This window comes from Rana temporaria, chromosome 1 (assembly GCF_905171775.1).
Source record: "Rana temporaria chromosome 1, aRanTem1.1, whole genome shotgun sequence".
Lineage (NCBI taxonomy): Eukaryota > Metazoa > Chordata > Amphibia > Anura > Ranidae > Rana > Rana temporaria.
In genome coordinates, this window is record NC_053489.1 from 642,294,015 (window position 1) to 642,366,103 (window position 72,089).

Here is a 72,089-nt window from a genome sequence, read left to right on the forward strand (position 1 = left end):
AGCTATTTAGAGAAAAAATGTTTTACCTTTACAACCCCTTTAACATTAACCCTCCTGCTATATGTATAGCACAGTATTGGGGGGTGTGATGTATAGCACAGTATTAGGGGGTGTGATGTATAGAACAGTATGGGGGGGGGGGTGTGATGTATAGAACAGTATTACGGGTGTGTTGTATAGCACAGTATGGGGGGGGGTGTGATGTATTGCACAGTATTAGGGGCGTGTTGTATTGCACAGTATTAGGGGCGTGTTGTATTGCACAGTATTAGGGGCGTGTTGTATAGCACAGTATTAGGGGCGTGTTGTATAGCACAGTATTAGGGGTGTGTTGTATTGCACAGTATTAGGGGTGTGTTGTATAGCACAGTATTAGGGGGGTGTTGTATTGCACAGTATTAGGGGGGTGTTGTCATTGCACAGTATTAGGGGTGTGTTGTATAGCACAGTATTAGGGGGGTGTTGTATTGCACAGTATTAGGGGGGTGTTGTATTGCACAGTATTAGGGGGGTGTTGTATTGCACAGTATTAGGGGTGTGTTGTATAGCACAGTATGGGGGGGTGTGATGTATTGCACAGTATTAGGGGTGTGTTGTATAGCACAGCATTAGGGGTGTGTTGTATTGCACAGTATTAGGGGGGTGTTGTATTGCACAGTATTAGGGGTGTGTTGTATAGCACAGTATGGGGGGGTGTGATGTATTGCACAGTATTAGGAGGGTGTTGTATAGCACAGTATTAGGGGTGTGTTGTATAGCACAGTATTAGGGGGGTGTTGTCATTGCACAGTATTAGGGGTGTGATGTATTGCACAGTACGGGGGGTGCTGTATTGCACAGTATTAGGGGCGTGTTGTATTGCACAGTATTAGGGGTGTGATGTATTGCACAGTATTAGGGGTGTGTTGTATAGCACAGTATTAGGAGGGTGTTGTATTGCACAGTATTAGGAGGGTGTTGTATTGCACAGTATTAGGGGTGTGTTGTATAGCACAGTATGGGGGGGTGTGATGTATTGCACAGTATTAGGGGTGTGTTGTATAGCACAGTATTAGGGGGGTGTTGTCATTGCACAGTATTAGGGGTGTGTTGTATAGCACAGTATTAGGGGGGTGTTGTATTGCACAGTATTAGGGGTGTGTTGTATAGCACAGTATGGGGGGGGGTGTGATGTATTGCACAGTATTAGGAGGGTGTTGTATAGCACAGTATTAGGGGTGTGTTGTATAGCACAGTATTAGGAGGGTGTTGTATTGCACAGTATTAGGGGTGTGTTGTATAGCACAGTATTAGGAGGGTGTTGTATAGCACAGTATGGGGGGTGTGATGTATTGCACAGTATTAGGGGTGTGTTGTATAGCACAGTATTAGGAGGGTGTTGTATTGCACAGTATTAGGGGGGTGTTGTATAGCACAGTATTAGGGGGGTGTTGTCATTGCACAGTATTAGGGGTGTGTTGTATTGCACAGTATTAGGGGTGTGTTGTATTGCACAGTATTAGGGGTGTGTTGTATTGCACAGTATTAGGGGTGTGTTGTATAGCACAGTATTAGGGGTGTGTTGTATAGCACAGTATTAGGGGTGTGTTGTATAGCACAGTATTAGGGGTGTGTTGTATAGCACAGTATTAGGGGGGTGTTGTATTGCACAGTATTAGGGGGGTGTTGTATGGGGGGGGTGTGATGTATTGCACAGTATTAGGGGTGTGTTGTATTGCACAGTATGGGGGGGGGTGTGTTGTATTGCATAGTATGGGGGGGGTGTTGTATTGCACAGTCTGGGGGGGTGTTGTATGGCACAGTACGGGGGGGGCGTGTTGTATTTCACAGTATGGGGGGGTGTGTTGTATTGCACAGTATTAGGGGGGTGTTGTATTGCACAGTATGGGGGGGGGTGTGATGTATAGCACAGTATTAGGGGTGTGATGTATTGCACAGTATGGGGGGGGTGTGTGTTGTATTGCACAGTATTAGGGGTGTGTTGTATTGCATAGTATGGGGGGGGGGGGGGTGTTGTATTGCACAGTATGGGGGGGGGGGTGTTGTATTGCACAGTCTGGGGGGGTGTTGTATGGCACAGTCTGGAGGGGTGTTCAGCAGGGGCGTAACTAGAAATCACAGGGCCCCATAGCAAAATGTTGTATGGGCCCCCCCCCCCCCCAGAAAAAAATCACGCCCACCAAAATGCCCCACATCCTTTATTTGATATCATTATAACTAAAGAGGACCTGTCATGGCATTATACGTGTATATAGAAGTATAAAGAGGACATGTCATGGCTCTATCCTAGTGATTAGGAACAGAGATCTCTCTCCTCCTCCAGTCAGTCCCACCCCCCCAGTTAGAAACACCTCCCAGGGAACGCATTTAATACCTTCCCTGACAATGACATTTACACATTAATCAATGCATTTTAATAGCACAGATCGCTGTATAAATGTGAATGGTCCCAAAAATGTGTCAAAAGTTTCTGACCTGTCCACCGCAATGTCGCAGTCTCACAAAAAAAAAACAGATCACTGCCATTACTAGTAAAAAAAAATAATAATAATAAAAATGCTTGAAGTGCATAATTTCTATTATTACATTGTTATATAAAATAGTTCAACTCACCATATTGCAGAATCAGTAGGAGCCCTGAGCGTGTCACTTGCCAACGTCACCTGCCTTCAGATGCGGATTGTCACTTGCCGCGTCACCAGATGCGGGGTGTCACCTGCCACACATTGCAGATTGTTACTTGCCACCTGCCACACAATGCAGATTGTCACTTGCCACGACGCCACCTGTCACACATTGTCACTTGCCACAACGTCACCTGCCACACGTAGCAGATTGTCACTTGCCACATCACCTGCCACACATTGCGGATTGCCACTTGCTGTGTCCCAGAGTAAAGGCAGGCAGCAGAGAGATAATGTAATCTCTCTGCTGCCCGCACAGTGGGGACAGAACTGCAATGATGCAGATGATGTCATCTCTCTGCTCCCCCGCCCGCTGATTGGCAAGCAAGCCCACTCACCCGCTGACTGTTCTCCTGTTCTGCCCGCAACGCCCAGGTGAATGGAGCGTGCTGGCAGAACAGGTGGAGCGGGCTGGCTGGCGGGTGGGCGTCAATTTGCCTCACAGTGGAGCTGGCAGAACGGGCTGGCAACAATTTGTCTCACAGTGCAGCGGGGAGTGGAGCGGGCTGGCGGAAATTTGCCCCTCAGTGCAGGCAGGGCCGGTGCTAGGCAATTTGGCGCCCTAGGCAAGACCAGCTACGTGCGTCCCCCCCCCCCAAAGAAAATGTCCCTGCATCCATCATATGTAATGTGCACCAGTAAATTTAAGGGGGTGGGGTGGTATGAAGATTACAGGGGGTGGTAGGAAGATGACAGGGGTGGGTGGTAGGGAGCTGACAAGTGTGGGTGGTAGGAAGCTGACAAGGGTGGGTGGCAGGAAGAAGACAGGGAGGATGGAGATGACAGGGGTGGGTGGTAGGAAGCCGACAGGGAGGATGGAGATGACAGGGGTGGGTGGTAGGAAGCTGACAGGGGTGGGTGGTAGAGAGGTGACAGGGAGGATGGAGATGACAGGGGTGGGTGGTAGGGAGGTGACGGAGAGGATGGAGATGACAGGGGTGGGTGGTAGGGAGGTGATGGGGAGGATGGAGATGACAGGGGTGGGTGGTAGGGAGGTGACAGGGAGGATGGAGATGACAGGGGTGGGTGGTAGGGAGGTGACGGGGAGGATGGAGATGACAGGGGTGGGTGGTAGGGAGGTGACGGGGAGGATAGAGATGACAGGGGTGGGTGGTAGGGAGGTGACGGGGAGGATGGAGATGACAGGGGTGGGTGGTAGGGAGGATGGAGAGGACAGGGGTGGGTGGTAGGGAGGTGACGGGGAGGATGGAGATGACAGGGGTGGGTGGTAGGGAGGTGACGGGGAGGATGGAGATGACAGGGGTGGGTGGTAGGAAGCTGACAGGGGTGGGTGGTAGAGAGGTGACGGGGAGGATGGAGATGACAGGGGTGGGTGGTAGGGAGGTGACGGGGAGGATAGAGATGACAGGGGTGGGTGTTAGGGAGGTGATGGGGAGGATAAAGATGACAGGGGTGGGTGGTAGGGAGGTGACGGGGAGGATGGAGATGACAGTGGTGGGTGGTAGGGAGGATGGAGAGGACAGGGGTGGGTGGTAGGAAGGTGACGGGGAGGATGGAGATGACAGGGGTGGGTGGTAGGGAGGTGACGGGGAGGATGGAGATGACAGGGGTGGGTGGTAGGGAGGATGGAGATGACAGGGGTGGGTGGTAGGGAGGTGACGGGGAGGATGGAGATGACAGGGGTGGGTGGTAGGGAGGATGGAGATGACAGGGGTGGGTGGTAGGGAGGATGGAGATGACAGGGGTGGGTGGTAGGGAGGATGGAGATGACAGGGGTGGGTGGTAGGGAGGTGACGGGGAGGATAGAGATGACAGGGGTGGGTGGTAGGGAGGTGACGGGGAGGATGGAGATGACAGTGGTGGGTGGTAGGGAGGATGGAGAGGACAGGGGTGGGTGGTAGGAAGGTGACGGGGAGGATGGAGATGACAGGGGTGGGTGGTAGGGAGGTGACGGGGAGGATGGAGATGACAGGGGTGGGTGGTAGGGAGGATGGAGATGACAGGGGTGGGTGGTAGGGAGGTGACGGGGAGGATGGAGATGACAGGGGTGGGTGGTAGGGAGGATGGAGATGACAGGGGTGGGTGGTAGGGAGGATGGAGATGACAGGGGTGGGTGGTAGGGAGGATGGAGATGACAGGGGTGGGTGGTAGGGAGGTGACGGGGAGGATAGAGATGACATGGGTGGGTGGTAGGGAGGTGACGGGGAGGATGGAGATGACAGGGGTGGGTGGTAGGGAGGTGACAGGGAGGATGGAGATGACAGGGGTGGGTGGTAGGGAGGATGGAGATGACAGGGGTGGGTGGTAGGGAGGATGGAGATGACAGGGGTGGGTGGTAGGGAGGTGACGGGGAGGATAGAGATGACATGGGTGGGTGGTAGGGAGGTGACGGGGAGGATGGAGATGACAGGGGTGGGTGGTAGGGAGGTGACGGGGAGGATAGAGATGACAGGGGTGGGTGGTAGGGAGGTGACGGGGAGGATGGAGATGAAAGGGGTGGGTGGTAGGGAGGTGACGGGGAGGATGGAGATGACAGGGGTGGGTGGTAGGGAGGTGACGGGGAGGATGGAGATGACAGGGGTGGGTGGTAGGGAGGTGACGGGGAGGATAGAGATGACATGGGTGGGTGGTAGGGAGGTGACGGGGAGGATGGAGATGACAGGGGTGGGTGGTAGGGAGGTGACGGGGAGGATGGAGATGACAGGGGTGGGTGGTAGGGAGGTGACGGGGAGGATGGAGATGACAGGGGTGGGTGGTAGGGAGGTGACGGGGAGGATGGAGATGACAGGGGTGGGTGGTAGGGAGGTGACGGGGAGGATAGAGATGACAGGGGTGATAAAATGTATGACAGGCCTCAGAGGTAGGATGGTGGGATCATCGTGCTCCTCGTCATCCCCCTGTTCCTGGCATGCCAGGAACAGGGGGATGACGAGAAGCATGATGATGACAGGAGACAGTAGGTGGCATCACCATTGCAAGCCAGCCCCCCATTATCATCAAAAAAACATCAGGTCCCCCTTACTTAGCCTGTGCTGTGACTCACGTCTCACGGCGGTCATCTGTCGTCTCACGATGCTCCCCCACTGGGTTCTGGCGCGCTGATACATGTCCCGCCCTCCTCCTCCTCTAGACCAGCTTGTGTGACAGACAGCACACTGGCTCTATCACACGAGCTAGTCTTCTAGGAGGAGGAGGGCGGGACATGTATCACAGCGCGGCACGCTCTTTTTTAAATCCTCCGCAGTCTGCACTCAGCAAAGCCGTACAAAAGAGCCGCATGCGGCTCCGGAGCCGCACTAGACACTCGGCGGCGGCGCGGCGGTGAGAAAAAAAAAAAACTCGGTCATTTCCTTGCCCTGCTCACCGGGCCCCACTCGGCTGCGGGCCCCATAGCGCCCGCGTGGGTTGCTATGGAGGTAGTTCCGCCACTGGGGTGTTGTATGGCACAGTACGGGGGGTGTGCTGTATTGCACAGTATGGGGGGGGGTTGTATTGCACAGTATTAGGGGTGTGATGTATTGCACAGTACGGGGGGTGCTGTATTGCACAGTATTAGGGGTGTGCTGTATTGCACAGTACGGGGGGTGCTGTATTGCACAGTATTAGGGGTGTGCTGTATTGCACAGTATTAGGGGCGTGTTGTATTGCACAGTATTAGGGGCGTGTTGTATTGCACAGTATTAGGGGTGTGCTGTATTGCACAGTATTAGGGGCGTGTTGTATTGCACAGTATTAGGGGCGTGTTGTATTGCACAGTATTAGGGGTGTGATGTATTGCACAGTATTAGGGGTGTGTTGTATAGCACAGTATTAGGGGTGTGATGTATTGCACAGTACGGGGGGTGCTGTATTGCACAGTATTAGGGGTGTGCTGTATTGCACAGTACGGGGGGTGCTGTATTGCACAGTATTAGGGGTGTGCTGTATTGCACAGTATTAGGGGCGTGTTGTATTGCACAGTATTAGGGGCGTGTTGTATTGCACAGTTTTAGGGGTGTGCTGTATTGCACAGTATTAGGGGCGTGTTGTATTGCACAGTATTAGGGGCGTGTTGTATTGCACAGTATTAGGGGTGTGATGTATTGCACAGTATTAGGGGTGTGTTGTATAGCACAGTATTAGGGGCGTGTTGTATTGCACAGTATTAGGGGCGTGTTGTATAGCACAGTATTAGGGGCGTGTTGTATTGCACAGTATGGGGGGGGGTGCTGTATTGCACAGTATTAGGGGTGTGTTGTATAGCACAGTATTAGGGGTGTGATGTATTGCACAGTATTAAGGGCGTGTTGTATTGCACAGTATTAGGGGCGTGTTGTATTGCACAGTATTAGGGGCGTGTTGTATAGCACAGTATTAGAGGCGTGTTGTATTGCACAGTATGGGGGGGGGGTGTGTTGTATTGCACAGTATTAAGGGCGTGTTGTATTGCACAGTATTAGGGGGGTGTTGTATTGCACAGTATTAGGGGCGTGTTGTATAGCACAGTATTGGGGGCGTGTTGTATTGCACAGTATTGGGGGCGTGTTGTATTGCACAGTATTAGGGGCGTGTTGTATTGCACAGTATTAGGGGCGTGTTGTATTGAACAGTATGGGGGGGTGCTGTATTGCACAGTATTAGGGGCGTGTTGTATTGCACAGTATTAGGGGCGTGTTGTATTGAACAGTATGGGGGGGTGTTGTATTGCACAGTATTAGGGGCGTGTTGTATAGCACAGTATTAGGGGCGTGTTGTATAGCACAGTATGGGGGGGGGGGTGTTGTATTGCACAGTATTAGGGGTGTGTAGTATAGCACAGTATTAGGGGCGTGTTGTATAGCACAGTATTAGGGGTGTGTTGTATAGCACAGTATTAGAGGCGTGTTGTATTGCACAGTATTAGGGGCGTGTTGTATTGAACAGTATGGGGGGGTGCTGTATTGCACAGTATTAGGGGCGTGTTGTATTGCACAGTATTAGGGGCGTGTTGTATTGAACAGTATGGGGGGGGTGCTGTATTGCACAGTATTAGGGGCGTGTTGTATTGCACAGTATTAGGGGCGTGTTGTATTGAACAGTATGGGGGGGTGCTGTATTGCACAGTATTAGGGGCGTGTTGTATAGCACAGTATTAGGGGCGTGTTGTATAGCACAGTATGGGGGGGGGGGTGTTGTATTGCACAGTATTAGGGGTGTGTTGTATAGCACAGTATTAGGGGCGTGTTGTATAGCACAGTATTAGGGGTGTGTTGTATAGCACAGTATTAGGGGTGTGTTGTATAGCACAGTATTAGAGGCGTGTTGTATTGCACAGTATTAGGGGTGTGTTGTATTGAACAGTATGGGGGGGTGTTGTATTGCACAGTATTAGGGGTGTGTTGTATTGCACAGTATTAGGGGGGGGGGTGTTGTATTGCACAGTATTAGGGGTGTGCTGTATTGCACAGTATTGGGGGCGTGTTGTATTGCACAGTATTAGGGGTGTGCTGTATTGCACAGTATTAGGGGGGGGTGTGTTGTATTGCACAGTATTAGGGGCGTGTTGTATTGCACAGTATTAGGGGCGTGTTGTATAGCACAGTATTAGGGGGGGGTGTGTTGTATTGCACAGTATTAGGGGGTGTTGTATAGCACAGTATTAGGGGCGTGTTGTATTGCACAGTATTAGGGGGTGTTGTATTGCACAGTATTAGGGGCGTGTTGTATTGCACAGTATTAGGGGGGTGTTGTATTGCACAGTATTAGGGGTGTGTTGTATAGCACAGTATTAGGGGGTGTTGTATTGCACAGTATTAGGGGCGTGTTGTATTGCACAGTATTAGGGGGGGGTGTTGTATTGCACAGTATTAGGGACGTGTTGTATTGCACAGTATTAGGGGGGGGTGTGTTGTATTGCACAGTATTAGGGGTGTTGTATTGCACAGTATTAGGGGTGTGTTGTATTGCACAGTATTAGGGGTGTGCTGTATTGCACAGTATTAGGGGTGTGCTGTATTGCACAGTATTAGGGGTGTGTTGTATTGCACAGTATTAGGGGCGTGTTGTATAGCACAGTATTAGAGGCGTGTTGTATTGCACAGTATTAGGGGCGTGTTGTATTGCACAGTATTAGGGGTGTGTTGTATAGCACAGTATTAGAGGCGTGTTGTATTGCACAGTATTAGGGGCGTGTTGTATTGCACAGTATTAGGGGCGTGTTGTATTGCACAGTATTAGGGGCGTGTTGTATTGCACAGTATTAGGGGTGTGCTGTATTGCACAGTATTAGGGGTGTGCTGTATTGCACAGTATTGGGGGCGTGTTGTATTGCACAGTATTAGGGGTGTGCTGTATTGCACAGTATTAGGGGGGGGTGTGTTGTATTGCACAGTATTAGGGGCGTGTTGTATAGCACAGTATTAGGGGCGTGTTGTATAGCACAGTATTAGGGGTGTGTTGTATTGCACAGTATTAGGGGGGGGTGTTGTATTGCACAGTATTAGGGGGTGTTGTATAGCACAGTATTAGGGGCGTGTTGTATTGCACAGTATTAGGGGGGGGTGTTGTATTGCACAGTATTAGGGGGTGTTGTATAGCACAGTATTAGGGGCGTGTTGTATTGCACAGTATTAGGGGCGTGTTGTATTGCACAGTATTAGGGGGTGTTGTATTGCACAGTATTAGGGGCGTGTTGTATTGCACAGTATTAGGGGGGGGTGTTGTATTGCACAGTATTGGGGGCGTGTTGTATTGCACAGTATTAGGGGCGTGTTGTATTGCACAGTATTGGGGGCGTGTTGTATAGCACAGTATTAGGGGCGTGTTGTATTGCACAGTATTAGGGGCGTGTTGTATAGCACAGTATTAGGGGCGTGTTGTATAGCACAGTATTAGGGGCGTGTTGTATAGCACAGTATTAGGGGCGTGTTGTATAGCACAGTATTAGGGGCGTGTTGTATAGCACAGTATTAGGGGCGTGTTGTATTGCATAGTATTAGGACGCCGGGGCTGGCTCTGTGTTCTCCCCGGTAACAATGAGGATCTCAGTGAATGATTCCAGAAATAGCCGCTCAGCTCCCAGCAGAGGATACACTGACATCCTCTCCCGTTTCCATGGAAACCGCGCGGCTGTCACTCATCGCGCTGCCGCCACCCACCCCCGGACCCGCGCGGATTGGGCGGAGCTCCCTTCACTCACTCGCAGCCCGAGACGTGATTGGTCAGGCTGTCCCTCCCCCCACCCCCTCCGCTCTTCCACCATAGCTGGCGCAGGCGCGGTAGAAGTGTGAGGGGGCTGCTGGTGGCGGTGTCATGGCGCAGAACGGCCCGCGGGCTCCCGGAGATGAGGAGGCGGAGGAGAGGACGGATGGCGGAGGACGGGAGCCCGCTACACGGCGGAGAATCAGCTCGTCGGAGGCGCTGTCGGGAGCGGCCCGGGGGAGAAGACAGCGGCACGACTCCCTGAGGAAAAACAGGCCGCGTGAGTGACAGCTGAGAAGGGGGAGGGGCTACAGGTGACAGGCTGTACCTGAGGGGAACTACAAGTCCCAGCATTGTCCTTAGGATACCTAGATGGTCCCAGCATGGCCTGTGCCCCATCTATATGTGATAACCCCAGTCTATACATACAGTCAGGCTTTGTAGAACCCAGTGGGGACCGCTAAGGAACCACAACTCCCAGCATGACCTGCAGCTGAAGAACCTCTGGAAGTCCTCGTGTGTGTTATTGGGGAGAGTTGTGTCTGATTTATTCCGGGTCCAGAGTGCCTTGTGTGGGGAACCCGATTGACAGGAGCCGGATGATGAGGATGTAGTCCTGTGATTGGCAGGATGATGAGGATGTAGTCCTGTGATTGGAAGGATGATGAGGATGTAGTCCTGTGATTGGAAGGATGATGAGGATGTAGTCCTGTGATTGGAAGGATGATGAGGATGTAGTCCTGTGATTGGAAGGATGATGAGGATGTAGTCCTGTGATTGGAAGGATGATGAGGATGTAGTCCTGTGATTGGAAGGATGATGAGGATGTAGTCCTGTGATTGGAAGGATGATGAGGATGTAGTCCTGTGATTGGAAGGATGATGAGGATGTAGTCCTGTGATTGGAAGGATGATGAGGATGTAGTCCTGTGATTGGAAGGATGATGAGGATGTAGTCCTGTGATTGGAAGGATGATGAGGATGTAGTCCTGTGATTGGAAGGATGATGAGGATGTAGTCCTGTGATTGGCAGGATGATGAGGATGTAGTCCTGTGATTGGAAGGATGATGAGGATGTAGTCCTGTGATTGGAAGGATGATGAGGATGTAGTCCTGTGATTGGAAGGATGATGAGGATGTAGTCCTGTGATTGGAAGGATGATGAGGATGTAGTCCTGTGATTGGAAGGATGATGAGGATGTAGTCCTGTGATTGGAAGGATGATGAGGATGTAGTCCTGTGATTGGAAGGATGATGAGGATGTAGTCCTGTGATTGGAAGGATGATGAGGATGTAGTCCTGTGATTGGAAGGATGATGAGGATGTAGTCCTGTGATTGGAAGGATGATGAGGATGTAGTCCTGTGATTGGCAGGATGATGAGGATGTAGTCCTGTGATTGGCAGGATGATGAGGATGTAGTCCTGTGATTGGAAGGATGATGAGGATGTAGTCCTGTGATTGGAAGGATGATGAGGATGTAGTCCTGTGATTGGAAGGATGATGAGGATGTAGTCCTGTGATTGGAAGGATGATGAGGATGTAGTCCTGTGATTGGAAGGATGATGAGGATGTAGTCCTGTGATTGGAAGGATGATGAGGATGTAGTCCTGTGATTGGAAGGATGATGAGGATGTAGTCCTGTGATTGGAAGGATGATGAGGATGTAGTCCTGTGATTGGAAGGATGATGAGGATGTAGTCCTGTGATTGGCAGGATGATGAGGATGTAGTCCTGTGATTGGCAGGATGATGAGGATGTAGTCCTGTGATTGGCAGGATGATGAGGATGTAGTCCTGTGATTGGCAGGATGATGAGGATGTAGTCCTGTGATTGGCAGGATGATGAGGATGTAGTCCTGTGATTGGAAGGATGATGAGGATGTAGTCCTGTGATTGGAAGGATGATGAGGATGTAGTCCTGTGATTGGAAGGATGATGAGGATGTAGTCCTGTGATTGGCAGGATGATGAGGATGTAGTCGTGTGATTGGCAGGATGATGAGGATGTAGTCGTGTGATTGGGCGGGATGATGAGGATGTAGTCCTGTGATTGGGCCGGATGATGCAGTCCTTTGAGTAGCCAGTTGCTAAGATGGTGTTCTGCAATCAGCCAAATGCTGAGCATGTTGTCCCATGATTGGCCAGATGCTGAGGATTCAGCCCTGTGAGTGAAAGCGCACTGAGGATGCGGTCCCGTGATTGGCCAGATGCTGAGGATGCAGTCCTGTGATTGGCCAGATGCGGAGGATGCGGTCCTGTGATTGGCCGGATGCGGTCCTGTGATTGGCCAGATGCTGAGGATGCAGTCCTGTGATTGGAAGGGCACTGAGGATGCGATCCTGTGATTGGCCAGTCGATGAGGATGCGGTCTTGTGGGCAGTATGAATGTCAACACTAGTCAAGTGTTTCAGATGACATTGGGGTGAGAGCGGGTAGAAGCTGGAAGTCATGGAAGATGTCACCACCCTGTGCCCAGTCTGGGAGACCCGAGGATGAGGAATTGCACATCTCAAATGCCCCTCAATTAAATAACATACATCTGAGGAACTATAAGTCCCAGCATTCTATGGGGACACGGCTCTCGGACAACTGAGTGATTGTAAACCCAAGAAGTTCCAACTAGAGAAGCCATCCCTGAAAGGTCTGCCACCAGAAATCTGCAAGGCATGCTGGGTCCCCCCCGAGCCGTACATGTTATTACATGGAGGAGGGGTGTGATGGGATCGCTTTGTAGTTTCCTCTGCTATGAAGGAGGGTTGGTGGGGTCTGTCCTGTAGTAGTAATGACAGGTTGTGACTCTAGGTCAGTGATGGCGAACCTTGGCACCCCAGATGTTTTGGAACTACATTTCCCATGATGCTCCTGCACTCTGCAGTGTAGTTGAGCATCATGGGAAATGTAGTTCCAAAACATCTGGGGTGCCAAGATTCTCCATCACTGCTCTAGGGGAACATTACAAGGAGTCAGGAGGAGGAGATGTCTTTGTATATGGACTCCTATGTGATGTATAGGAGGAGAGGCCAGGAGGAGAATGCTCAGATTATGTGGCTGATTTACTACAAGCTGTAATTTGGAAAGAGATTTATGATGGAGCTTAGTGATGTGGTAAAAAAAAAAAAATCGCATTAAGAATACTCAAACCATGTGCAAGGAAAACCAACAAATATATACGTGTGCGTGCGTGTGCGCGTGTGCGTGTGTGCGTGTGCGTGTGTGCGTGTGCGTGTGTGCGTGTGCGTGTGTGCGTGTGCGTGTGCGCGTGTGCGTGTGCGCGTGTGCGTGTGTGCGTGTGCGTGTGTGCGTGTGTGTGTGTGTGTATATAAAAATATATATTAGGTGTGTGTAAACATATATTTTTTTTGCTCATGATTGGACCTCATTCATTAAGCTGAGGGGCAATTCTCTTGGAAAATGAACAGCTTATTTAGTCCCCCCCCCCCCCCCCTCTAGATCCTAATAGATGGATAACTATGGAGGCCGCAGTGATGTATAGGAAGAAAGGAAGAGGAGGGGTGTGATTTATTTTCTATACAGACTGATAGGGATGGTGGTTATAGGGGTGGGGGAAGGGCATAATAGTCCTGTATACAGACTATGGAGATAGTATAGGGAAGGGGCAGGAAGGATATGAGGATTGTATATACAGAAGGTTATTCTAATCAACAGTGAAAGAGTATAATATGATTGTATATACAGACTTGCTATGGGTGGGGGGTGTATATAGAGACTGCCATGGTCATCTATGGAGGGGGAGGTTATAATACTATTGAATATACAGATTGCTGAGGGGGTAATAGTATTGTATATACAGAATGCTATGGGGGGGGGGGTGTATGATATTACTGTATATACAGACTGCTATGGTCATCTATGGAGAGGAGGGTATTAAAGTATTGTACATACAGATTTCTAAGGTCATGTATAGAGAGGGAGTAATAGTATTGTATATACAGAATGCTATGGGGGGGGGGGGGGTGTATGATATTACTGTAAATACAGACTGCTATGGTCATCTATGGAGGGGAGGGTATTAAAGTATTGTACATACAGATTTCTAAGGTCATGTATAGAGAGGGGATAATAGTATTGTATTCTATTGGGAGGAAAAGTGTATGATTATATTGTGCATATACAGATTGCTATGGCCATCTATGGAAGGGGGGGGTGCTATGATATTATTGTATATACAAAATGCTATAGGCTGGGGGGGGGGGCAGATTGTATTATGTCGGGGGTTTGTGTGTGTACATACAGATTGCTGTGGTCATCTATGGAGGGGATGGTATATTATATTATTGTATATACATAATGCTAAAAGGGGGGGGGGGGGTGTATGATATTGTATATACAGAATGTTATGGTCATCTATGGGGGGACTGATATCATTGTATATACATAATGCTATAAGGGGGGGGGGGAGTGTATGATATTGTATATACAGAATGTTATGGTAATCTATGGAGGGGGGGATGATATCATTGTATATACATAATGCTATAAGGGGGGGGGGGGAGTGTATGATATTATTGTACATACAGAATGTTATGGTAATTAATGGAGGGGGGGAGGGAAATGGTCTTATTGTATATACATAATGCTATAAGGGGGGGAGTGTATGATAGTGTTGTGTACATACAGATTGCTATGGTAATCTATGGAGGGGGGGGGGGCGGGGATGATATCATTGTATATACATAATGCTATAAGGGGGGTGTATGATATTGTATATACAGAATGTTATGGTCATCTATGGAGGGGAGGGGATGATATCATTGTATATACATAATGCTATAAGGGGAAGGGGTGTATGATATTATTGTATATACATAATGCTATAAGGGGAAGGGGTGTATGATATTATTGTATATACATAATGCTATAGGGGGGGGGGAGTGTATGATAGTGTTGTGTACATACAGAATGTTATGGTAATATATGGAGGGGTGGGGGATGATATCATTGTATATACATAATGCTATAAGGGGGGGGGGGGAGTGTATGATAGTGTTGTGTACATACAGAATGTTATGGTAATATATGGAGGGGTGGGGGATGATATCATTGTATATACATAATGCTATAAGGGGGGGGGGGAGTGTATGATAGTGTTGTGTACATACAGATTGCTGTGGTCATCTATGGAGGGGAAGGCTATCATAGTATTGAATATAGATTGCTGATGTCATGTATAAGGAGGGGGGCAAAGAAAGTGTATGATAACATTGTATATACTGATTGCTCTGGTCATCTATAGAGGAGAGGGTATGATAGTATTGTATATACAGAATGCTATGGGGGGGGGGGTGTGTATGATAATGATAATATAAATAAAAGATTTTATATTTGGACTATGGTTGTTATCAGTTTAGGAGGAGGAGGATGGGGATGATGGCATTGTATATAATGCAAGCAATGGTCATCTATGCTGTGAGAATAGAGGGGTGGGGGGGGGGGGTGATCTCCGTGTAGAGTGATAGGAGGTCGGGGATTGGAACGTAGGAGAGAAGTGGAGGAGGAGGAGGGGGGGGGGGGTGTGTGTGTAACATAACAGAGGGGTGACTGTACAGGCACATGATGGAGGGGGGGGGGGGGGTGTTTCTAGGAAGGATTGATGGGTGTGACTGGAGAATATCCAGAGCTATAGAGACAGAGGAGGCGGGGAGGGAATAGGATTCCTATAGAAGGAGAGGGGATTGGGGGTGGTAATAAAATGGCTGTGTATTTATTTTAGAGAAAGGATAGCTGTGATTAGTCCTAGAAGACATTTGATTACATGGAGTAGAGAGAAAAGTGTAGAAAATGTTTCTCTGAAGAGAGGGGGTGGGTATAGGGTAAGATATAGTGTTGTGTGTGTGTGTGTGTGGGGGGGGGGTGGGTATAGGGTAAGATATAGTGTTGTGTGTGTGTGTGTGTGTGTGTGTGTGTGGGGGGGGGGGTGGGTATAGGGTAAGATATAGTGTCTGTGTGTGGGGGGGGGGGGTCCTATATGGTGCTGGGGGTGTACATTTCCTGAGCCCTATCAGCCGTACAATTTCTGGGAGCAGTGCATGTCTTTGCAGCGTCACAAATAATAGTGAGTCGCCTGGTCCACAAGATCTGCCTTTGCTGTGACGGATGACGGCTGTTATGACAGGTTCTCTTTAGAGAGGCACCTGGTGAGACAGAGGGATGTGTTTCTAGTGTCTGAGGGGATGTACAGTGCATCGGAAAGTAGTCACAGCACTTTTTCCACATTTTGTTATGTTAAAGCCTTATTCCAAAATTAATTAAATTCATATACAAATAATACGTCATAATGACATAAAGTGAAAGAAGTTTATTTGAAATCTTTTCAAATGTATTAAAAATAAAAAAACAGAAAATAAAAATCCCATGTACATAAGTATCACAGCCTTTGCTCAATACTTTGTTGAAGCTCCTTTGGCACCAATTACAGCCCCAAGTATGTTTGTGTATGATGCTTGAGCTGCACAATTAATTGTTAAAAAATCATGATCTCGATTCAACCCTCCTGACTATCTCTATTGCAGAGTTTGCTGATTCTTTCATATAACAAGTGGAGAAACTTATCCGCTCACTCAGCTGTCACAAGAAAATATCTGGGCAGTCTGCCAAGTTTTTAACATGAAACATTGTAATTAACGCTTCCTTCTTAGATGAAAGGTATACATGTCTGTGTGTAAATGCAGGAAGTTTAAAGTGGAGTTCCACCCATAAATATAACATTACATCAGTAGTTTTAAAAAAATGTCATTAGTCCTTTAAGAATTTTTTTTTTTTTTTTTTTTTTTTTTTTTTTTTTAGATGCCTTCAAAGTGTTGTTGCTAGGCAGAATAGTTAATCTTCCCACTTCCTGCACCTAGGTGCTTAAGCTTCCTAACCTACACCGCACAGACTCCTGGGAATGTAGTGGGTGTAACTTTCCAGGAGTCTGTGCACTCCCCAGTCTCGAAGAATCATGTGACTTGGACAGCACAGGTGCTGAAACCTGATCTGAAACCTATTACACTGCTTGTGCAGCACTGAGCATGTGCTAGATCTGCAAGGCTGAAATCCAGGAAGTCATACAGTCTGGCTTCATAATGCCCACACTTAAGATGGCCCCAATCAATTTCTATTTTATAAAGTGTCTAAATGCTGTAACAACCTAACAAAACGGACCTTAGTTTACAGACTAACTTTACTAGAATACATTAAGCTTGTGTATTACAGGGGTATTTATATTTAAAAAGTGAAATTGTGGCCGGAACTCCACTTTTAACCACTAAAAGTCTAAATCTTTTTCTGACACTAGTTTCTTAAGTTAAAATCAATATTTTTTGCTAGAAAATTACTTGGAACCCCCAAACATTATATATATTTTAGCAGAGACCCTAGGGAATAAAATGGCAATTGCGGTCACACTGTATTTGCCCAGTGGTCTTTCAAACACAATTTTTTGTGAGAAAATGCACTTTATTAATAATAATAATAATATTTTCACAACTCTCATTCGGCGCTCTATAAGTATTTAATCCAATCCAATCCTAATAATAATAATAATAGAAAAAAAAAAAGAAACCGTAAAGTTTTTTTTATTTTTTATTTTTTTTTATGTGAAAGATGATGTTGCGCCACGAGAATCGTGATAATCGCGATCTACCTTCTAAGCAAAAAAAAAAGTGATTCTCATTTTAGCCAGAATCGTGCAGCTATACTACAAGATTGGCACACCTATTTTTGGGCAGTTTCTCCCATTCTTCTTTGCAGGACCTCTCAAGCTCCATCGGGTTGGATGGGGAACGTCGGTGTACAGCCATTTTCAGATCTCTCCAGAGATGTTCAATCAAGTTCAAGTCTGGGCTTCTTGCTGGGCCACTCAAGGACATTCACAGAGTTGTTCGTAGCAACTCGTTGGTTATCTGTGCTTAGGGTCGTTGTCCTGTTTGGAAGATGAACCTTTAGTTTGAGGTCCAGAGCGCTGTGGCGCAGTTTTTCATCAAGGATGTCTCTGTACATTGCTGCCTTCATCTTTCCCTTGATCCTGACTAGTCTCCCAGTTGCTGCAAATGAAAAACATCCCCACAGCATGATGCTGCCACCACCATGCTTCACTGTAGGGATGGTATTGGCCAGGTGATGAGCAGTGCCTGGTTTCCTCCAGACATGACGCTTACCATTCAGGTCAGAGAGTTCAATCTTTGTTTAATCAGACCAGAGAATTTTGTTTCTGATGGTCTGAGAGTCCTTCTGGTGCCTCCTGGCAAACTCCAGACGGGCTGTCATGTGCCTTTTACTGAGGAATGGCTTCCGTCTGGTCCCTCTACCGTACAGGCCTGATTGGTGGACAGCTTCAGAGATGGTTGTTCTTCTGGAAGGTTCTCCTCTATCCACAGAGAAACGATGGAGCTCTGTCACTGACCATCGGGTTCTTGGTCACCTCCCTGACTAAGGCCCTTCACCCCCGATAGTTTGGTCAGGTGGCCCGCCCTAGGAAGAGTCCTGGTGGTTCCAAACCTCTTCCATTTACAAATGATGGAGGCCACTGTGCTCATTGGGACCTTCAATGCTGCAGACATTTTTCTGTATCCTTCCCCAGATCTGTGCCTCCATACCATCCTGTCTCAGATGTCTACAGACAATTCCTTGGACTTCATAGCTTGGTTTGTGCTCTGACATGCACTGATAACTGGAACCTTATATAGACAGGTGTGTGCCTTTCCTTATGTCCAATCAACTGAATTTACCACAGGTGGACTCCAATCAAGTTGTAGAAACATCTCAAGGATGATCGGTGAACCCAGGATGCACCTGAGCTCAATTTTAACCACTTCCATACCGGGCACATATACCCCCCTCCTGACCAGGTGAAATTTCAGCTTCCGGCACTGCGTCGCTTTAACTGACAATTGCGCGGTCGTGCGACGTGGCTCCCAAACAAAATTGGCGTCCTTTTTTCCCCACAAATAGAGCTTTCTTTTGGTGGTATTTGATCACCTCTGCGGTTTTTATTTTTTGCGCTATAAAACAAAAAAAGCAACAATTTTGAAAAAAAATTCAATATTTTTTACTTGTTGCTATAATAGCCAATTTTCTTTTTCAAAATTTTTTTTTCTCAGTGTAGGTAGATACGTATTCTTCTACATATTTTTGGTAAAAAAAAAAAAAAAAAAATCGCAATAAGCGCTTGCAAAATATGGGACAGAATTATTATTATTATTATTATTATTATAATATATATATATATATATATATATATATATATATATATATATATATATATATATATATATATATATATATATATATATATATATATATATATATATATATATATATATATATATATTTTTTTTTTACTAGTAATGGCGGCAATCTGCGATTATTTTTTTTTTTTTTTTTTTTATTGGGACTGCGACATTATGGCGGACACATCGGACACTTTTGACACATTTTTGGCGCCATTCACATTTATACTGCGATCAGTGCTATAAATATGCACTAATTACTGTATAAATGTGACTGGCATTGAAGGGGTTAACACTAGGGGGTGAGGAAGGGGTTAAATGTGTAGCCTGGGTGTGTTCTAACTGTGGGGGGAGGGGGGTGACTGGGGGAGGTAACCGATGCTGTGTCCCTATGTACAAGAGACACAGATCCGTCTCCTCTCTCCCCTGACAGGACGTGGAGCTCTGTGTTTACACACAGAGCTCCACGTCCCTGCTCTGTCACTGCTGATCGTGGGTGCCTGGCGGACATCGCGACCGCCAGGCACGCGCATCGGCATCTCGGGGAAACGCCGGGCGCGCATGCGCCGGCGCGCTCGCGCGCCCCCCAGTGGCCGGAGGAATCCAGGACGTCAATTGACGTCCTGTTGAGTTTCCAGAGCCACTGTGAAGCCGTCATTTTACATGCGGCCGGTATTCAAGTGGTTAAATGTCATGGCAAAGGTTGTAAATACTTCTGTACATGTGTTTTTTTTGTTTTTTTTATAAATTTGCAAAGATTTCAAACAAACTTCTTTCACGTTGTCATTATGGGGTATTATTTGTAGAATTTTGAGAAAAATTAATGAATTTAATCCATTTTGGAATAAGGTTGTAACATGATGAAATGTGGATAAAGTGAAGCGCTGTGAATACTTTCCGCATGAACTGTAGATCTGTATGGAAGACAATGGTTCCTTTATTAGTATGGAAAGCCGAGTTCTGTATGCTTTAACCTTGGGCTCCTCCTGCTTATCAAACCCCAGAATTGCTGTCAGTGCAGACATGCCGTCCTATCTTCATGGCTTCCTTCCAAGTACACTGAGGTCCCAGCAATGTTCCACACTCCCTCTATGTGTTGTTTCCTGCCAAGGTCCTGCTTGGATGATCCATGTAAAATAGAATTGGATGGTTAGGTTATTTTTCTTAAAGAGACACCAACAGCTTGTGCATGCAGGACAAAGTGACCGCCTTTGTAAGGGGTGCCCCCCAAACCCCTTGTCTTCATCTCATCTGTACTTTCTTACTACTCCTTCCTTCCTCCTCTTCAGCTGGCACTTCATATCTATGGGGGAGCATGTGACTTACTCACCTGATACAGTGTCTGGTCCAAGCAGCCAATTGCTTGGTCTGTGTAATGTCACATGTCAAAGGGAAGTGGCGTCACCATTCCCTGGGGCCGCTGCCAATTTCAGTGCTTTGGAATGGCAAGGAAGTGCAGGCAAGGTGAATATAAGGGCATTGAGGGGTGACCTCTGTAGAGAGATTGGTACTTTGCCCTGCACATATAGGAGGATGGGGCCATAACCTCAACTTACTCAACCTGGCCCCACCCTCTCTCACCCTCTTCTCTTATTGGGTAATCTATCATACTGAAGGATCACTATAGACTTCATATAGTGATGTGGGGTTAGAACCACTGTCGGGTGTTTATTGCTTACTGTCTACTTTGGAGAGATTCATTCTCTTTAGTTGTATCAATATCACTGGGAATGAAAAAGACGGGTAAATGCAAAAAGGCTGAGTTGTCATCCGGACAGGAAAATAAAGCGAAATCTTCAAATGAAGACTTGTACCCATGACAGCTTTCTAACTGGGAATTTCCCTAACTTTGGGAAGATATCCCCTTACTTGTGGCTTTTACTCCCCTCATCCATTCATAAAAAACCTTGGGCCAGATCCACGAAGCAGTTACGCTGGCGTATCTATTGATACGCCGCATAACTTCTAGGATGCCCCGGCGTATCTTTGTTTTGTATCCACAAAAAAGATACGCCTGAAGCTGGGCTAGATCCGACTGACGTACGTCTTAGTACGCCGTCGGATCTAAGGTGCATATTTCCGCTGGCCGCTAGGTGGCGCTTCCGTCGATTTCCGCGTTGCAAATTGGCTAGCTACGCCAATCCACAAATGTACGTCCGGCCGGCGCATTTTTTTTACGTCGTTTCCGTAAGGCTTTTTCCGGTGTAAAGTTACCCCTGCTATATGAGGCGTATCCTATGTTAAGTATGGATGTCATTCCCACGTAGAATTTTGAAAATTTTGCGTAAGTCGTTCGCGAATAGGGCTTTTCGTAGAATTACGTTCACGTCGAAAGCATTGGCTTGTTGCGGGTTAATTTGGAGCATGCGCACTGGGATACCCCCACGGACGGCGCATGCGCCGTTCAGAAAAAACATCATTTACGTCGGGTCAAGACGTATTAACCTAAAACACGCCCCCATCTCATCCATTTGAATTGCGCGCCCTTACGCCGAAACAGTTACACTACGCCGCCGTAACTTACGGCGCAAATTCTTTGAGGATACGGAAAAGACACTGTAAGTTACGGTGGCGTAGTGTATCTGAGATACGCTACGCCGGACGGAACAATGCGCCGTGCTACGTGGATCTGGCCCCTTGTGTTCTTTACACTGAGGTGGTGGAACAATCTCAGGTTATATGCCCCTCTTCTCCCCCCTCCCCTCTCGTCCTTTGTGCAATAACAGAACACCTTGTATGTATTGAAAACAGTTCAAGGCTTTTTAGAAACAGGTGATCGTGACCGACTCAATCCTTCACCGTACAATACACGGAACTGTCTGTTTCCACACCGGAACAAGATGGACAACAATAATTGGAACGGGTTTTACTGGTATATTTAGCATCCCCAGCTACCATCCTGACGTAGTTTAAAAAGCATTCTAATAAACGAATATGAAGCAGCGCTAGCAGCCTGTGCTAGACAATGAATATCCTAGTGCTGGATGCACAATACATCGATATATTTGTGACAAAAAACAATAAAAACAGTGTAACAATTTATAAGGTGCTGCAGTGTGTCAATAATCGGTGGAAAAGAACTCCACTATTTTCAAATACTTCAGTACTTCAATAATCGGTGAAACAATTTATACTCCGGTGTTACCACAGAAAATAAAGTGATTCCCCCTTCGGAGACCCCACTCAGCACAGATAATAGATCCTCAGCTTCTTGGAGTTCTTTTCCACTGAGTATTGAGACACTGTAGCACCTTTTATAAATTGTTATTTGTGACAAAAAAACAATGTATCGATGTATTGTGCAGCCAGCACTAGGATATTCATTGTCTAGCACAGGCTCCTAGCGCTGCTCCATATTCATATTATATCTAAGGTTATAGCACTTTTTGTGCAGTAGCTGCAGCCTTTTACACATTGGCACTGTAGCGCAGGTTTCTTGCATTTGTTTTTTTTTTTAAAGCATTATAGATAATTTCTCTGGACCAAGCAAAATTGAAAGTATTTTTCTTCACCTTAAGCATTCAGTGACAACTAGTCAATGTGTTGGATTGTGGGTGGTAAATAAAACACCATGCTACTAGTAATTAGTTTAAAGCGGAGTTCCGGCCAAAAAAAATGTAACATTATTTTCTGCCAGAATCAAAAAAAAAAAAAAAAAAATATCATTTTATTTATGTAGGTGTTCCTTGACCTACACTTTGAGCCGGTTCACACAGGGGCGGCACGGCAAGGCGATCTCAAGACGACTTGAGAGGCGACTTGCAAAATGACTTCTGTATTGAAGTCGATGCAAGTCGCCCCCAAAGTTGTACAAGAACCTTTTTCTAAGGCTGCATTCACACCTGAGCGTTTTGTCGCCTGAAGCGTGAAGCTCCAAAACGGTAGAGGGGGAAAAAACGGAAAATTGTATACTCACCTTTCCGTAATTTTCCTTTCCTGACGCATCTTCATGGCAGCACACACTGGGTTGTGACTCCGCCCCCACAACCTGACAGGATTGGTTAGCTATAAATTTGAAGGGGAGACGCCCCGCACCATTCTCTGTATATATCATCATAAAACAATAGGGCGGGCATCTGTGTGCTGCCATGAAGATGCGTCAGGAAAGGAAAATTACGGAAAGGTGAGTATACAATTTTCCGTTTTCCTGACGCATTCATGGCAGCACACACTGGGAAATAACTCGCCAGTCGGGAGGGTGCAAGAAAACAGTAATATTTATTCTCTATAGCGCTGAGGAATTGGCTCTAAGAACAGATCTGCCAAAGTCGACGGTAGCCAGGAGAGCAGAATCCACTCTGTAGTGAGAAATTAAGATGTGTTGGGAAGACCAAGTTGCTGCTCTGCCTATGGTTTCCGGTGAAATCCCGCAATATGCTGCCCAAGAAGTGGCCACTGCCCCTGTCGAATGAGCCCTAATGCTCTTTAGGAGTCGTAAGTTGCTGGATGGAATAGGTCTCCGCGAAAGCACTAACAACCAAGAGGTAATGGTACGGGAGGTAGCTGGCTGACCTCGTCTGCTCCCGTGTGGGATAATTAAGACAGAATCCGTCTTCCTGAGATGTAGCTGTGAAGTAACTGGAGATGGTAGGTTTGACATCCTAGGCATGGGACTCGCCCCTCTCATTAGTAAAAGATGGAAGGACGATGTCCTGGTTATAATGAAAGGAGGAAGTTACCCTTGGATAAAAATGGTCTGAGGGCTTCAGAACCACTCTGTCAGGGGAGAACACTAAATAGGGGTTCCGTAGCCATAAGTGCTTGTATCTCCGACGTCCTCTTAGCTGAGGTGATCGCAATACGGGAAGCCATCTTCAGAGCTAGGTTCCACGGTGAGACTAAGTTGAATGGAGAAAAGGGTGGATTGGACAGGGCCTCGAGTACTACACAGAGATCCCCTGTTGGAAAGGCTGGCCTCCTAGGTGGTCTGATCTTACGCAGGCCCTGAGGAACAGAGTGACCGAATGATGAAGAGCCCATCTAGTACCCGTCATGGCTGAAAGGGCGGATACTTGCACCTTCAGGGTACCCAGGCCCGGGCCCATGTTAAGCCCTGACTGAAGAAATTCAAGAATTTGAGATGGGATTCCAATCTCTTTGCTGCGACGACACAAACCTCTCCCAGATCCTAGTATAGGTGACATCAGTGGAGCTCCTTAGAGCTTGTAATAAGGTTGATATTACCTCCTGAGAGTATCCTAGTTCCCCTAACCTAGCCCTCTCAACTTCCAAGCTGGCAAATGCAGCTTCTCTGGGCTGGATGGAAGAATTGCCTCTGATGTATGAGATCCCAGGTTACTGGAAGATGTATTGGAGCCCGCGTACCTGGTTGTAGCAGGGTCGTAAACCATGGCCTCCTCGGTCGGAACGGTATTAGTACAATAACCGTGGCTGAGGACCTCCGAAGTCGGGACAGGAATCTTGTAATCCGAGAAGTTGGAAGAAAAATGTACCCCAGCTCGAAAGCTCCATGGAAGAGCTAGGCAGTTTGTCCCTTCGGCTGATGGAAAGTGGGCTCTGGACAGGAACCTCTGACACTTGGAGTTCTTTGGCGTGGCCGCTAGGTCGACTTCTGGTATTCCACAAGTTTTCGTAAGAATGGAGAATACCTGTTGGTTCAGGGACCATTCGTTGTTTGAAAGTGTCTCTCGGCTTAGGTAGTTGGCCAACGAATTCTGTGTTGCCGGGACGTACACTGCCCATAGATCTAACAGGTGCACTTGTGCCCTTTCCAATATGGGCAAACTTCCTCTTGAAGCGTGCGACTCCTGATGCCCCCCTGTATCTGGATACATGACACCTCTACTTGTTGTCCATCCTGATCAGGACACTCTTCCCCTCTAGAAGAGGCGCAACGGCCAGGAGAGCCTGAAAGGCTGCTCTGAGCTCTAAAATATTTGACACTATGCCCTGAGCCCGAAAGTGCCACTGTCCTTGGGCTACTTGGTCTAGATAGTGTGGACCCCATCCCCCCTGGCTGGCGTCCGATGTTACTACTTCTGGACTTGGGGGAACTATTGGAATGGACTCCCTATGGGTTAGACGGGTGTGTCCACCACCATACTAATTGCTTTACCCAGTTCGGGATGTGAATGGTTTGGAGTATTGACGTTCCATTCCACTGCCTGAGAAAGGAGTTCTGTAAGACTTGCATGTGTCACAGGGGCCACTGTATCAAAGGTATGGATGCTGACATGGACCCCCGGGTACTGAGGCAGGCTCTGACAGTAGACGTCTGGATGATAGCAGATTCTGTACCTTCTGGAGTAAGGGCTTCAGCCTCTCTTGAGGGAGTTGCACCCGGTACAACCTGGTATATTATTCTGCCCCTAGGAACACCCTGACTTGCTGAATGCTCTGGGTGCTGAGGCGATGCCGAATGGGGGGCACCAAAATTGGAAATGAGATTGATAGATTGAGAACCGAAGGGACCTCTGGAAGGCGGGATGATCGGGACGTGAAGGTAAACGTCCGAAAAATCTAGGAGATAGCATCCAGTCTCCCACGTCCACTGTCAACAAAATGGACTGAAGGCTTTTCCAATCTGAGGGCCTCTATTTTGATCGTCTGTTGAACCGCTTTAGGTCCAGGACTGGACGTAGATCCCCTGTTTTTTTTTTTTTTTGTACCAGAAATAAAGGGGAATAAAACCCCCTCCCTTTCTGGTGCGGAGGTACTTGGTAGGCTGGAATGTGTTCCCTGGCAATGTGCCCATGAATTTCCAATTGTGACCGGTCTTGATAGAGGATAGTGTCCATGAATCTGTTATACGAGTTGCCCATATCCGAGCGAATCTCTTGAGTCTGGTGCCCACCTGAGCTGGGTGGGCAGACGGACCCTCAAAAAGGACTTCTGCTGTTCCCCGGCTGTGATAGCCTTGGCTTACTGTAAATACATGAAGGAGGGTCGAGTCCCTCCTAAATTTCCTGCCGGGACGGTAGGATCTAGCATCCCTGTACTTGACAGGAAGATCGCGTCTGTAAGCGGGGCCCTTCTGGGGCTCTGGTCTCCTATCGGAGGGAATCAGCCCGGATTTTCCCCCGGTAACCTTGGAGATGGCCAAGTCCATCTTTGTGCCAAATACACTTGAGCCGCCATATGGAGTTTTGCACCAGTAGATTTTGATGCTGTCTCCGCTATCCAGGGTCTCAGCCATAAGGCTCTTCCCAGTCATGAAGTCGCCCCCTCAGGAGCCGTAAGCCAACTTAATTTCCCTGCAGGGAGGAGAATATCTTCCCCTGGTCGGCTCCTTCTAGAATGGAATTCTCAACGTTAGCCGCCCATGCAGCGATAGTTTTAGCTACTGCCGCCGTGGTGATAGCCGGCCTACTAGCGTCTCCTGTCGTGGAGCAGGCTTCCTTCAGTTCTATATTGATTTCACGATCAAGAACGTCCCGGATGGTAACTGCATCTTCAATCGGTAGAGAAACGTCTCTAGCGAGTCGCATTAAAGATGAATCGACCGTAGTTGCATTGATCAAAGAATTGATCCTAGACTCCCACAAGGGGTACAATCTGCAAACTTGTTGCTCATACTGGGCCGCTTATGCGATCTCCCCCACTCATCCTTTGAGGTTTTCCAGCTCTTTGATGAAGGGAAATGATTCAGGACCCCCTTTTCAGCACCAGGAAATATTTCTGAACCTTCAGAGGTTCTGCCATAACCCCTTCCCAGCCGATCGCTTCCTCGCCTGAATGGGCAAATGGTTCAACTAAAGAAGAGACAGTCCGACGCCTGCTCACACTCCTCATTCTTAGAGAGGGTTTTTGCAGCCTGGCGTAACGGCCGGGTGCTGGGCGATGTGCTTGGGGAAGGATCGCCCACAATTGATCCCTGTGCGATTCTCCTAGGAGCTCAGTATATACTCTGGCCTCCGAATCCTTGGTTACTTCAATGAAGCACAAGCGGCAGGCCAATTCCCCTGGCAAGGCTGGCGCCCCGCATATTTGGCAAACATTTGCTGTGGTGCGGGTAAGATAGCTCCATCTGGGATGAAGGTAATCGTCTGCGGTGGGACCGACTATGACAGGAGTGGCTGTGACGCGAGCGGCTATGCCTTGATTGAAGAAAGCAAGAGGGTAAGCTTGAGTGACTTCTTGCGCCTTCTGCCGGAAGCATGGCTAGAATCTCCCTCTGTGCCGCAAACTTGCGTCTTTTGACCCGATAGGGCTACCAAAACTGTAGCGTCAGTGGCCAAGCTCTCTTTTTTCTCTTCTCTACTTACCACCTTCTGGACGGCCTCTATACCTGGTCAGCTGATGGTGGTCTGCGAGGGCAGTGGCCCCCATGAGGATAGCAGGGAGACAGCCCGGAAAGGTGGGAAAAAAGAGAGAAGGGAAAACATTACAATATGTCCCCCCCCCCCCAACATTTCTATTTATTAAATATAATGATTTATATACATATATCTATCCTTATTTTATTTTTTATTTTTTGGATTATATTAATTGTTTAATTATGGATATACTTTCTCCTATAATATGTTATAAATTAATATATAAATGTATTATATCTTCTATCCTATTTTTTCCTATTTTTTTTTTTTTTTTTTTGTGTAATCAATTGGCCCAGGCTGAACTGGGACGAGCCTGCACACACCTGGTGCAATCTTCACTCTGAGTAGAGCAGAGCAGCAGGACTGCAGCCAGAACTACAGAGCGATAGGACTGTTTCCTTTTTTTTTTTTTTTTTTTTAAACGGCGCCGCCATTTGGAAGAGGGCAGAGGAGACCAGCGGCATCATCACTGAGCTGCGTGCATGCGCAGAGCGCTGAGGGGTACGCGGCGGTGACCCCGAGAGTATGGGGTGTCAGAGGAACCACAGGGCTCAGCAGAGCTGAGAAAAAAACAACAGGCAGACAAAGGTACAAAACGGACTAACCTTAGGTGGCAAATGTAATGATACAAATACCTTTGTGGAAGCACACACTGCACTGGAAGGAAAGACAGAGCGAAAGTGGGGACCACTGCGAGATTTGAAGCTTCTTTAAAGCTTGCTACAGATGCCAGTATAATTCCAGAGCCCCTGAGACCACCAGAACGGGGGTTCCCACCATAAAGCTCATTTAGAGACTGTACAGGAGGGACTTCCAAACAGGAGAGGCTGAACCTGCTGGGGCGATCTGCGGTAAGAGGCATGCTTCTTGCTTGTTCGTCCAATCTGTCAGGTGAGGATAAAAAAAGAGAATGGTGCGGGGCGTCTCCCCTTCAAATTTATAGCTAACCAATCCTGTCAGGTTGTGGGGGCGGAGTCACAACCCAGTGTGTGCTGCCATGAATGCGTCAGGAAAATACATTATTTTCTATGGAGATGGTTCACATCTCCACTTCAAAACGCCTGACGCCGAACGCCTGAAGCTCAAACATAGCAACAAGTGATGAAAAGATAATTTTTCCTATTGGCTAAAATGAAAAACGTCAAAGTTCAAAAACGTCGGACGACGCTGTAATGCAAACGAGCGACAAAACGCCGGAAAAAACTACCAAAACCGCTACGCTCAGGTGTGAATGCAGCGACTTGCGTCGCTCCTATTAGAACAGTTCTATTGAATAGAGCGGAGAGCGACTTGTGTGAACTGGCTCTTTGAATTGTATTTTGGAGTTTAACTTTAGGCTCCATGCACACTGGATGCTAAAATAATGTTCTAAAAATGCCAAAAGCTTTGCAGCAAGTCTTTCAATTTTTTTTTTTAACGTTTTTGCAATAGCGTTCGTGTTTTTTCTGCGTTGGAGTTGTTTTTTTTCAATGGATCAAAAACGTTAAACGCTGGTGAGCCACGTTTTTGAGCGTTTATCAACGTTTATAAGCGTTTGCCGTTTTTTGTGGTCAGAAAAACGACTCCTGAACGCGATTTTAGGACGTTCAGAAAACAGCTTATAAACTCCACTGCTAATAAACGTGTGCATGGACACATAGAGTGGAGTATATGGGCTTTAAAAAAAAAAATAAAAAAATGCCCAAACTCCAAAAAATATCTGTTTTATGGGTGTGCATGGAGCCTTAAGTAGCTTTTTGAGGTGGCTTCTTACGTTGTGAGGGTTTCACATACCGTATATACTCGAGTATAAGCCAAGTTTTTCAGCACATTTTTTATTTTATTTTTTGTGCTGAAAATGCCCCCCTTGGCTTATACTCGAGTCACCTTTTTGTGCCTGATTTCCTGGATTTTGGGGACCCAGTACCGGCCGGCTGTAGGTCCCCTGGAGCCCAGACTTGGCACACATGTAGCCCCACTTTTCCTCTACAAGTATGCAAAGTTTGTTGTCCGGGGGACCTACGGCAGGGGAGCACCGATTTTTTTTTTTTTTTTTTTTTTTTTTTTTTTTTTTTTTTTTTTTCCAAAGCCGGACACCCCTTCCATAGACTCTAATGTTAAATTGCCATTTCTCCGGTGAGTTTGGGGACCCGGTGCCGGTCGTAGGTCCCCTGGACCCGGAACTTGGCACACATGTAGCCCCATATCTACTCTACAAGTGTGCACAGTTTGTTGTCTAGGGGACCTACGGCTGGGGAGCACAGATTTTTTTCAAAGCCAGACACCCCTTCCATTGCCTCTCATGTTAAACGTCAGTCTAGGCATGGGTACAGTGTGGCATGCAGATGGACACCCTAGGCTTATACTCAAGTCAATACGTTTTCCCATTTTTTGTGGTAAAATTAGGTGCCTCGGCTTATACTCGAGTATATACAGTATGGGCCAGATTCAGGTAGACTTACGACGGGCGTATCAGTAGATACGCTGTTGTAAGTCCGAATCCCCGCTGTTGTATATTTAAGCGTATTCTCAAACTGAGATATGCTTAAATATTGCTAAGATACGACCGGCTTAAGTCTCCTACGCCATCGTATCTTAACTGCATATTTACGCTGGCCGCTAGGGGCGTGTACGCTGATTTACGCCTAGAATATGTAAATCAGCTAGATCCGCCTATTCACGAACGTACACCTGCCCGTCGCAGTAAAGATACGCCGTTTACGTAAGGGGTTTTCAGGCGTAAAGATAAACCACCAAAAAGATGGCGCAACCAATGTTAAGTATGGACGTCGGAACCGCGTCAAATTTTTCAAGTTTTACGTAGTTTGCGTAACTCGTCCGTGAATGGGGCTGGCCGTAATTTACGGTCACGTCGAAAGCATTGACGATTTGCCAACGTCATTTGGAGCATGCGCACTGGGATACGTCCACGGACGGCGCATGCGCCATTCGATGGAAACGTCATTTACGTGGGGTCACATTTAATATACATAAAACACGCCCACAGCTTTTGAATTGGGCGGGCTTACGCCGGCCCTAATACGCTACGCCGCCGTAACTTCGGGCGCAAGAATACCATACTGGCCTCTCAAAGTTACGGCGGCGTAGCATATAGGAGATGAAATGTATGTGAATCTAGCCCTATATATTTACAAATCGGAGCTCTGTTTTCTATCCATCTGGGAAATGTTGTATTGTGACTTTTTATAATCTCAGGTCTCCACCCCATCGTACTTCTTATGGGTCGGTTTCAAACTGATTAACAGGTTGCCATTATTTCTGTTTACATGGATTTGTTCCCAGATCATTAGAGTGAAATATTTCTTAGAGAGACCTTGTGGGCTCTATAACGTGTGTGTCTTTTGTCCTAGCCTTTCCTTGGTTTGGCTTGGATATTGGTGGGACGCTGGTCAAACTTGTCTATTTTGAACCCAGAGACATCACGACAGAAGAAGAGCAGGAGGAAGTGGAAAGTCTGAAGAGCATCCGAAAATACCTGACGTCCAATGTGGCCTATGGACAGACCGGCATTCGAGATGTCCACTTGGAGCTAAAGGATCTGACCATGTGTGGCAGAAAGGGTAGCCTGCACTTCATCCGATTTCCCACTCACGATATGTCCGTCTTCATTCAGATGGCACGGGACAAGCAGTTCTCCAGTTTACACACCTCGCTGTGTGCCACTGGTGGTGGAGCGTTTAAGTTTGAAGAGGAATTCCTGACTGTAAGTATGCAGGCAAGCAGATACTATTACACTTTCTAGCTAATTGTTCAAATGCATGTGGATGAGAAAAACAAGAAACGCAAAGGGATTGATTTACTAAAAACTAGAGAGTGCAAAACTCACTTTAAAAAAAATAACACCTGCAAGACAAAAGCATAATGAACTAGTATGCACAGCCCCTGAGAGAACCAGGATCTGTGGTTTACACCCACAGATCCCAGTTCTTGCTGTGTCACGAGCGATCGCGGGTGCCTGCGACCTTCGCACCAGCCGGGCACTCTCATCGGCTCCAGGGGCGAGCAGCGGGCGCACACGCATGCCCCTAGAGGCCACAGGGCGAAGCGACCTAACATGACGTAGTTTGGCCCAGCCGAGCCTGGTCGGCTGTTTGGCAAGTGGTTAAAGAAGTCCAGCCAAAGCTCATTCTGCTGGGCTTCTCCTACGGATCACAGGAGTGCAATTAGTTTTGTACTCCTGTGACCCGTTTTTCAGCAGAGAGCGGACTGAAGTTTGCTCTCCGCTGACGTCACGGCTATCGGTCCAGGCACCACGTCATCGTGACAATGTCTGGATCTGCCGAGTACCTGGACTGATGCCCGTTTCAGCTTCTCAGCGAGCCGCTAAGTGCCTAAGATGGGGGGGCCTACTCCACAGCTCAGCGCTCCAATAAGCACAGAGGGAGATGAGCAGAGACCTGTGACTGACAGTCTGCATCTCTCTGCTCGGGGATCTCTGAAACGGAGTGATCGGCGGTGTTCGATCGCTCGGTTTTCAGTGTAGAGGCACCTGGGGACAGATGCAGCATCAGACCCATGCTGCATCCACCTAGGCAAGTATGAATCTCAAATAAAAAGATTCCCATACTTCTTTTAAAGTGATTGTAAAGTCAGAAGTTTTTTTTATCTTAATGCATTCTATGCATTAAGATAACAAGCCTTCCGTGTGTAGCAGCCTCCCTAATACTTTCTTGATGTCCCTCTCGGTCCAGCGATGTCCATGAGCATCTCAACCGTCCAAGATGCTCCCTCCTGATTGGTTTAGACACAGCAGCGGCACCATTGGCTGCTGCTGCTGTCAGTCAGCTTGCCAATCGGGAGAGAGTGGGCCCGGGTCGAGGCTCCTTCCCTGAATGGATCACAAAAGAGGGACCTGAGAAGAGGAGGATCGGGGCTGCTTTGTGTAAATCCACTGCAACAGAGCACGCAAGTATGAGATGTTTGTTATTTTTATAGAAAACACAAGACTTTACAATCCCCTTTTAAGTAAATGCATTTTCTTAAAGCCCATTTGTGGGTTAAATTTGAATTTCCTATCCTCGCACCATTTAGAAGACCAAGGATTGTATTCTGCATACAGGGGTTATGGCCCTGCCCTCTATGGGGTGCCACTATAGCGCCTTCTGGTCACAGTGTATTGGGGCAGAAAGTGGTGTTGATGCCCTCACATCTGCACAGGTTCTCAGTATGGACCACCCAGTCTGAGAAGAAGAGAACTCTGGGAGCCACATAACTAGTCTGAAGATCTCAGAAAAAGGTAAGTGTTAAAAAAATAAATAAAAACAAATTCTATTCATTTCCTATAGGGCCCGTTCACATCACAAAAACTTTTTGTTGCCCATAGCATCCCATTTATCTGTCAGGTGTAATGCAGTGAATTGGTCAAAAGTAAGCAAGGACTCTTATTGGTTATGAACGTGAAAAGATCTTTTTAGCACAACAGCTCTTATTTTCACAACAATGAGTGTTTTGTTCCTCATCTTTTAGGTCGGAGGACTAGAACTTTGCAAGCTTGATGAACTGGACTGCCTTATTAAAGGAGTACTCTTTATTGACTCTATTGGCTTTAATGGTCAGTCGCAGTGTTTTTACCTGGAAACTCCCAGAGATCCTGAACGGTGTCAGAAGATTCCTTATGCTCTGGAGAACCCCTACCCTCTCCTGCTAGTAAATATTGGCTCAGGGGTCAGCATCCTGGCTGTGTATTCCAAAGACAACTATAAACGGGTTACAGGCACCAGGTAAGTGGCTCTGAATAGAACAAGTCAAGTGAATTCTTTGTTGCGCCTGCACACAGGAGCCTAGTGACTTAGACGTGTCTATTTTAGCTAGTAAGCAGAAGTAGAACTCCCTCCTCATAACACCTTTACCAGGGGCCCTCCAGCTGTTGTGGAACTACAGTTCCCATGAGGCATTGGGAGGCTGGCAGTTACAATTACTCCCAGAGGCATGATGGGACTTGTAGTTCTGCAACAGTTAGAGGGCCCCAGGTTGCCTACCCCTGACTTCTACTAACTAAGCTGTGGTGGAAATATCTGTATATGAGAGAGAGAGAGAGAGAGATTCAATAAAGCTATAATACAGTAACACATTCTCTGTTGTGTTCTCCAGTCTCGGAGGAGGAACGTTTTTCGGTTTGTGTTGCCTCCTCACTGGCTGCTCCACTTTTGAAGAGGCTCTGGAAATGGCAGCTCTTGGAGAGAGCACGAAAGTGGATAAGCTTGTCCGTGACATTTATGGTGGTGATTATGATCGCTTTGGATTGCCAGGCTATGCGGTTGCCTCCAGGTAAGTCCACTGTAGCAACTTTTGAGTGCCGATGGTAGTATTTCTAAAGGACGTGTTGTTTGTTATACCGTTCTCATTCATGGGCGATTCCTGATATTAACCAATCAAAATGCTAACAAAAACCTCACTACTTTTCCATCCTTGTTGAAAAAGGATCATTTAAAGAATGGTTACAATCGGTATAATTGTTATATATTTTAATACAATTTAGTATAATTGATTACATGTATGATGTCCCCTGTCCTCTATCGCATTCAAGCCTGGGTCAGAGGTGACATATACAATCGGGCCTTTTAAAGATCTATAATGCAGACTAGGAGTTCAGCTATAACCACTTGACCTCGAAGATTTACCCCCCTTCATGAGCAGGCCATTTTTTAGCTATACCGCACTACATTACTTTAACTGAAAATTGTGCAGTCATGCAACGATGTACGTAAATTCAATTGATGTAATTAAATTTTTTCTCTTGGTGGTATTTGATCACCACTGGATTTTTTAGTTTTTACGCTATAAACAAGAAAAGACTGATTTAATAAAAAAAAAAAATATATATATATATATATATATATATATATATATATATATATATATATATATATATATATATATATATATATATATATATATATACACACACTTTTTTTTTTTTTTTTTTTTTACTTTCTGCTATAAAACATATTCAATAAAAAAAAATCTAATTTCTTTATAAATTCAGGCCAATATGTATTCTGCTACATATTTATGGTAAAAAACTCAATAAGCGTACATTGATTGGTTGGTTTGGATTGCACAAAAGTTTAATGGCATCTATAAACTATGGTGTGTGTGTGTGTGTGTAATATACTGGAATTTTGTATTAATACTAGTGATGGCCGTGATCAGCGACTTCTAGTGGGACTGCGATATTGTAGTGGATAATTTGACACAAACTGACACATTTGATAATTTGTGGGAACCAGTGACACTAATACAATAATCGGTGCTAAAAATATACACTGTCACTGTGTTAACGACACTGGCTGGGAAGGGTTTGTAAACCGTAATGTTTTTCACCTTAATGCATTAAGGTGAAAAGTTCTGTCACTCAGCAGCCCCCCAGCTAGCCCCCCCCCACCCCCGTCTTACTCACCTGAGCACGTTTGATCCCCTATGGGAGACCCGTTCTACCTCTCTGGCCAGGGTTCTCTGCTCTTATTTGTATAGATTGATAGCGCAGCCATTGGCTCCTGCTGCTGTCAATCAATTCTAATGATGCGGGGGGGCGGGGCCGAGTCCGGCATTCTGTGTCTATGGACTCAAATGCTGGACTCGGGAGCGTGCCCTCGAGGTAACCCCCTGGGAGACCACTTTTCCTAGGGGGTTTCCAGATTCCAGGAGGAACCGCTAGCGCCTCCGGAGGACCCTAGAAGATGAGGTTCGGGGGCACTCTGTGCAAAACTTACTGCACAGTGGAGGTAAGTATGACATGTTAAAAAAAAAAAAAAAAAAAAAAAAAAAAGTATTTAGAAACCCTTTAACCACTTAAGGACCGCCTCATGTACATATACGTCAGCAGAATGGCACAGGCAGGCACATCAACGTATATATACGTCCTCTGCTTGACGTGGGTCGGGGGTCCGATCGGGACCCCCCCCCCCCCCGGTACATGCGGCGGTCCCCGTGGCTTCAGGAGCGATCCGGGACGACGGCGCGGCTATTCGTTTATAGCCGCTCCGTCGCGATCGCTCCACGGAGCTGAAGAACGGGGAGAGCCGTGTGTAAACACGCCTTCACTGTGTCGGCGCATCGATCGCGTCATCCCCTTTATAGGGAAGACACGATCGATGACGTCATTCCTACAGCCACACCCCCCTACACTAGTAAACACATACACAGTGATCCCTAAATGTTACAGCGCCCCCTGTGTTTAACTCCCAAACTGCAACTGTCATTTTCACAATAAAGAATGCAATTTAAATGCATTTTTTGCTGTGAAAATGACAATTGTCCCAAAAATGTGTCAAAATTGTCCGAAGTGTCCGCCATAATGTCACAGTCACGAAAAAAAATCGCTGATCGCCGTAATTAGTAGTAAAAAAAAAAAAAAAAATGCAAAAAAACTATCCCCTATTTTGTAAACACTATACATTTTGCGCAAACCAACCGATAAACGATTATTGCGATTTTTTTTTTTTTTTTTTTTTTTTTTTTTTACCAAAAATAGGTAGAAGAATACGTATCGGCCTAAACTGAGGAAAAAAAAAATGTTATATATGTTTTTGGGGGATATTTATTATAGCAAAAAGTAAAAAATATTGCATTTTTTTCAAAATTGTCGCTCTATTTTTGTTTATAGCGCAAAAAATAAAAACCGCAGAGGTGATCAAATACCACCAAAAGAAAGCTCTATTTGTGGGGAAAAAAAGACGCCAATTTTGTTTGGGAGCCACGTCGCACGACCGCGCAATTGTCTGTTAAAGCGACGCAGTCCCGAACTGTAAAAACCCCTTGGGTCTTTAGGCAGCATTTTGGTCTGGGGCTTAAGTGGTTAAACATCTAGGGAAATAAAAGGGTTAAATATGTGCCTAACCAGTGTTTTTGGGTACCGTGTGCTGCTTTCACTAAGGCATGTACTGGATTTTATACCCTGTTTTGCAAGGAAACTAAATCCTGCACATCCCTGCTGACAGGACAGAGCTCTGCATTGTTTACATATGCAGAGCTCCATCCAGCATGTCTCCTTGCTGATCAGCATGTGCTGGCGGTCATCCATGGGCCAACACCTGCTGACTGGCTTCGGATGTGCTGCTAATTACAGTAAAAGCGGCACGTGCTCCGGCCGCCTTTTGGGTGCGCATGCTTGGGGGGCCCCCCCCCCCCCGCCAACCCATGATGTGATTGGACGCAGCACAAGTTTGGCAATGGATTTAAGCTGAAACCTGCTGATCAGCTGTGTCTAACAACACACAGAGGTCTGTGTTCATAGGAACAACAATCTGGATGTTTCTTCTTAAAAAGCAGTGAGAAAAATCACTAAATCAGAAAGTAAAAGCGGCCCACATTACACATGGTTAGGCACACAGTTAGCCCCTTGGTTGCCCCTAGATGTATAGGTTAAACCTTCCAGAGTTCAAGTGGTTAAATATTTACTTGTCAGACTGTAAATGGTAAAGAAAAAAAGAAAAGCAGATATAAAAAATAATTTTAAAAAACAAGTAAAATTGACCTCCAAAGCATTGTTTAATTTCAGTATGGAAAAAGTGTATTTTCCTCAATTGTTTTGTTTCATATTCTACGTAAGAAAGAAGATTTAGCAACAATTGAAAGTAAAACAGTTGTGGTGATATTACTCAATGGAGGCCTTTAAATGCAGAAGTGAGCAGTTCCTCTGTGGTCAGGAAGTGAGCACATCATGTGTGAAATTTATCTACCCTAACGCCAAATATATGCTTACTCATGTCTTCTTGTATCTATAGCTACCAAATTATGTTAAACGGGGATGGGAAAATTGTAGGGGTGTGTGTGTGTGTGTGTGTATATGTATATGTATATGTATATATTTGCCTTCCTTCCTTGACACAAACCTTCGATGTCACATGTATGCAACCAGGGGTGAATCCAGGGAAAAGGGCACCAACATCCTTAAGTGTTACTAAACCCAGGACTCTGCATTCACTATACAGTATCTGGTCTCCCACAGTACACAGAACATGGAAATTATTTTCGCAAATATAAACTGCTAAATACAGTAAAACCTTGGATTGCGAGCATAATTCATTCCAGAAACATGCTTGTAATCCAAGCACTTGTATATCAAAGCAAATTTCCCCATAAGAAATAATGGAAACTCAAATGATTTGTTCTACAACCATTTATTCATAGGTCCTTCAGTTTATGGTCCATATAAAAAGATTATAGCAATGTGATTGGTTGTGTGATCATAAAATGTCCATCCACAAATGGTGTATCTTTTTTCATCAGCAGTATATAGCAGTCTCGTGACTTCTATCAGTGTCTGGTTAAAGCTTGTCGGAGGAGTTTTCGCTTACCTGAGCCCCATCTCTATCCAGTGATGATGCACCAGAGACTCGGCTGTCTGGGACTCTTCCCCCCCCCCACCCCCTCATTGGCTGAGACACACAGTGGGTGCCATTGGCTTCCGCTGTTATCAAAGTAAGTGAGCCAATGAGGAAAGGGAGGGGGTGGGATGAACCGCGGCTCTGTGTCTGAATGGACACACGGAGCTGTGGCTCGTCTCAAGTGCCCCCATAGCAAGCTGCTTGCTGTGGGGGCACTCTGCAGGAAGGAGGGGCCAGGAGAGCCAGAGGAGGTACCCTGGGCTGCTCTGTGCAAAACCACTGCACAGAGCAGGCAAGTATAACATGTTTGTTTTTAAATAAATGACTTTTTCTGGTTAAAAAAAAAGTATAAGTTTATTGAGATGTGCTTAAGGTGTACAGGTTATACATCACAGGAGTTACATTTCCTCCTGTTTTACAACTTATGTATTCAAAATTCAGGGTCATCCGCAAAGGCATTACGTTCCGAGTAGGTATTCATAACTTTATTACAGTCTGCATATCCGTATCTTACATGAGGTACCCCATATCACATTTACATACATTCAGAAGTCATTCTCTTTCCCTCCGCCCGCTGACTTCCCCTTATCCCTCATGGATTATACGGTACACGTTTCCCCATCTTCCAGCCAACGGTCCCAAACATTAGAAAATTTTTGTGGGCGGCCCCTATGTTTATATATCATTTTCCTATAGGGCAGTACAGCATTTATTTCCTTCTTCCAGTCCCGTAAGGATGGAGCCGTTGCTTGCAGCCATGCCCTAGCTACCACTTTTCTTGCGACAAATAGCGACTCTTGTATAAATATGGTCTGGTATTTGTCAACCTCAACATCTGGTATTAAACCCAGTAGGCACAATCTTGGGTCCATTCCCACCGGTGATCCCATATTGTCATGTAGGAATTGCGTCACTTGTAACCAATAAGCCTGTATGTCGGAGCACTGCCATAGCAAATGGTAGAAGGTGCCTACCATCGATAGACACATGGGGCATAGTGGGCTTCTTGTGGGTTGGAACTTTGTCAATCTCAGTGGTGTCAGGTATGCTCGGTGGATTATATATAATTGTGTCATTCTGTCGGAAAGCTTGGGGGATGCGGTCTTTACGCCCTCCAGAATTTCCCCCCAATCCTCTGTCTCAATAGGGCCCACGTCCTGCTCCCACTGTATTCTCGCTGTCTGGACTATCTTGTTTACCCTGCGCTGTCTAATATTATAGTACAAGTTGGATATGAGTTTGGTCGAGTCGGCCCCGAATATGACATCCAGCACCGGCGGAACACTCAGGTCCACCGCCACTAATGCCATTTGCTTTCTGAGTGCGTGTCTGAGCTGTAGATATCTAAATAGAAATTGTTGTGGGAGGGAGAACTCCCTTCTCATCACTGAGAAGGGCTTGACTCCACTTTCTGTTAGGATCTGAGAGAGGTACAGTACCCCGTACGAGGCCCAGATCTGTGAGTCTGGTACTGAGGTCAGTTCGGGCATGCCTCCATTAACCCATAGTGGCGTGTGTGAGTGGATATGTGACCTTTCTTGCTTTTTAAGGGCTATGTCCCATATCTTTTGATGATGTATTAGCATGCCTGCTCCAAACTGTGGTGTCCTACACCCTCCCTGTCCCCTCCTGAATATCGCCTGGCAGGGAGTGTGAAACACACTTCCCGGCTTGTTGCAAACCATCGATCCATATTTCCTCGACTCAGTTTTATTATAATGATATAGATGGGACAGTTGTGCTGCTATATAGTAATCCTGAATATCTGGCAGGGAGCATCCCCCCTCCAGCGTGGGATTCTTAAGTACAGACCATGCCAGCTTATGCCTGCCCGATCCCCATACAAAGGAATTTAGTATTGCCTCCATCTGTTTGAATATCTTTAGTGGGATATATAAGGGAGCGTGCCATATCATGTATAAGATTTTGGGTAGTAGAATCATCTTAACTAGATTGATTCTTCCCATGACCCCCAGAGGTAGTCTCGCCCAGGCCTGGGTTCTAGATTTAATAATTGCAAATAGAGGGTCTATATTAAGGGACACAAATAAATAGACTTTAGTATCACTTTAAAGCATGGTCTATGCCTATGAAGATGTGTCCCAGATGCATCGATCTGGTTGGTAATCCCCAGAGGATAATGTGAGAACATTAATCAGTATAGTAATATGTGATCACAATCTCCTGTGAGCTAGTTCCAATTAATAATACAAATCGGCCCAATGGTCAAATCATATACATGGGGTATTATATACGTCTTCAATATCACATTTGTGCAGACAAATTAACATGCTGACTTCTTGTACTTCTTGGGGACTCCAGTGCCATGGCATCGCCAGCAGAATACTTTGCCATCACTATGGTCAATGCAGAGCCACATTTCATTTCTCCTTGAATGATACTTCATAGAGTCTACAGCAGAGACATTTCATATTTGAATTCCCTGGGAGGCAACACTTGAAGGGAGATTCATCTCGAGAGTTAAAAATTGTGTGCTTCCTATCTGAATGTCGGCCCCACTCTGTTTTGTCAGCAGAAATGAATGTGGATGGTCTGATTCCATTTCTACAAGTTGTTTGGGCCGTTATTATTATGACGTAGTGCGGTTGCTGAACTCTTTCTTCTTCTTCTTCCAGCTTTGGTAATATGATGAGCAAAGAGAAGAGGGATTTGGTGAGCAAGGAAGACTTGGCCAGAGCCACCCTCATTACTATCACCAATAATATTGGTTCCATAGCACGCATGTGTGCACTAAATGAGGTGAGCCCTTCAGCCACGCCTGATCATGTATTGGGGTGTCCAGGTAATGTCAGGCACCAATGTGACACATGCAGACGGCTCTCATTTATTTTACCAAGTACAAAAAGATTTCTTGTTGCAGTATGATGCTGATTTTACATTTTGTTTCTGTTGGCGTTTAGTTTGTTCATTGCTTGTGCTGTAGACACTTGCCGTGTCTTTTCTCTAGATGTTTTTTTTCTGTTTAGCGTGTGAAAAAACTGATAACAATGCTTCTTTACCACACACAAAAACACAAATCATTTGCTGCACTCACATTTAAAGGGGTTGTAAACCTTCGTGTTTTTTCACCCTTATGCATTAAGCTGGAAAAACACCTTGCAGTGTCCGGCCCCCTGTCCCGGCTTCGATTGGATAGATTGATAGCAGCTCAGCCATTGGCTCCCGCTGCTGTCAATCAAATCCTATGACGCGGGGCCGAGTCATACACTTGGCGTCTATGGACAAGCTTTTCCTAGGGGGTTATCTAATGCATGGAGGAGCCGCGAGAGCCCCCAGAAGAGGAGGATTGGGGCCACTCTGTGCAAAATGAGCTGCACAGTGAAGGCAAGTATGACATGTTTGTTTTTGTTTTTTGTTTTTTAAACAAAGCTTTAGTATCACTTTACGATTGCAAGTAGAGGATGAAAGTACAGGCAGGCTACACACCGAACAGTCAGATGGTATGGAAGAAAATAATTCTCATTTGGTTGATATTTAATTAAATTGATAATAAACCCTTCCATATACCCACTGAAGTGATTAGCTTCAGGTGATACACAGAGATGAATTGAATCCTTCTGCATAAGCTGTATGTTCTTTTCTGCAGCCCTCTCTTCTCCACAGCTTTCCAAAGTACACAGTTTGGATGGTGTTTCTCACCTCCAGAAGGCAAGGGAGTGGGGATCTGATGTCACAGAGTAGGGAGCTGAGTGGAGGGAAAGGACACGCCACCTTCTACATGCACAGCCAAGGCTGTCAGTCACCTGTGTGCTAGGGGGCGGAGCCATCTACCACGATTTCCTGTTCTGGGGGGATAGAACCAGAAGTGACTCCTGAGGCCAGACCGGAAACGCACTAAAACTGGCCACTGATAGATCGAACAAAAGGAAAGGATCCCTATAGCCGCACATCTGTATAATCCCTAGGAACGATGTAAGACTGGCATCCTCAGCCTGGATCAGATGAAAAATACCGCTTCCAAAGCGATCGTATGATAATCGGATCTTTGGTACAGAGCTTTTGAGAGCCGATCGCGACAATTTATCCAATATTTTATTGGACAAGCGGAAAAATTTTCCTTGTACGATTTTCATTCGTCAGTACTAGGGGTGCAAAGGATCGAAAAACTCACGGATCGGATCGATCCTCGGATCAGGAGTCACGGATCGGATCGATCCTCGGATCAGGAGTCACGGATCGGATCATCTTCGGATCGGCAAAAAAATAAATTCAAATCTTGCTACACCCACCGGAGTTTTAGATTTCACATTTATTTTCAACACAAAACAGAGGTTATGTGCTTAAATACAGCGTTTGGAAATCTGACGAACTGTTTTAATGTTAAACTTTAAAAGCCGCAGCAAACCTAGTAATTGTAATTAACTAGTAATCACTGTAATTCCCGTAATCACTGTAATGTAATAGCCAGTCCAACATCCAACTCACTGTACTTGCACTGTAATGTCCACCATTGTCCCCCACTCGCCATCACCATCACTGTTCCAGTCCAACATTGCCCCCACACTAGTAAACAGTAACACTGTAATAGCCATTTTTCCCACTGTAATAATAGCCAACATTGCCCCCACACTAGTAAACAGTAACACTGTAATAGCCATTTTTCCCACTGTAATAATAGCCAACATTGCCCCCACACTAGTAAACAGTAACACTGTAATAGCCATTTTTAGCCAACATTGCCCCCACGCTGTTCATTTAATAAAAGACAACCTGTACGGTTTTTGGAGTGCGGCCATCCATCCTTCATTCAACCTTTATGCTTGCCTAGTGCACCGCCAGCACCCTTGGAATCCTGTACCAGTGCATGACCATATAGTAGACCCACCTGGAGCGGTGACTTTCTTTCTTCTTGCCCCCACACTAGTAAACAGTAACACTGTAATAGCCATTTTTCCCACTGTAATAATAGCCAACATGAATCAACTCGCTGTACTCGGTTGCATGCAGACAGTACGCGGCGCGCGCTCTTGCAGAATGGAAGATCCACGAGCAGAGGGAGGAGTGATGACGTCAGCGCGCACCGCCGCCGTGTGTACCAAGATGGCCGACCGCTCCAGAGCTAGGCCGAAGCCGCGGCCTTTCCTAAGGCCGCGGCGTCGGTGCGCTCCGCGGATTGCATTCTGTGCCGATCCGAACAGGTCAACCCGTTCGGATCGCGGATTGGGCACGATCCGTTGCACCCCTAGTCAGTATAGTTGTCGTCCGAAAATGCAATACAAATACATTACAACACATGACATCACTACCGATATATATTTTTTTCTTCCCTGTCATTTGAATAGGCTGCTGTGCCTCCTGATGTGCAGGGAAAAGGTCCTTGCACCATTCTTTAAACTCTGCCCGCACAAACTCAAATGCATTTCCTAATGCTGGCAAACCGGCAGCGTGTTTTTATGTGCAGGTGGTTCTGGATGCAGACAAAAAAAAAAAGACCAGGGTGACAAATGATATAGCTGGATTGGAAGGTGTTTGTTCCCTAAAGTGGATTTATTATACATGGCACCATGCCCACCACACTTTTGACTCCTAAAAAGTAGCAGATGCCTTCACATCAGAAACTACTCTTAGAATTCTACAATAGTTGGTCACGTGACCAGTGGCGGCTGGTGCTCTATTTTTTTGGGGGGGCGCAAACAAAACCCCAGTCAGGCCCCCCCCCCCCCCCCCCCCCCCGCCACTCGCAGACAATGGGACCTGCAGACAGACAGAGAGACAGATAGATAGATAGACAGACAGATAATAAAACAAATAGATAGATAGATAGATAGAGATAGATAATTAGATAGATAAATAGATAATTAGGCAGATAGCTATAGATAGATAGATAGATAGATAGATAGGGGGAGGGAGCGAGAGATAGAGCTATATATAATTAGATAGACAGACAGACAGATAGATAGATAGAGAGACATAGCTAGATAGAGCTATAGATAAATAGATAATTAAACAGATAGATAGATGGAGGGAGGGGGAGAGAGATAGAGCTATAGATAATTAGATAGATAGATAATTAGACATACAGATAGATAATTAGACAGACATATAGATATAGATAATTAGATAGATAGATAGATAGATAATCAGACAGACAGATATAGATAGATAATTAGATAGAGAGCGATAGATAGATAGATAGATAGATAGATAGACAGACAAACAGATAGAGAGAGACAGAGAAAGAGAGAGAGAGAGGGAGAGCGATAGATAGATAGATAGATAGATAGAGCTGTAGATAGATAAAGAGATAGAGCTGTAGATAGATAATTAAACAGACAGATATATAGATATAGATAGATAATTAGATGGATATAGATAGATAGATAATCAGACAGACAGCTAGCTATAGATAATTAGATAGACAGACAAATAGATAGATAGATAGATAGATAGATAGAGACATAGAGATATAGATAGATAGATAGAGACATAGAGCTATAGATAGATAGATAGATAATTAAACAGACAGACAGATAGATATAGATAGATAAATAGATAATTAGGCAGATAGCTATAGATAGATAATTAAACAGACAGATAGATATAGATAGACAGACAGATAATTAGATAGATAAATAGATAGATAATTAGACAGAGGTAGCTAATAGATAGATAGATAGATAGAGACATAGATAGATAGAGAGAGAGAGAGAGATAGATCTATAGAGAGAGAGAGAGATAGATCTAGAGAGAGAGAGAGAGAGAGAGATAGATCTATAGAGAGAGAGAGATAGAGCTATAGATAGATAGATAGAGACATAGATAGATAGAGACATAGAGCTATAGATAGAGAGATAGATAGATAGAGAGAGATAGATAGATCTATAGATCGAGAGATAGATAGATAGAGCTATAGATAGAGCTATAGATAGATAGATAGATAGATAATTAAACAGACAGATATAGATAGCCAGACAGATAATTAGATAGATAAATAGATAGATAATTAGACAGAGGTAGCTAATAGATAGATAGATAGATAGATAGATAGATAGATAGATAGATAGAGACATAGATAGAGAGAGAGAGAGAGATAGATCTATAGAGAGAGAGAGAGATAGATCTATAGAGAGAGAGAGAGATAGATCTATAGAGAGAGAGAGAGATAGATCTATAGAGAGAGAGAGAGAGAGAGATAGATCTATAGAGAGAGAGAGAGAGATAGAGCTATAGATAGATAGATAGAGACATAGATAGATAGAGACATAGAGCTATAGATAGAGAGATAGATAGATAGATAGAGAGAGATAGATAGATCTATAGATCGAGAGATAGATAGAGCTATAGATAGAGCTATAGATAGATAGATAGATAATTAAACAGACAGATAGATATAGATAGCCAGACAGATAATTAGATAGATAAATAGATAGATAATTAGACAGAGGTAGCTAATAGATAGATAGAGACATAGATAGATAGAGACATAGATAGATAGAGAGAGAGAGAGAGAGAGAGAGATCTATAGAGAGAGAGAGAGATAGATCTATAGAGAGAGAGAGAGAGATAGAGCTATAGATAGATAGATAGAGACATAGATAGATAGAGACATAGAGCTATAGATAGAGAGATAGATAGATAGATAGATCTATAGATCGAGAGATAGATAGATAGAGCTATAGATAGAGCTATAGATAGATAGATAGATAGATAGATCTATAGAAAGAGAGATAGATAGATAGAGCTATAGATAGATAGAGCTATAGATAGATAGATCTATAGAAAGATAGATAGATAGATAGATAGAGCTATAGAGAGATAGATAGATAGAGCTATAGAGAGATAGATAGATAGATAGATAGATAGATATGGCTATAGATAGATAGAGAGATAGATAGATAATTAAACAGATAGACAGACAGAGAGAGAGAGAGAGAGAGGGGACAGGCAGGACAGTCAGATAGATTAGATAGGCAGACAGAGATAAGAGATTTGTAAAGCACAGCTGCAGGACGCAGGTACTCTAAGCCCTCACACACAGACAGGAGATGTGAAGCACGGCACCCTCCCCCTCCCTCCTGTCCTCTCTCAGTCCGATCACAGTACAGGCTGAGCATACAGCATAAGGTGCTGGACATGATGGGGTGGACAGGGACACTGGACAGGACAGACAATGAGACAAATAAAGTATTTTAATAAAGTTAATTACCTTAGTCCTCCTGGAGTCAAAAGCGAAAGTAACACTGCCCTGGGGAAAGCACCGCCCATTTCCTTCTGCAGTGAGGAAGCAGCAGGACCCAATTAGAGAGGAGAGTGGAGACACTGGAGAGTGATTGGCTCATGGCGCACAGCACATAGCCACAGAGCTTAAAAAAAAACTGCAAATGAAGCGTCTTGCCTGCTGCATTGGCATGACGCTTCAATGATGCTATAGCAGTGCTCCGAGTCTTTGACCGGCGCTCACCCTGAACATGCACCGTCTTAAAGGACCTTTTTTTTTTTCTTAAAGGGCCCTATGGACGGGCCGCCACTGCACGTGACCAAATCCTTAGGTGTTTGATCACATGATCTTTGCCGCTGGTGATCATTGGTCTGTCTGCATTCTGAACCTCCCTTCCAGCACAAAGCATGTGCCTAGGCATTAGGTCACATGACTAGTTGCTGTACAATCTTGGCAGCAATCTCGGCAGTAAATGTATGTATATGTTGGCTCAGAATGCAGGTTGGGTAGTGTAGAGCAGTGGTCATCAACCCTGTGCTCAGGACCCACTAACAGGCCAGGTTTGCAAGATAACAAGAAATACATCACAGGTGATATCATTTGCTGCTCAGTGATTGCAGTATTCTAGTCTGCATCTCCCCAAGGTAATACGTAAAACCTGGCCTGTTAGTGGGCCCCGAGGACAGAATTGATGACCACTGGTGTAGAGAAATATCTTCTGTGGTAACAAGTCCTGCTTGAAGATTTGGAATACATGGGCTGTAGATTAGTGCTTAGAGCAGTGGTTCTCAACTTCTGTCCTCAGGACCCACTAACAGGTCAGATTTTAAGTATTACCTTGGGGAGATGCAGACTAGAATGCTGCAATCACTGAGCAGCAAATGATATCACCTGTGATGTATTTCGGTTATCTGGCCTGTTAGTGGGTCCTGAGAACAGGATTTGAGAACCACTGGTTTAGAGGACGTGTTGTGTTGGTAAAATATAGACAGTGGCGAATACATCATCGATTTTAATAGAACTTTCCGTAGACCTATTTCCCAATAGAACAAAACGATTTTGAGAATGTATATTAGCTGATGGTGGTTTGTTATGATACAACATTCATATTGTGATTGTGAAAACTGCCTCTGGGCTTTCAGCTTCTTTACAGTGCTGCCTTGTAGCATCTAAATCAAGCAGCATTGTACAGGGCTATGAAAGAGCAGAGACCCGCTCGTCCTTCTGGCTGCTACTCCCTCTAGTGGGCAATATTGGATTTGTTAGTTTTGTTTTTCACTCTAAATACATTGTTGGAGAAATCACTGACCTGAATATTAAATCATACTTAAGCTTCAATAATAACTATAATATCTATAATAGGATTGTATATGTAAATTGTTTGCAAAATTGGAGGTAATGAAAACTATTATAAACAGGCGTGGGAGCCCGAAACCACCAGCGCACCCTTTAAAAGTGTGCATAAACACAAAATCTATTATCCCGATTTTTTTTTTTGGCATTGTGTATTACTATATTCAGTCATCTTAAAGTGGTAGTAAAGTCTGCTTGTTTGTGTACTTAGATAAAAAGTTTCTGACAGTAATTATGTAAAGTGAACTTTTGCCCAGAGTCAAAATAAAGCAGGGGTAGGCATCCTTGGAAATCTAGATGTGTTAAAACTACAAATCCTATAATGCCTCCGTCTCATGCCTGTGACTGTCAGTTTTGCAGTGCCTTATGGGATTTGTAGTTTCATCGCAGTAGGAGTGCTGAGGTAGCCTGTCCATGCACTAAGGGAATTACAAATTCTGCATAGGCAGTAAAAGCAATGACGTCTTCACTTACCTCCTGTAACTATAAATATTGTGGAGAAATTAATTTCCATATTTAAAATGGAGGCACTGAAAGCTGATCTCTTTTCCTTTCTGCACCAAAGTCTTGTTTCTAATGATAAAACAGCAGCTGTTAAAAATCCACTGAAACCCAACTTTAGAGTGTTTGGAGGGAATTGAATAAATAACTTCACAGTACGTGCAGCTAGAAGGGTCGGGAACATGTACATAATATAACCACTTGCCGACCGCTATATGTATATATACTTTGCAGTTTGCACGTGGTTTACCGGCATTATGACTGAAGATATCTGCCATTGCCATTCCACGAGCGTGTGCAATTTTAAAGCGTGCCATGTTCAGTATCTACCGTATTTTTTCGGCAAAACATCTTTCACAATTTGAAAAAAAAAAAACATTTTTTTTTTTTTTTTTTAAATTGCAACAATCGCCATTTTATAATGTTTGGGGGTTATACGTAATTTTCTAGCAAAAAATACAGATTTAAACTTGTAAACAAACAGTGTCAGAAAAAGTCTGGTTGGCAAGTGGTTATAGCGGTTTACCCAGGACCCCAAAGTTTATATATATTTATATATATATATATATATATATATATATATATATATATATATATATATATATATATATATATATATATATATATATATATATATATACAGTGAGGAAAATAAGTATTTGAACACCCTGCTATTTTGCAAGTTCTCCCACTTGGAAATCATGGAGGGGTCTGAAATTGACATCGTAGGTGCATGTCCACTGTGAGAGACATAATCAAAAAAAAAAATTCCAGAAATCACAATTTATGAATTTTTAACTATTTATTTGTATGATACAGCTGCAAATAAGTATTTGAACACCTGTCTATCAGCTAGAATTCTGACCCTCAAAGACCTGTTAGTCTGCCTTTAAAATGTCCACCTCCACTCCATTTATTATCCTAAATTAGATGCACCTGTTTGAAGTCATTAGCTGCATAAAGACACCTGTCCACCCCATACAATCAGTAAGAATCCAACTACTAACATGGCCAAGACCAAAGAGCTGTCCAAAGACACTAGAGACAAAATTGTACACCTCCACAAGGCTGGAAAGGGCTACGGGGAAATTGCCAAGCAGCTTGGTGAAAAAAGGTCCACTGTTGGAGCAATCATTAGAAAATGGAAGAAGCTAAACATGACTGTCAATCTCCCTCGGACTGGGGCTCCATGCAAAATCTCACCTCGTGGGGTCTCAATTATCCTAAGAAAGGTGAGAAATCAGCCCAGGACTACACGGGAGGAGCTGGTCAATGACCTGAAAAGAGCTGGGACCACCGTTTCCAAGGTTACTGTTGGTAATACACTAAGACGTCATGGTTTGAAATCATGCATGGCACGGAAAGGTTCCCCTGCTTAAACCAGCACATGTCAAGGCCCGTCTTAAGTTTGCCAATGACCATTGGGATGATCCAGAGGAGTCATGGGAGAAAGTCATGTGGTCAGATGAGACCAAAATATAACTTTTTGGTCATAATTCCACTAACCGTGTTTGGAGGAAGAAGAATGATGAGTACCATCCCAAGAACACCATCCCTACTGTGAAGCATGGGGGTGGTAGCATCATGCTTTGGGGGTGTTTTTCTGCACATGGGACAGGGCGACTGCACTGTATTAAGGAGAGGATGACCGGGGCCATGTATTGCAAGATTTTGGGCAACAACCTCCTTCCCTCAGTTAGAGCTTTGAAGATGGGTCGAGGCTGGGTCTTCCAACATGACAATGACCCGAAGCACACAGCCAGGATAACCAAGGAGTGGCTCTGTAAGAAGCATATCAAGGTTCTGGCGTGGCCTAGCCAGTCTCCAGACCTAAACCCAATAGAGAATCTTTGGAGGGAGCTCAAACTCCGTGTTTCTCAGCGACAGCCCAGAAACCTGACTGATCTAGAGAAGATCTGTGTGGAGGAGTGGGCCAAAATCCCTCCTCCAGTGTGTGCAAACCTGGTGAAAAACTACAAGAAACGTTTGACCTCTGTAATTGCAAACAAAGGCTACTGTACCAAATATTAACATTGATTTTCTCAGGTGTTCAAATACTTATTTGCAGCTGTATCATACAAATAAATAGTTTAAAAAAATCATACATTGTGATTTCTGGATTTTTTTTTTTTTGATTATGTCTCTCACAGTGGACATGCACCTACGATGACAATTTCAGACCCCTCCATTATTTCCAAGTGGGAGAACTTGCAAAATAGCAGGGTGTTCAAATACTTATTTTCCTCACTGTATATATATATATATATATATAAACCTGTAAGGCAAATGCTAGTGCGGTGCATACTAGCTCATGAAATTCTTACCTTAGAACGAGGCATCGGTAACTTACCTTGTCCACGTCGAGTGAGATGACATTTTGCCTCGGCGTGTCTTCTGGGTATCGCGGCTCCAGCGCTGTGATTGGCTGGAGCCGTGATGTCGTCACTCCTGCGCATGCACGCGGGAGACTTCTCTCCGGCGTCTGCCGGGCTTTTAGCCGAGAATTCCCTGTGCGCATGCGTCGCTGCAGTCAGCGGCTCATTGCGAGGGGGAATATCTCCTCCTAAACCATAAAGGTTTAGGAGATATTTTTTTTTATTTACAGGTAAGCCTTATTTTAGGCCTACCTGTAGGTAAAAGTCCAAAAATGGGCTATACAACCGCTTGAATGCCCATAGATTGGGCACAGGTACATCTTTTAGGGTTAGGTAGTCAGTGACTGTATACAAGGTAACTGTTTCTCTCTTGGTTGTTACAGAATATCAGCCAAGTGGTGTTTGTGGGAAACTTCTTGCGGATTAATACCATTTCTATGAAGCTGTTGGCCTATGCTCTGGATTACTGGTCCAAAGGACAGCTCAAGGCCCTCTTCATGGAGCATGAGGTGAGATGGGTGATGGGGAGTTTTTTTTGTCTTGGGACTTTTATTAAATGTTCAAGTTCATATTTGACTATTTCCTTTTTTATAAGAAGTATCAGTTCCAACAATACTGTCCAAGCTTTTCAGGATTTTTGTCTCTGTGTAATTTTGCCATATGTAAAGAAGATCTGAAATCTGGAAGCTATGGCCAAAACAAATGTCAGGTAGTGGGAGCCTTGTGGTCATAATGTTATGGCTGATCTGTGTATAGTTGAGCTAAATACATTTGGGTAGAAAGGTATATTAACCACTTTACCTCTGGAAAGATTTTACCCCCTTCATCACTGCACTTACCTGGCAGTATTTTAATTACCACAGTTTTTTTTATATATTTAAAGGGGTTGTAAAGGAAAACATTTTTTCCCCCTAAATAGCTTCCTTTACCTTAGTGCAGTCCTCCTTCACTTACCTCATCCTTCCATTTTGCTTTTAAATCTCCTTATTTCTTCTGAGAAATCCTCACTTCCTGTTCTTCTGTCTGTAACTCCACACAGTAATGCAAGGCTTTCTCCCTGGTGTGGAGAAAGCCTCTTGAGGGGGCGAGCAGGAGGGTCAGGACGCCCACTAACACACAGCTCCTTTCTCTATCTGCAAAGTAGAGAGTGTCCTGACCCTCTCCTGCTCGCCCCCTCCCCCCTCAAGAGGCTTTCTCCACACCAGGGAGAAAGCCTTGCATTACTGTGTGGAGTTACAGACAGAAGAACAGGAAGTGAGGATTTCTCAGAAGAAATAAGGACATTTAAAAAGCAAAATGGAAGGATGAGGTAAGTGAAGGAGGACTGCACTAAGGTAAAGGAAGCTATTTAGGGGAAAAAAATTCCTTTACAACTTCCTTTTAAACTAAAAAAAAAATACTGAACAATTTTCTTAGCTTTCGTTATAAAATTTTGCAAACAAATCTTTCTTTATGCACGTTTAGGCCAAAATGCAGTCTTGTAAAAAAAAAGTAACCAAAATCCGTATATATTTTTTAGTCTGTGTGAAAGTTAAGCCTCGTACACACGATCAGATTATCCGACGGGAATTGTGTGATGACAGGCTGTTGTCGGAAAGTCCGACTGTTTGTACGCTCCATCGGACGATTGTTGTCAGATTTTCCACCAACAAATGTTGGATAGCACGCTTTAAAATTGTCCGCCAACAAATGTGTGATGTCGGATCATCTGATCGTGTGTACACAAGTCCGTCGGACAAAACTCCAAAGTAAAAACATGCATGCTCAGAAGTAATGCTTGCCATAACACAACATTGGCAAAAGTTGTCCAAAGGGTGGCACTAAAGAGCTGAAAAACCACCATGTTTGTTGGCCGACAATTATTTGCCGTTTGTATGCAATACAAGTTCCTGGCCAACGCCCTTCGGACAAAAGTCCTACACTTTGTCCGATGAAAATCTGATCCTGTGTACCAAACTTTAGTCTACAATATCATCATAGTGACAATGTACTGCTCTGTGGGGGTGATCGGGATATTTTTTTTTACACAGTTATTGCTTATTGTAGTAATGATATATAAAAAATACTTAAAGTGGAGTTCCACCCATAAATATAACATTACATCAGTAGTTTTAAAAAATGTCATTAGTCCTTTACGATTTTTTTTTTTTTTTTTTAGATGCCTTCAAAGTGTTGTTGCTAGGCAGAATAGTTAATCTTCCCACTTCCTGCACCTAGGTGCTTAATGCTTCCTAACCTACACCGCACAGACTCCTGGGAATGTAGTGGGTGTAACTTTCCAGGAGTCTGTGCACTCCCCAGTCTCAAAGAATCATGTGACTTGGACAGCACAGGTGCTGAAACCTGATCTGACACTGCTTGTGCAGCACTGAGCATGTGCGAGGTCTGCAAGGCTGAAATCCAGGAAGTCATACAGTCTGGCTTCATGATGCCCACACTTAAGATGGCCCCAGTCAATTTCTATTTTATAAAGTGTCTAAATGCTGTAACAACCTAACAAAACTGACCTTAGTTTACAGACTAACTTTACTAGAATACATTAAGCTTGTGTATTACAGGGGTATTTATATTTAAAAAGCAAAATTGTGGCCGGAACTCCGCTTTAACAGTCATTATTCGCTTTCTGTTAGGGAACTTTCATACTGAGGCAGTTGGGGCGTCGGCAGCAAAGCGCCGCTTTTTTTTGGTTGGCGCTTTACCATTGTTTGAGCTACGCTTTTGGGCCGCTAGCGGGGCGCTTTTCATCCCCGCTAGCGGCCAATTAAGAGGTTAATGGCTCCCGTGTAGCGCCGCTGCTGAATTGCTTTGCTGGTGCTTCGGTGGCGCTGCCCATTGATTTCAATGGGCAGGGGAGCTTTTGGAGCGGTATGTACACTGCTCCTAAAGCGCCCCAAAGATGCTGCTTTTTTTTTTGTTTTTTTTTTTTGTTTTTTACGTCCTGCAAGAGCACCGCTCCAGTGTGAAAACACTTGGCTTTCACACTGGAGTGACAGGAGCGGCGCTTTGCAGGCGCTATTTTTAACGTCAAAACGCCTGTAAAGCACCTCAGTGTGAAATGTGAAAGTAGCCCTAACATGCTGTGATTGGCCTACATCTAATCACATGGTACAGGGCGTCGGGTACCAATGTTATAGCTGTAGGCCATTTACAGCTTCACAACACTAAGTAGTCATGAATGAAAACCATGCATGGCTGTTTACATTATAATCAGGTAATCGCAATGACCAATCGCATCGATCACATGATACCCTGGCCGCTCACAGTGTCTGGGTACTGTGCGCCATGATCCGCTATGTCCACCAGTTACAGTATCGCGCCCCAGAGGACGCACTACATGTTCGGGGCGACATACTGTGAGCCTGGCTGTGCCGCTATCAGTAAATGTACAGTTAGTGGGGGTCGGGTGGTTAAGCTCTTTAGTTGCAGGGTGTTTTACTTTGGATTGTGTGAATCGCATATTAGTGGTGGCTTGCTGAGATAGAAATAGGAAGGAACAGGGGCGCGTCAGCATCTGTTCTATTTTTATATTAAACTGCATTACCACACACAACCTAAACGCCAGAATCCCGCTTGTGGTGGACAGGTCTGATCTGTATGGTGATGGGTGGGAAAGGGAGCGGTCCGGGTTGGCCAGAGTTTGAAGCTGGTGTCATTGGTGGATTTTAAATCCAGATGGATATCCCAACCATATTTCTGGGTCTGCCTGCCCACCTTGAGGCGGTCGTCCTCCTTCCTCATCATCATCATCATCATCATCATCATCATCATCATCATCATCATCCTCATCCTCATCCTCATCCTCATCCTCATCCTCATCCTCATCCTCCTCCTCCTCTCCAATAATGTTACAGGTTTAAAGTGCAAGTCCACCTTGGTGAACGTTTTTTTAGCATATTTTAATATTCTTAGCCAGAGTAGCCAAATAACGAACTCTGAAAATGATATCATTACTTGTATGTCCTATGACAGGGTTGTTGGTATTACAGACTCTCATTGTTTGCCAAATCTGCACACGTTTAGTCCTGGTGTGTACATGACCTCCTACTTTATGTTCTTTAACATACTAATTCTATATCGCTGAATGATGTCTGATGTTTTTCCTCTGTAGGGTTATTTTGGAGCCGTCGGAGCATTGCTGGAGCTGCTGACTCCGACAACAACAACCTGATCACTCAGCCAATCATCTGACAGCCGGTCCAAGCCATATCTGTATATTTATCGGCTGGGTAAATTCGCATGTAAAAGATGTTAGTTTTAGGTGTTTTATGTGTAGGCATATATGGAAACGTATGCAAACTAGGCCAGTTCTGTATTTTTATTTTGTCTTGAAATTTTAAATTGGACCTGAACTCAAAAAGTGAATATTTGCTATGTCATAGGGAACATCTAGTAATGTAAATTTTACCTGAGCAATACCATGGGGGAAAAAAATCTATTTAATCTTATTCCCCCTGAAATATGCAGATGTACTTCCTATGCCCTAGCCACTTCTGTTCTGTAGACTCATAGCTGTATGTCTGCGATGTGGGATCATCTAAGTACAGCTAGTCCTACTATTTCAAGAGTTCAGGTTCTCTTTAATCATGACTTTCAGGAAATCTGGAAATACCCCTGATGGCTCACAAGCTCACAAAGGGGTCACCTTTTCACACAGCTCCCTGGTGTTATTGGGATCTGGAGCCATAAATCCTGACTTCACTTGCAGTGCCACCTACTGATGAAATCTGGTATTGCAGTGCAGCCATGAAATGCAGATCTGCTATGTGAAAACCTCCTGCGTTTCAGTGGTCCGTTTAGGAACAGTGAATAGGGGCCCTAATGTGTACAAAGAGAGTACTTTTCTGGATTACTGATTGTACGTGTCCTAGGATTTCCATTTTTTTCTGATAGTTGTTATAATGGTAATACTATGGTTTAGAGCAATAGTAGGGGTTATGACCCTTGGCAATCCGAAATCAGTTTGAGACTACACACTGTATATAGAAGTCTAAAGGACTTCTATCAGATAATGATGAAATGCCCTCGACCTCGGCCCCTCATTGGCCACCCCTGCTGACACTTTTCATCCCTATTAAACTGATGGGAGTGCAGCGTCCTTTCGACTTCTATATACACCTGCTATCTTAGATGTGTACCTGGAAGCTGGCACCTGACAGAGCTGTGGATCACCAGGGTAGTCTGCGGGTGCTTAGGGCGGCGCTCTGAGCTTATTTGCACTATACTGCTGCATTCAGACCCTCGGCTTACTCCACACCAGTGTGCCATGTCTTTGAACAAGGCTCTATTTGTAGGCTGTAAATGGCTTTTTTTTTTTATTTTATCTGGGTTTAGGTCATTTACTGGTAGCACAACCCTTCTGGTGCCAAACGGAGATCTGAGAAGCTCAATGACCAAGAAGATTTCGCATCAAAGCTGTTACCTAGAGTTTTGTTACGGAGAGGCCTCCTGGGAAGTATGTGAATCAAAAAGGACTGGCAACTCGGATGCTCTTGAATAAAAGTCCTTTATTGGTTACATGGGTACAGGCTATACGCTGATGCATTTCGGCTAAGAAGCCTTCATCAAAGCACTAATAAGTATGGTTTGTAATGAGGGGACAATGAGATGTGTCCAGGCCTAAGAGTCTGTATTAAAAGATCTATGGGATTTTTATTATTTTTCCACAATTCTATTTACCTAGGTGGGTGCAGCATCAGTCCGATGCTGCATCTGTCCCCCACCTGCTCCAACACTGATATCCGATCCTTCTAACACATCCGATCTCTCAGGTCTCCATGAGCAGAGAGCTGGGGACTGAAAGCAACATTTTCTCCTTTTTAAAAATAAATAAAAATGAAAGCAGCTCCCCGCAAGGGAAGGCGATACCTACCTACCTGACTGTTAGGCCTATTGTAGAATGTTTGATCTCTTCAGCAGCAAAGGTGTTGCAGATGCCTACTTCTACCACTAGGTGCTGACTGACCCCCTACTTCATTACAGAACACAGTAATGATGTAGAATCCAGCGGATGGAACCAGTGTATTGTTCAGGCATTCTAACACAGGTGGTCAGATGTGAAATTTCTGCAAATGGCGCAAAGATTACACTGGCATTGGAAGTGGGAAAAAACACCTTTTGCAGGTAGTTTGTGTGTAAATATGCAACTGAGTCTCTTTTGAAATTATTTTTTTCCAGTTTTTTGTTGAGCTTTCTATTTTTGCTACTTTTTTATATGATTTTTGCTTTTATACCCAAGGAGTCTATTTGTAACACTCAGGGGAACTGCGGTCCAGCATGCCTTGTGCTCCCAGCAGTTTTATCTATGAAGTGTGTAATAATCATGTGCGCCTCCTTGTATTACCAGATCAATTGTCCTTGAATTGTGAAAATCCCTTTTACTGATGCTCTTTGCAGCTGTGCTCAATCTCTTCTGTGCCAGGGGGTACTACAATGCAATTTGTCTGGGTGCCCAATAATGAGGGTTTGTTACACTCCTGTAGATTGAATGTAATATATAATTGTATGAGGCACCAAGACTGACCACATATTCTTCCCTAGTGGCCACAACCGGCCTATAAAGTGTATATCGGGTCAAACCCAAAATTAGGATATTTGGCAGAAGTCTTTCTCACAATTCGTTGTCTGACACAGCAAGATAATGACCACCTTGGGGTTATACTGCAGTAGGCACATGGAAAACTGAAGGCTAGCCCCTTTAAGGCTACAACCCATCCTACCTCTCGCCTGCTTAATTGTAGTAAGCAGTCCTAAGGCCCCGTACACACCAGAGGATATCCGCTGGAAACGGTCTGCCGGACCGTTTCCAGCAGATAAATCCTCTGGCGGATTTGGATCTGATGGCTGTACTCGCCATCAGATCGTAATCCGCGCGGAATCCATCCATGGTGATGTGTCGCCGCGGCGACGTGCCCGACGCTGGAAGGTAAAGACTTCCACGCATGCGTCGAATCATTACGACGCATGCGAGGGAGGGGATCGGACGGATTGATCCGGTGAGTCTGTACAGACCACCGGATCAATCCGCTGGACAGGATTCAAGCGGATAGATTTTTTAGCATGATAAGAAATTTTTATCCGCTTGAAATCCGTCGGCTGGATTTTTTTCCACCGATAAATGTCCGCTCGGACGTACACACGACCGGATCTATCCGCTGGAACTGATCTGCGGATAAATCCCAGCGGATAGATCCGGTCGTGTGTACGAGGCCTAAGAGAGAATGATAGTGTATGAGGGAAGGAGAACACTTTTAGCCCCTGTTGCAGCCTTCTTTACACTGTTGCTATGCAGAGTAGCACTTAGAGTAACATTTAAAAAAATTTTTTTTTTCCCCTCCTTTTTTTTTCCCCTCCTTTAATCCTGCCTCTGTATATTGTCCTCTATGTGTACTGTCTGTTCTCTTACCTTTTCACTATTATGTCTATGTGAAGCACGCGATCCGATGGGAATTGAATGAACAGCAGAGCTGTTCAATGTATACTTGGATGTTACAGGTTCTGTATTGTGCCTAAATAACTGTTCCTGATTAACTGTTTCTTTATTTTGTGGAGCAGGAGGAGAATCCTGTACTTTTTTTATATGGTGAATCATTTTATTTATCTTTTAAATAAAATTACAATGTTCTACAAAGCTGTCTCTTTTTCTTTTTGTGTTAGTTTCTCTTATTTGTAAACATGGGCCCAGATTCAGGTACGATTTGCCCCTTTTTTACGGAGGCACAGGGCAGCGTTTTTGCCCTGCGCCCCCGCAAATTATCTGCGTTGCGCCCGATTCACGAAGCAGTAGCTCCTTAAATTGCGTGTGCGCTCTTTAAAATTGCCCTGCGTAAGGGCGCCTAATGTAAATGATCCCGTAGGGGACGGGAATCATTTAAATTAGGCGCCCTCCCGCGCCGAGCGTAGAGAGCATGCTCCGTCGGGAAACTTTCCCGACGTGCATTGCGGCAAATGACGTCGCAAGGACGTCATTTGCTTCCAAGTGAACGTGAATGGCGCTGGACTTACGCAAACGACGTGAAATTCAAATTTCACGACGCGGGAACGGCGTGTATACTTTAGCATTGGCTGCCCCTACTATTAGAAGGGGCAGCCTTACGCTAAAGACGCCGTACGGAAACTCCATAACTTGCGTACGCAGGGCCCGCGCAACATTGTGAATCGGTGTTAGTATGCAATTTGCATACTATACACTGAGCACAATGGGAGCGCCCCCTAGTGGTCATCGCAAGAATGCAGCCTAAAATCAGCGTGGCATAAGAGCCTTATGCCACGCAGATTTTAGGCTGCAGTCGGCGTTGCGATGTTCCTGAATCAGGAGCATTCGTAACGCCGGAGCAAGTAAGCAATTGCGCTGTGTAACCTATGGTTACGCAGGCGCAATTGCTTCTTGAATCTGGGCCAAGATGTTTGTGGTTTCAAATCAAAGGCAATTTTCACCCACAATGATGAGAAAATTTTGAAGTAGCAAGGTGGAATGTTTTTTCTTGACAGAATTCTAACAGTGTATGGGGTCTTCATTTGGGAAAGTCCTTTCCTACCCGATTCAAATTTTAAAGTGATAGTAAAGCTTGTTTATTATATTCTAAAAGAAAAATGTTTTATACTTGCCTGGTTTGTGTACTGGTTTTGCACAGAGCAGCCCCAATCCTCTTCTTGGCACTCCTGGCTCTTCTTGCTTTTTTATGGGGGCACTCACATGGGCTCGCTCCCAAAACCACCCTGTCTGCGTCCATAGATGCAGACAGGGCAGCTCGCCCCCCACCCCCCCTCTTGCAGCAGTGGGAACCAGTAACTCCTGCTGATATCGATCTTTCTCATCTGACCAGAGCACCGTAATTCCACATGTTTGCTGTGTCCCCCACATGGCTTCTCACAAACTGCAAACAGGACTTCTTATGTCTTTCTTTCGGCAATGTCTTTCTTCTTGCCACTCTTCCATAAAGGACAGATTTGTGGAGAGCATGACTAAAAGTTGTCCTGTGGACAGATTCTCCCACCTGAGCTGTGGATCTCTGCAGCTCCTTCAGAATTACCATGGGCCTCTTGGCTGCGTCTCTAATTAATGCTCGCCGTGCTCGGCCTGTCAGTTTAGGTGGACGGCCATGTTTTGGTAGGTTTGCAGATGTGCCATACTCTTTTCGGATGATGAGAGATGTTCAAAGCTTGGGATACTTTTTTTTTTTTTTTTTTTTAATAACCTAACCCTGCTTTAAACTCCACAACTTTTATCACTGACCTATCTGGTGTGTTCCTTGGCCTTCATGAGACTGTTCATGAAGGTTCTAACAAACCTCCGAGGGCTTCACGGAACAGCTTTATTTATACTGAGATTAAAGCGGGGGTTCACCCTGGGGAAAAAAAAATAAAATTAAACAATTCTACCATGCTATCCAGCATACTAGCGCGAGCTACAGCATGCCTTTATTTATTTTTTTGTAGCGCCGTACTCCGTTTAATCCCTTAGTTAAGTTTCAGACTCCCCACTGGGAGTAGGCGTTCCTAGGCAGAGGGGAAGATGATTGACGGCCGGCTATGGCGCGTTACGCTTCCGGAAAATAGCCGAAATAGGACTTGGCTCTTCACGGCGCCTGCGCAGTCAGCTCCTAGTCTGTGCGCAGGCGCCGTATAGCGCCGTGAAGAGCCGAGTCTTACTCCGGCTCTTCTCGGGAAGCGTGACGCGCCATAGCCGGCCGGCAATCATGTTCCCCTCTGCATAGGAACGCCCATTCCCTGCGGGTGTCTGAAATTTAACTAGGGGATTAAACTGTGAGTACGGCGCAAAAAAATAAAATAAAGGCATACTTTAGCTGACGCTAGTATGCTGATTGGCAAGGTAGAAACTTGTTATTTAGGGTGAACCACCGCTTTAAATTTCACACAGGTGGACTCTATTTACTAATTAGGTGACTTCTGAAGGCAATTGGTTCCACTAGATTTTAGTTAGGGGTATCGGAGTAAGGCTGGGTTCACATCATTTCCGCATGCAACTCCCACCAGGGGTCCGGTGCATCCTTGTTCACCGTTTTCAGGTCCAATTTCAGCACAAATTTTTGGCTGAATTCGGACCTGAAACGGACCAAAAGACGCATAGGGCTCCTGTGCAAATTTGCATCTGAGCTGAAGCGGAGATATGTGAACCGGCTCCATTGAGAGCCAGTCACAATTTCCTGCTATTGTGAAGTAGATGCGGAGAACCCACATCCAATTGGCAATGGTGTGAATCCGGCCTTAAGGGGCTGAACACAAATGCATGGCACACTTTTCACGTATTTATTTGTAACAAAAAAATGGAAAAGCAGTTAAAATTTTTCCTTCTACTTCACAATTATGTTCCACTTTGTGTTGGTCTATCACATAAAATTCCAATAAAATATATTTGTTTTTGGTTGTAACATGACAAAATGTGGAAAATGTCAAGGAGGTATGAATACTCTTTCAAGGCGCTGTATGTTCAGTTTCTGCTGTCAACTGCCATGAGCAGAAGTTGCAATGGCTAATGTCGTTCCCTGGATGCACATATCAGGGAGGGATTGATTCATATGGTCTGCTGGGTACTGCTCAGATAACAAGATGGCAGCACCCAGTTGTCTTTTTATATTTGTGACATCAGAAAAAGTGTGAAGCAAATAAGGACTCCTACTTTTATCTTGGGTTTACACACATATGCGATGCGGGAACAAGTGCAATTCCAGAGCCACTTTCCGCATCACATCTCCCTCGCAGACAGTTCAATACAACCACAGATCGCAGTGTGAACTTTAAATTCGGACAGGAACTCTAAACAACCATGCGATCTGATTTCAGTACGGGGGGTGGTGGTGGTGGGGAAAGGTTCCTGCACTATTTTTGTGCCAATCCAATGCGAGTTCAGCCATACAAACTGTATGGCTGAATTTGCATTGCACAGACATTGCATGTGATCCGCCCAGCAATGCAGTGCGAATCGCATGTGATGACTAATATTGCATATGAGTGAGCCCAGGCTCAAAGTAGCTGGAAACAGAACAGAGACAAAACATCCCTAGTTTTCCCGTACAAAAATAGATTTTTTTCTTAACGTGGATGTAAACCCGATTTCACATATATAACTGTAGTGTTTTCTGATCGCTCTTTAAAGCACTGAGTTCCGTTGCTGTTTCTTGCTCCTAGCTCTCTTATCAGCCTGATAACTTCTCACAAGTTCTCTGAGAAGGGAGATAGAAGTGTGTGTTGGGGAAGGTTGCTATAAATAGATTAGCAGTCAGCTTGCCGTTCTATCGAGAAGTGCCCGCCTCGAACTGCGCATGCGCATCACAACAGCTGAGATTACGATCCGCTGTTGTGTCAGCAAGATGGCGCCTGCGCACAATAGCGGCTACTTCTCGATAGAACACAGGTGTGCTCCCGAGGCATGTTCATGACGGTGAGGGGGAGATTTTTAAATGCTGGGCAGTGCTGCTAAAATTAAAGCGGAGGTTCACCCTAAAACAATTATCTACCATTACATCCAGCATACTTCCGCCATCTACAGTATGCTGTTTTTTTTATCGTTATTTTCCCCCTGCCTTCCGGCTCCTGCGGGAGTGGGCATTCCTATTGAGAGGTTAGATGATTGACGTCTGGTGAAAAACTTCCCTTGGCGCATAAGGCGTGTCACCAGTTTTCTGTAAATAGCCGACCTGCAAGTCGACTCTATATGGCGCCGGCGCCCGCCTTGTAGAGCTGACTGCGCAGTCGCCGTATAGAGCAGACTCGCAGGTCGGCTATTTATGGAAAATTGGTGACGCGCCTTATGCGCCAAGGGAAGTTTTTCACCAGACGTCAATCATCTAACCTCTCAATAGGAATGCCAGCTCCCGCAGGAGCCGGAAGCTGGGGCGAAAATAACAATAAAACGGTATGTACGGCAAAAAAACAGCATACTGTAGATGGCGGAAGTATGCTGGATGTAATGATATATAGAGTTTTTTTAGGGTGAACCTCCGCTTTAAACACGCTCCGTAAGCGTCCTGGAAGAATAGTAGAAAAATGTGTTTTGCAGCACTGCCCATCATTTAATATTCCACCTCCATCATGTACTAATCCACCCCTCACTCACATGAATACGCCTCGGCAGCGCGGAGCACAATCTGACATAAAAGAAAAACTTGTATCTGCTGTTGTGCTCAGGCGCCGTCACAACAGCTTATCGTAAACTCGGCTGTTATGAGGCGCATGCACAGTACGTCCCGGGCACTATTCGATGTGGGGGGGGGGGGGCACTTATCGACATAACACTGTCTAAGAGCAGAGCTCTGCACATTCCTTTCTTCCTGTGCCTATAAGGAGAGAGAGGGGTGTGTGTGCGTGCCTTTCCTCCAATCAGCTCTCTTGGCTGAAAGCCAATAATCCACTCCCAGTGCTAACCAGGAGGAGAAAAACTTTAACAGGACATGCACTTTTTAAAGGATATATACAGATGAAGACAGCAGATATACAGCATCTAACAAAAGTGAGTACACCCCTCACATTTTTGTATTGTCATGTGACAATACTGAAGAAATGACACTTTGCTACAATGTAAAGTAGTGAGTGTACAGCTTGTATAACAGTGTAAATTTGCTGTCCCCTCAAAATAACTCAACACACAGCCATTCATGTCTAAACCACTGGCAACAAAAGTGAGTACACCCCCAAAGTACAAATGTCCAAATTGGGTCCAATTAGCTATTTTCCCTCCCTGTTGTCATGTGACTTGTTAGTGTCTCAGGTGTGAATGAGGAGCAGGTGTGTTAAATTTGGTGTTATTGCTCTCACTCTCTCATACTGGTCATTGGAAGTTCAACATGACACCTCATGGCAATGAACTCACTGAGGATCTGAAAAAAAGAATTGTTGTTCTATATAAAGATGGCCTAGGCCAGTGATGGCGAACCTTGGCACCCCAAATGTTTTGGAACTACATTTCCCATGATCCTCATGCACTCTGCAGTGTAGTTAAGCATCATGGGAAATATAGTTCCAAAACCAGGTGAGGAGAACAAAGACAAGTGTGTCTTGCCTACAGTCATCATGGTGATGGGAGTGTCATGGTCTGGGGCTGCATGAGTGCTGCCGGCACTGGGGAGATACAGTTCATTGAGGGAACCATGAATGCCAACATATACTGAAGCAGAGCATGATCCCCTCCCTTCGGAGACTGGGCCGCAGGGCAGTATTCCAACATGATAACGACCCCAAACACACCTCCAGGACAACCACTGCCTTGCTAAAGAAGCTGAGGGTAAAGGTGATGGACTGACCAAGCATGTCTCCAGACCTAAACCCTATTGAGCATCTTTGGGGCATCCTCAAACGAAAGGTGGAGGAGCGCACGGTCTCTAACATCCACCAGCTCTGTGATGTCGTCATGCAGGAGTGGAAGAGGACTCAAGTGGCAACCTGTGAAGCTCTGGGGAACTCCTTTTGGGACGCAATTTTGCATTTAAGTCACTAGGGGGCGTTTTTGCATTGAAGTTATTGGGACGCAGCATGCCATTATTGACACCTTTTTTTTATTTCTATCGTCAAAACGCTGGTAACCCTATTTTCACCTGATAATTTTCGATGTGTGATATATCGGTGCTTCCCTATTAAAAGTAATATGGAGACTGCTACTGTCTTTTTTAAAATGCTTTTATCGGGTTTAGTACTTTCAGCGATGTGCGCAAAACCAGCATGTAGATCCAGACCAGTGACTCCAAAAGTACTAAAGTCAGAGGAACCGATTGACAGCCAGGTAACTAGTATTTCCATAAGGAGGTCACCAGCAGCGTTCACATTTCTCGGCACAGACTTGGACGCTAATTCTCCTATAGTCCTTGCGGTATGAAGAAAAATTGTGGAACTTTTTTTTTTTTTTGCAGTAAAACCGATATGGACTAATATTGCATTTCCTAACTAAAGAATGAATTCAGTCACTTCTGAGGAATACTACTTCCCATTCTGAGGAAATACGTGCTCAGAATGGAGAAATCACGAAATATCACCAGATTTCATCACTTCCACCACGTTCTGCACTCTTCACTGCAAATATTTAAAGGTAACGTATAATAGATTTCATGGAATTAGGCTACTGTGACCCTTTGTGAATATTAATTCCCACTATTTCATGCAAGTCTGACATGACTTATATTTTTTATGTGACTTTCACATTTTTATTTGTTTAGAGATTTGTTGATTAACCACTAGAGGGAGCTCTGTATTTTACTCAGACTTATTCAGCCTCTATGCTTAAATCGGTAATAAACCCCAAACCAAAAATGTAATATTATTAAATGTGGTGGCTGCATCTTTTTTTTTTTCTTTTGCTCTCCCCCCCTTCTGTTTTCACCTGGTGATCTGGCCAGTACCACACCTGTATTAGAGCGCCCCCACTCTGCATGAAGGAGCAGACAGGCACATTTGGACAGCGGCATTGCCAGTGTGGGATGAGGGGAGTGTTAGATGTACTAGCAGATTTATATACACTAATACATGGAAGCTGAACTCCAGCTACGCAGTTACAACAAACATTTATTTTCCTTTTGGGATAAAGGTTTCACATCAATAAATAAAAGCTGATTATTGTAAGCACCCTTGCTATCTCTGTAACTGATACATTCTGCTGTGAAGTTTGTTCTTTTGAAAAAAACAAGACTTAGGCCTCGTACACACGACAGAGAAACTCGACGTGCTTGGCACGTCGAGTTCCTCGTCTCGTTTTGGGATGAAGCCGCCGAAGAGCTCGGCGGGCCGCCTTCTCCTATAGAACAACGCGGCCAACGAGAAAATAGAGAACATGTTCTCTATTTTCTCGTCGAGCTCCTCGGCGGCTCCATCGAGCCAAAACTGTACAGACGACAGAGATTCTCGGCAGAATCCGGGTTTTGACCGAGTTTCTCGGCGAATTCTGCCGAGAATCTCTGTCGTGTGTACGAGGCCTTACTGGCTGGGTCACCAGATGAAAATGGAAGAAGAAAGCCTAAAAAATAAAATGAATGCAGTCATTTAGCTTGATTCACATAGAGTTAGGCCGGCGTATCAGTAGATACGCCGGCCTAACTCGGAATCTGCGCTGTCCTAAGTTTAAGTGTATTCTCAAACTGAGATACACTTAAACCTATCTAAGATACGACGGCTTGCGCTGTCGTATCTTAGGGTGCAATGTTCAGGCTGGCCGCTAGGTGGCCCTTCCATTGCGCTCGGCGTAGAATATGTAAATCACTAGATACGCCTATTCACGAACGTACGCGCGCCCGTCGCAGTAAAGATACGCCGTTTACATAAGGCATTTTCAGGCGTAAAGTTATTCCATCAAATAGCTGGACTAGTAATGTTAAGTATGGCCGTCGTTCCCGCGTCGAAATTTGAAAATTTTACGTTGTTTGCGTAAGTCGTCCGTGAATAGGGCTGGACGTAATTTACGTCCACGTTGAAACCAATACGTCCTTGTGGCGTACTTTGCCGCAATGCACACTGGGATATGTACACGGACGGCGCATGCGCCGTTCGTAAAAAAACGTCAGGTCACCACCCATTAACATAAAACACGCCCCCTCAGCATAATTTGAATTAGGCGCGCTTACGCCGGCCGCATTTACGCTACGCCGCTGTAACTTAGCAGGCAAGTACTTTGTGAATACAGTACTTGCCTAGCTAACTTACGGCGGCATGGTGTAAATACGATACTCTACACTATATTTGAATCCAGCTAATTGTATCTAAGAACTGGTAAGCAGCAATATAATGACAGTTCGCTTTAACCACTTCAGCCCCAGAAGGATTTCCCCCCTTAATGACCAGGCCATTTTTTTGCGACACGGCACTGCGTCGCTTTAACTGACAATTGCGCGGTCAGGCAACGTTGTACACAAACAAAATTGATGTCTGTTTTTACCCACAAATAGAGATTTATTTTGGTGGTATTTAATCACCTCTGCAGTTTTAAACAACAAAAGATCAATAATTAAAAATAAAAAATGTTTTTTTACTTTCTACTTTAATACATATACAAAAAAAAACGTATTCATTATTTTTGGTAAACAAAAAAAAAATCGCAATAGGCGTATATTGATTGGTTTGCACAAAAGTTATCACGTCTACAAACTATGGGATAGATTTAGGGACTTTCTCTTTTTACTGGTAATGGTGACGATCTGTGATTTTTAGGGGAACTGCGACATTGTGGCGGACAAATCTAACCCCAAATGACAATTTTTTGGGACCAGTGACATTATTACATTGATCAGTGATCTAAAATGTCACTGATCAATGTAAAAATGACACTGGCAGGGAAGGGGTTAAGTGTGTTCCCTGGGTGTGTTCTAACTGTAGGGGGGATGGGCTTACTGGAACATGACAGAAATCGCAGTTCCCGATCACTGTGTACAGTAAATCTCTGTCATGTCATCTGGGAGAACAGGGAATCACCTTGTTTACATAGGAAGTTCCCTGTTTTGCCTCTCCTCACCGGTCCCCGGCAGACATTGAGTCCGCAGGACCAGCGGCTATCCTCCTTGCACAGACTGACGTATTTTGGTGCGTCGGTTCGCACAGGAGAGCCGACCTGCTGCAGTATATCTGCGTGAGCTGGTCAGCAAGTGGTTAAGGTGTACATAGAGCCCAACTTTTTATCTTATATGCTGCTACCTTCAGGTGATCTGACACTGGCAAAAAAAATTATCGTATACCCCCACCCAGTCCATGAGGCTACTTTTTTTGCTAGTGTCCTTAGGTGATGGAGCACAGGAGTCAAAACTCCCCATCAGGGAGCCAATCAATTGCCACTACAAAACTGGACCTTCCTTCTACAAGGTCAATAATTCAGAGTTAAAGGAGTTGTAAATAAAAAAAAAAAAATTATGCTGAAATGACTGTTTAGGTATAGAGGCATAATAGTTAACTGATTCCTTTTAAAAACGATTAAAAATAGATTTGTATCTATCATATAATGTACCTATAGTTTCTAGTTTTGTTTTTGCATGTTGTTTCCTGCTTCTGTTATGTACAGAGCCACAGAGCCAATACAGGGCAGTGATAGTTTGGAAACCTAAACTGATTGGTGCTGAGGGGTTTTAGACACACATTAATCGCACCTCCTTGATTAGTGACCACAGAGAGAAATCTCCCAGTACTGTGGTTATCAGGAAACAGACAACCAGGAAGTGTGGAGAGCAGAGAAGAATTACAGCAACTTGAGAGCAAAAACGAACAATGAGGACATGAAAGCAGCACTGCATTAAGGTAAAGGAAGCTATTAAGATAAAAAAAAAAATCCTTTACAAACTCTTTAAGTTAGAGAATTTCACACCGTAGAGTGGTCTACATAAATCATCAAGTGGGCGCTAGAAGCTTAGCAGCCCTAAAAAACAAGTTCAATACTCTTATTGACAGAAACCTAGATTCCTGCTCTTTTGGGGGTCCCCAGTCCTTAAGGCTGCATTCACACCTGAGCTTAGCGTTTTGCCGCGATTTTGCAGCGTTTTTTACAGAGTTTTACCGCGATTTTGGACAGGTCTAGGGTCACCAATGTTAAAAACAGAAAAACGCCCAAATACGCTCAATTCGAGCGACAAAAAAGGGTCCAGAACTTGTTTGAGCTTCAGGCATTCGGCGTCATGTGATCTGAAAATTTGAGAACCAGCTCTCAATCTTTTGTTGGCGAAAAGTCCAATGGAGCATACACATGGTCGGAATTTTCGTTCAAAAGCTCACATCGGACTTTTGCTGTTGGAATTTCCGATCGTGTGTACGGGGCATTAGCATTAAAATCCAACTCCACAAGATTTACCACTGCAAATAGAAGCCTTTCTTTGCATGGTGTGGGGACAGAGGGCCAGATTCTCTAAGATCCTGCGGCGGCATCGCGTAAGCAATTTACACTACGCCGCCCCAACTTACAGGAGCAAGTGCTGTATTCCCCAAACACTTGCTCCGTAGTTTTCGGCGGCGTAGTGTAAAAGGCCCGGCGTATCTCCGCGTAATTCAAAGGGGGCGGCTTGTATTTAAATTAAGCGTGCCCCCGTGCCGATCGAGCTGCGCATGCGCCGGGCTTAAAATAGCCCAGTGCACATGCTCCAGTTCTCGACAGAAAACGTCAATGACGCCGACGTGTGCGTCATTGACGTAAAGTCGTATTCAAGAACGACTTAGGAAAACAACGTACCCGACGCCACTTAACATGGCATACGGCGGACTGGCGTAAGGTTACCCCTCATATAGCAGGGGTAACCTTATGCTTATGCAAACGACGTAAGCGACGGCTACGGGACGCGAATTTGTTCGGGAATCGGCGTATCAGGCTCATTTGCATAAACAAATGAGACCTGAACGTAAACGCCACCTAGCGGCCGGCGGCGAATTACATTTAAGATCCGACAGTGTAAGTGACTTACACCTGTCGGATCTTCAGCGTATCTATGCGAAAATGATTGTAGGAATCACTCGCATAGATACCCGGGGCCAAAAACAGAGATACGACAGAGTGTTTCCTGAGATACTCCGTCGTAACTCTGCTGAGAATCTGGCCCAGAAAGCTTAAAGCGGTTCTCCACCCTAAAGTGAAGTCCCGCTGATCGGAACCCTCCCCCCTCTGGGGTCACATTTGACACCTTTCAGGGGGGAGGGGGGTGCAGATACGTGTCTAAAGACAGGTATTTGCACCCACTTCCGGCCCGGCATTCACGGGCAAAAGACGGGCATTCCGTCACATCCCGTCGCCCCCCCCCCGTTGTGTGCTGGGAACACTCGGCTCCCAGCACACAGCGGGAGCCAATCGGCGGGAGCGGCGCGACTCGCGCATGCGCCGTAGGGAACCGGGCAGTGAAGCCGCAGCGCTTCACTTCCTGGTTCCCTCAGCGTGGATGGCGGGGGGATGTCTTGCATACACACGGTCACACAAATGTCAGAAAGAACACGGTTACGTACAACACGGCAATGAGCCGAGAAAAATAAAGTTCAATGATTCCAATCATGCGTTTAATTGATTCCGAGCATGCATAGGATTTTTGTGCGTCGTAATTGCATACAGATGATCGGAATTTCCGACAAGAACTTTTGTTTGTCGGAAAAATTGAGAACCAGCTCTCAAACATTTGTTGTCTGAAATTCCGACAGAAAATGTCCGATGGAGTATACACACGGTCGGAATATCCGACCAAAAGCTCACATCGAACATTTGTTGTCGGAAATTCCGATCGTGTGTATGCGGCATAAGACATGTTTCTGAGTTAGCAGCTCTCTCTTGTGAAGAGCCTTCTGTTATTTTGCACAAGGACAAAGTCGTTTTGAGACCAAAACTCTCCTTTTTCCATAAGGTGGCCCCTTCGCTCTAACTCCAAGGAGGACATTGTCCATTCTTCCCTCTGTCCTACCTAAATACATGACAACAAATTGTCTTACGTTGTTTGGATGTGGTTAGGGTTGTCGGAGTTTACTTGGCAGACACAGCCTCTTTCCACAAGAATGAGTCTCTTTTTGTTCTACCTGGAGGTCCTCATTGGCTGAAATCAGGCCCCAGGAGTTCACTCCTGTGATCCATAGAGGAAGTACAGACAAAATAGCTTTGGCTATACTGAACCAGTGATCACTCATTGAAGGACACACTGATTAAAATAGTTAAGTGAAATGTATTCTTATTTTTTATAATCTATTAACAGACACTTAACCACTTAAGGACCGCCTCCTGCACATTTACGTCGGCAGAATGGCACGGCTGGGCACAAGCACGTAAGGGTACGTCCTCTTTAAGTGCCCAGCCGTGGGTCGCGGGCGCGCGCCTGCAACCCGGTCCGAAGCCGCGGGACCCGCGGACCCGATCACCGATGGAGTCCTGTGAACGGTCCCCGGAGCTGAAGAACGGGGAAAGCTGTGTGTAAACACAGCTTCCCCGTTCTTCACTGTGGCCCCGTGATCGATCGCGTGTTCCCTTTTTATAGGGAAACACAATCGATGACGTCTCACCTACAGCCACACCCCCCTACAGTTAGAAACAGACATGAGGTCACACATAACCCCTTCAGCGCCCCCTTGTGGTTAACTCCCAAACTGCAATTGTCATTTTCACAGTAAACATTTTTAATGCATTTTTTGCTGTGAAAATGACAATGGTCAAATGTGTCAAAATTGTCCGAAGTGTCCGCCATAATGTCGCAGTCACGAAAAAAATCGCTGATCGCCGCTATTAGTAGTAAAAAAATAATAATTAATAAAAATGCAATAAAACTATCCCCTATTTTGTAAACGCTATAAATTTTGTGCAAACCAATCGATAAACACTTATTGCGATTTTTTTTTACCAAAAATAGGTAGAAGAATACGTATCGGCCTAAACTCAGGAAAAAAAATGTTTTTATATATGTTTTTGGGGGATATTTATTACAGCAAAAAGTAAAAAATATTGAATTTTTTTCAAAATTGTCGCTCCATTTTTGTTTATAGCGCAAAAAATAAAAACCACAGAGGTGATCAAATACCACCAAATTAAAGCTCTATTTGTGGGGGAAAAAGGACGCCAATTTTGTTTGGGAACCACGTGGCACGACCGCGCAATTGTCTGTTAAAGTGACGCAGTGCCGAATTGTAAAAACGCCTTTGGGCATTTAGCAGCATATTGGTCCGGGGCTTAAGTGGTTAAGGACTGCCTCCTGCACATTTACGTCGGAAGAATGGCACGGCTGGACACAAGCACGTACAGGTACGTCCTCTTTAAGTGCCCAGCCGTGGGTCGCGGGCACGCGCCTGCAACCCGGTCCGAAGCCGCGGGACCCAATCGCCGATGGAGTCCCGCGATCGGTCCCCAGACCTGAAGAACGGGGAGAGCTGTGTGTAAACACAGCTTCCCCGTTCTTCACTGTGGCCCCGTGATCGATCGCGCGTTCCCTTTTTATAGGGAAACACAATCGATGACGTCACACCTACAGCCACACCCCCCTACAGTTAGAAACAGACATGAGGTCACACATAACCCCTTCTGCGCCCCCTTGTGGTTAACTCCCAAACTGCAATTGTCATTTTCACAGTAAACAATGCATTTTTTGCTGTGAAAATGACAATGGTCCCAAAAATGTGTCAAAAGTGTGAGCCATAATGTCGCAGTCACGAAAAAAATCGCTGATCGCCGCCATTAATAGTAAAAAAAAATAATTAATAAAAATGCAATAAAACTATCCCCTATTTTGTAAATACTATACATTTTGCGCAAACCAACCGATAGGTAGAAGAATACGTATCGGCCCAAACTGAGGATTTTTTTTTTTTTTATATATATTTTTGGGGGATATTTATAATAGCAAAAAGTAAAAAATATTGCATTTTTTTCAAAATTGACGCTCTATTTTTGTTTATAGCGCAAAAAATAAAAACCGCAGAGGTGATCAAATACCACCAAAAGAAAGCTCTATCTGTGGGAAAAAAAAGGACGCCAATTTTGTTTGGGAGCCACGTCGCAATTGTCAGTTAAAGCGATGCAGTGCAGAATCGCTAAAACTGGCTGGGTCCTGTAGCTGCCTAAAGGTCCGGGTCTTAAGTGGTTAAAGATATTTCATTGTGATACTTTGTTTTCTGCTTTAATGTGATAAGAGTTTTGCTGTCACTGTCATCTGATCTTGTAGATCTGAGTCACTGGATAACTTCTCGACTCATTCACAGATAACTCAATCAGTTGGTTGAAGGGGCTGTAAACCCTCGAGGGTTTACACATTATGGTGAAAAACCTTCTGTAGTGCAGCTACCCCCCGAGCCCTTCTTTTACTTAACTGAACCTGATCTTTCCAGTGACGAGAATGGGTCCAGCAGCTCCAACCGCTGTCTCGGGTCCTCATTGGATAGATTGATAGCAGTAGCAGCCACCATTGGCTCCCACTGTTGTCAATCAAATCTAGTGAGGCTGGGGCAGAGCCGAGTTCTGCTGTCTGTGTCAATGGATGCAGCATCGGGAAATATGGGTCTCTGTGGGGGCACTCCGGAAAAGGAGGAGCCAGGAGCGCCGCTGGGGGTCCCCAGAAGAGGAGGATGGGGGGCCGCTGTGTGCAAAACCCTTGCACAGAGGAGGTAAGTATGACAGGTTTGTTATTTA

At 45.1% G+C, this 72,089-nt stretch overlaps 1 protein-coding gene across 3 annotated transcripts; it reads left to right on the forward strand.

The window, feature by feature from the left end:
- Positions 1-9,871: 9,871 nt before the first annotated feature.
- LOC120924521 (pantothenate kinase 2, mitochondrial-like) lies at positions 9,872-56,142 on the forward strand. Of its 3 annotated transcripts, XR_005746376.1 has the most exons (8): positions 9,872-10,083; positions 30,656-31,008; positions 32,772-33,025; positions 33,396-33,572; positions 40,270-40,393; positions 50,425-50,550; positions 54,150-54,267; positions 55,373-56,142. XR_005746376.1 is itself a non-coding variant. In XM_040335482.1 (7 exons), the coding sequence occupies exons 1-7, from the start codon at positions 9,915-9,917 to the stop codon at positions 54,207-54,209; spliced, it is 1,263 nt and encodes a 420-aa protein (XP_040191416.1). In that variant the 5' UTR covers positions 9,872-9,914; the 3' UTR covers positions 54,210-56,142. The 3 variants fall into 3 exon arrangements, 2 of the variants coding, with proteins under 2 accessions (XP_040191416.1, XP_040191417.1); XM_040335482.1 differs by having other exon boundaries at positions 54,150-56,142; XM_040335483.1 differs by having other exon boundaries at positions 10,005-10,083; positions 30,720-31,008; positions 54,150-56,142.
- Positions 56,143-72,089: the final 15,947 nt, after the last annotated feature.

Bases quoted from the DNA above. Each gene is read 5' to 3' on its own strand.
- LOC120924521 (XM_040335482.1), top strand. From the start codon at position 9,915: ATGGCGCAGAACGGCCCGCGGGCTCCCGGAGATGAGGAGGCGGAGGAG. The intron at 33,573-40,269 runs GTAAGTCCACTG...TTCTTCTTCCAG, and splicing joins GGCTATGCGGTTGCCTCCAG to CTTTGGTAATATGATGAGCA. The intron at 40,394-50,424 runs GTGAGCCCTTCA...TGGTTGTTACAG, and splicing joins GCATGTGTGCACTAAATGAG to AATATCAGCCAAGTGGTGTT.